Raw genomic sequence first — 71,685 nt, 5'->3', positions numbered from 1 at the left:
CTCTGGGCCTGAGTCATTCCTAGACCACAGGATCCCTCCGCCTTGTCACATCTCACCCAGGCAGAGCAGAGCCGTGAGGATGAAGGTCATGGCATCTCCTCCCGGAGGCTGCAGCCGTGCCTGAGGACTGAGCTACAGAGCCTGTCGGGAGGGACAGGAAACACAGGGTGTGGCCCTTGGAGGCAGGACACATGGCTGTACTTCAGCAGCCCCACAGGAAGGAGAACTGTCATCCTCAGGCACCAGACTCTTAACTTCCCCAATGCTGTGGCTAGAGAGAGCTGCTCTTTGACCCAAAGTGACCTGTCCTGGATGGTCTCGTACGGGCACTGTGGGTTGGAAGGGTCTTGCATGGTTGGTGCATTGGGTCTGAAGGATTGGTCCTGTCTTAGTGATGTTCTGTCTAATGTTGAAGAGGCCGGAGGGGGCGTGTACTATCCTGTTCTCTGTCTCTTCCTGAACGTCTGCTAGCGCGCGCGGCTTTATGTGGGGGTTTGTGTCTTAAGGCTTTAACTTCAAATTTATTTATTTTTGCAGTGATTTATATTTTGCTAGCATGTATAGATGTCCACCATGTGTGTCCCTTGTGCATGTTGCATTCAGAAGAGAACATTACATTCCCTGGAATGGAGTTGCCAGTGGTTGTGACACACAATACGGGTGCTGGGACCTGATGTCGGGTCCTCTTCAGGAGCAGGAGATGCTCTGGAACACTGAGCCATGTTCCTAGCACTGTATATATATATATATATATATATATATATGTGTGTGTGTGTGTGTGTGTGTGTGTGTGTGTGTATGTATGTATATATATATTTATTTATAATGTTATAATTACTGAACAGTTTATCTTTTTCTGTCCTTAGGAAGTAATCTTATTCTCCTGGTATAATAAATGTGTTACTCCACATCCTCAATGAAATTCAAGTTTATATCTGGTGCCAATCCTTTCCTAGAATACCAAACTCACTCATCTTTCTCAGGTCCAAAAAAAAAAAATAGTTCTTTGAGAATTTTTAAACGATGTGTTTTAACTTAACATACACTCAAACCCTTCCCCTAGTCCACTCTCCTTACCCTTAACTTTCTGTTCTCCCTTTCTTCCATGTGATTTCCTTTCTTAGATCAAACATGCTGATCAAGTGTATTATTCCTTTTCCATGCAAGGGTTAAATACCTGTTTATATTTAGTTCCGGATTTTGTGTCTGTCCTTGGACAGAAAGAAACTGCATATCCAGCTCCATGACTGACTAAGTAGTGTCTGATTTTCTCCTAAGAACATCGTCAGGCCTGGCCGAACTGGCAGAAGCAGCTTTATTTAACCATTTGTGAGAGCCAACAAGAGCGATTCGTAAATGAGCTTCGCACTTGGCTCTCAGCTGCAATCTCCGCATGGCCCCCCCTCTGAGAACTTGTGTGTCTGTGTGTCCCCTCACCTGCCTGCTCCCCTCACACTCTCTCTCCATCTGGGAAGCCATCTCTTCCTAGAGTCATCGCCTTCTGGATTTGCTAAGTGGCGCCAGGGTCGACTCTGGGCTTCTGACGAGACTGAATGGTACTCCTTGCCCAGGCACAACCCGAGGCAGGTTGTTCAGCGTCTCTCTGGGGCTAGACCACTGTATGCGCCACAGGTTTTAACCGCCCCCATGGAACTACTCAGAGAGCCCAGAGAAAGATCATACTCAGAAATCCCAGTCTAGGGAATTCAGACGGGGAACAAGAGATATATTTTCTCCGTCTTTGTCAGAGTTAATTGATCATAACTTCTTCCAGAAAGATACATGAGCTCCTGTCTCTCAGATTCCTGGACAGTTCCTTCCTGGGTCACTAGTGATAACTTCCTGAATACCTCCGCGGGGATAAGGAAGCAGAGGTAGTTAGTTCATTCTCTCCCTACACCTACCTTCTCCCACCCTTCGGTGCAAGCCTCCCTCACTCCCACACTCCGACAATGGAGAGCTCACCATCTCTAATTCACATTCTGTCTGTGTCTTTCCTCTGAACAGGATTCCTAGCACTTCCATCAGCTCACCAAATATTTGGTTGACAGTTTGGAATTCCTCTATTGAGCTTAGAATCTTTAATGGGTCACTAAGCATTGACCACATCTGAGGTTTTTTTTTTTTTTGGTTTGTTTGTGTTTATTTTTGTTTTTTGTTTTTCTAGATGGAGCATCTGTGTGATCACATGTGGGTCGGCATTCGTGGGCTCAGGATGAACACTCCTAGCGTCTTTGGACTTGGTTTGGGGTTGAAGGGTGCAAGAAGACCCATGATTTGCTCTCATTCCTTGGTCAGAATGAATCTTCCAAGACTGTACTGTGACCCACACTGGAGGGGCGTGGTCCCACTGAGGTTACTAAATGGATGTACAAGGCAGACAAAGATCAGTGTACTGTTGAGTTCCGGAAGGGATGCAGCATCGGTCAGGGCTGTGCTGCGATAAGGACTCCAGAGATCAGGGACCTTTATTTCTCGCTGGAACAGTTTGTGATGGGACCACTGAGTGCCCTTTCCTCAGTCATCCTAATGTACAGGTGTAAATCTCTCTGACCACACAGAACTTTTGTGATAGAAACACTGATATAGACCTGAATAGTCATTGCTCATGAAAAGGCTCTTGGCCCCTAAGATGGTGTCCAGGTGTTTTTGCCCAAACCATTGAATTTCCTTTTCTAAGCAGTGGATGACTGTGACCTCCAGAGTCTAGTGACACTAAATGGTTATAACTTCCACCCATGGTATAACAGTTCCTCTCTCTGGCAAAATGACGGTGTTATAGGTTGGCCTGTCATGAGATCACAGGCCATGTCCTTGCACATTCTCTAAACCCATTCAGTATCTCAGCTCTTTTTTCCCAGCTACCAACCCTTATAGGCTATTTTCAAAAACCTTATCAAGGGTTTTTATCGATGCCTAAGTAGTTAAAAGCATGGGCGTCTCTTTCAGATCCCACCTTTTAAGTTTCCAGCACTCACATGACATCTCAAAAACCATCCAACAATCCATAGCCACAGTTTAAGTGAGCTGTGTCCCACTTCGACTTACTAGGACACCATGCATACACGCAGTGCACAGAAACACACACGAACAAAAGTCTAGTGTACATAATATAAAATAAATTAATCTTCATATAAAAACCCTGGTCAAGAATATCATTCACATATATGCCATGTTGCTTTTTCCCTTAGCTTTTCCTACACCTTTCAAATTTATTAACCAAGGTGAGGCATCACAGATGACCTCTGTATTCTCTCGACAATTCACTGGACTTGACCTTAGAATACAGGTGCTTCATTGCAAACTCTCTTGGAGGGTGTCTTGCTAAATGAAAGAGACTCAAATAGCAAATGTCTTCAGCCAAAACATCTCCTTTTTAATTCGTAACACCAAGTACTTTACGACGTCAGGGTTACTTGTCAAGTTGAGTTGTTTCCAAGTCTTGTCACGAGTATTTATTGGCTGTTCTCAGTTATGGCTTTCCTTCAACGATCCCCTCTCCTACCTATAATGGGTCTTAACATTGCTCTGTCAACCCATGCACAGAGCTTCCCTGGGAAACCACAACAGCAGAAGATGTAATATGTGTATGAACTTAAGTCATTTGCACTTCCTGTTTACTCAGATAATTAATTCTACTCCTTTTCAGGTCTCTGATGGGATTGAAGACCAAACAGTTTAGTTTCACAATAAAGCTTAGTTGTTTTAGGGGTTAAGATGTTTTTTTAGGTCTAGAGAGATGTTTTTTAAGTTGATAGAGATGAGATATGATAGATAATGCGTCACATGCGGAATTTTAGACTTCACCGAGATAGAAAATGTCTTCTTCAAGGTTGCCAAATACAAAAAGCCAAAGCACTATGAATGTAACACGAATATAATTCCTGGTTGTTCTGTGGTTCTTCTTGTTGTGTGTAGTTTATTTTATATATGTGTACTAATGTAAAGGTATAGGTAAAAACAATTTTAAAAAACTAAAAAAAAAAAAAAAAGAAAGAAAAAAAAGAAAGAAAGAAGGAAGGAATTACAAACATCGCACACCATGATTTCTGTAGTTCATGATCTTTCAGTGGAGCTATTGGAGGGTCTTTTGGGGTTTGGATAGAGAGGGAGTTGGACTGAGAGTCTTCTGAGGTCGTTTCACATGGCCCCTATTGTTACAGTTCTAGATTGAGTAAGGGACTGTGCAGTCAGAAAGCTGTGACTTTTATGAAATGTGAACAAGGAGTGTGATGACCACTTCCTGGGCTCAAATGTTCTAGCAATTACTTTGCTCATGTGCCAGTTTTGGTTAGCTATTGAAAGCCATCCTACAGAAAAGAAAAGAAAAAAAGAAAAAGAAAAAAAAAAAGAAAAAGAAAAAAAGAAAAAAAAAAAAAGAAAAAAACCTTCCCTGTAGTTACTCAGGACAATTCCTTCCTGTCAGCTTCTCTGAAAACTTGATCCCCTAGTTTGGATAATGTTAGAATATGGCAAACCCTAATTTCTTTTCCCTTCGAAAGTGTCCAAGATGTGGTAACCTCACTAATGTGTCTCGGAGTGGGATTGTCAGTGAGTTCTGAGTTATGTTTTCTCAGCAAGGCTGTTCTGTGCAATGCCCACAACCTCCCCGCTTTGCAGCACACAACTTAACCCTCAGAAAACGTGTTCATGGCTCTTACGGTGATTCCTAAGAAGAGTCCGTATCCGGCAGACCAAGGATAGATCCTAGTGACAGTATACGCCACAGTGCTGGAAAAGATTAAATCAGTGTCTTAGGCTCAACCCATGCTTCTGTTTTTCTAGTTATTAAATTCATGAATGGTCAATATTTTCACCATATGGCCAGGCTGGGCTTTCTTATGTAATCTCTCTAGCCTTCCTCTGTCTTTGCATTTTTCCTATGTGTTTCTGTGATGATTAATCTTTGTGGACAAATTAATTGGCATTGGAATGAAATAGGACCGCCCTGCTAGAAATTCTGAGTGTATTTTTTTTTTAAAGGAAGAATTAACTGTTAGCGGATGACTTCGCCCAGGATGCAGTCTCTCAGGTGTAAAGATGTCAGACTGAGCAGCAGCGCCGGTTTTGTCGGCCCACCTTCAGTGCCTGCTGGTGAGTACGCGCATTCCTCCCGTTTCTTCCTCCTCCCACCTTCCTCGTTGTCTCCTCCCTCAGATCTCCCTCTTACTCACTTTCTTCCTCTCCCTCCATCTTTCTTTCATCTCAGAACTCATCTTTCCCACATAGGTCCATACATTTGCAGAAGCCGCCGGGGCCTCCGGCACCAGATGGCAACTGCTGAGACACTCAGCCTTGTGATCCGAACAGATCCTGGACTCTCGGGGTTCCGGGACATGGAGGCAGACCTCTATAACTACCCGACCTAGGTCATAGAAGTCAATCTAAGAACCCCCCACCATGTAATATAAGTTATCAGGTCAATTCTTTTCACCCACATACATTTTTTTAAAAAAATGTATCTTTAACGAGAACGGCAACGTGAAAGCGCAGCATGAATACTTGTAAGATAGTCTATAAAGCACCAGATCTGATAGCGGATAAAAAAAAAAAAAGCTGTCCCACAACCCATTACAAATGTGCAGACATTTCAGCCAGGCCCCCACATTCACACGCACAACCTGAGCATCTACTCGTTATTATATTGCTGTTTCTGAAGCGAATCAAGGGATTGCAAGAAGCATAAAATGTCCACCCGGGTACGTACCAGGTAATTCTCCAAATAAGTTAATAATCTCACACAGCGACGAGCGTCCTGCATCTGAGCTATTAAATATACCGATCTCTAGGTGTGCGCGAGTGTCACAAGTTGCACGCTCAGAAGCCATACGTGGCTTGTGGTTGCTACTTGTAACAACAGGAAGCAGGCTGTTTCCCCCGTGGCAGGAGTTTCTATGAATTTTCACGTAGCGGTACAAACTTGTAGCTCATTTCATACCTGTTGTAAGAGGACTGTTTCACAGTAGGGGCATCACACAGAGAACTAAATTCAGCAATAGCATCTCACTGATATCTTCATGTATCTCTCTGACATGAAGTTTGTTTTTTTCCCCTGACCATTTTCTTAACATTTTTCTCATTGTAATAGTTTTTTTTTTTTAAAAATATTTATTTATTACATATACACTGCTTTGCCTGAAGGAACATCTGCAGGCCAGAGGAGGGCACCAGATCACATTATAGATGGTTGGGAGCCACCATGTGGCTGCTGGGAATTGAACTCAGGACCTCTGGAAGAGCAGTCGGTGCTCTTAACCGCTGAGCCATCTCTCCAGCCCCTGTAATAGGTTTTTAAAGAATTTTCTAAAATGCGTTGTGATCATATCCATCTCCTCTTTAAGCCCTACCTCCTTTCTCTCTCTTTTCATATAGGGTCCTTCAAAAAAAAAAAAACCAAAAACCACCCATTAAGTTCAACTTGTGCTGTCTATAGATTCTTGGATTTGTGGAATCCAGTGCCTTGTGTGGTTCACTACCAGGGACCATTCCCTTAAAGGGAAGTGATTGTCTGTCTTCAAAAAGCTATCCGTTGCAAAAAAAAAAAAAATTCTCAGCTTCAGGTGCGCCTTCACACCCCGCTCCTCTCTCTACGCTTGCCCTTGCTGTGGCCTGAGCTTGCAAGAAGGATGTTTGTGCTGTCATAAGAGCTGTGAGTTAATGTGTGACATCTGTTGGTGCTTGATGTGGTGCTATTATGCGATCTTTTTTAAAAATTTTATTTATTTATTTATTTATTTATTTATTTATTTATTTGTTCACCAGTTGTAGTCCCCACCCTCCTTTCCTCCTAGTCCCACCCCCTCCCTCTTCCCCATATCACCCCTCCCCATCACTCTGAAAAAAGCGAGCGCGCCCCCCCCCCCCACTAAACCACCCCAACACAACAAGTCACTTCAGGACCGGACACCTCCTCTTCAACAGTGGCCTGGCAAGGCAGTCTCACCAGGTGGGAAGCGATCAAAAAGCATGCAACGGAGTCTATGTCAGAGACAGGACCCCCCCCCCCCAACTCCCCTTACTAGGGGGCCCACATGAAGGTCAAGCCGCCTATTGGCTACATATGTGTAGAGCACCTAAGTTTCAGTCCATGCATGGTCCGGTCTCTGCAAGCCCCTGCGTGAGCCCAGGTTATTTGGCCCTGTTCCTCTTCTTGTGAAACCCCTGTCCCCTCCAGGTCTTTCTAAACTTCCTTCCACTCTTCCACAAGACTCCCTGCACTCCACCGAACGTTTGGCTGTGAGTCTCAAGCATCTGTTTGGATCCACTGCTGCGTGGAGGCTGTCAGGGGACGGTTACGCTAGGCTCCTGTCTGCAAGCATAGTAGAGTGACATTCATAGCGTCAGGCATTGGCTCTCCATGTTGTGGGTCTCAGGTTGGGCCAGGCATTGGTTGGGCATTCTCTCCATCTCTGCTCTGTCTTTATCCCTGCACATCTTGTAGCCAGGGTAAATTTTGTGTCAAAAGTTTTGTGGGTGGTTTGGTGTTCCTCTCCCTCCACTAGGAGTAATGTCTAGTTAGAGGTTGTCCCTTTCAGTCTCCATGACCCACACTACTAGGGGTCTCAGATTGAATCACCCTCATATCCTCCCTTGAGCTTAGTGTTGTGAGTCTCCAGTTTGTCTCAGAGATGTCCCCACCTGCCATTTTTTTTGTCTCTTGGCAAGCCCTGTGTTCTCTCTCTCCTGCTTTCTCACACATCTGATCCCCACCTTTGTGTCCCTCAGTACGCACTTCCACTGCCTATTCTATTTCCCCCTTCGGAGTGAAATTCAAGAATCTTCCTGTTGCAGTTAGAATACCAGTATGGCCTAATAATGTTTATTATTAGGGTTATAATTATCATTACAACAGTATTTTCTAACCCGCTAGCAATCAGTCAAGACACAGACACCTGTTATATTTTAAAAGTAGCCTTAGTTAACCTGGGGCACGGCAGATATTAATCCCCTAGACTACTTCCCATAGTGGAACACACATGGGATACCCGCCCCAATCCCATACCATCTGCTTCTAATAATTTCTATGAAGCTACCTCCCACCCATAATCCCATATATTTGCTAATGTTCTTCATCTGGGTCAAGTCCTCCATCCACACCAGTCATGTGCTTCTCCTCCACCTAACCCGTGATGGTCTTCTTTTTCCCCCTCTCCTCTCCTTAGGTCTCTCTTCCAAGATCCTCCCTGTCTTCCCTAGCCCTGGAACCTTACCCATACCTATACCATTTTCCCTGCCCAGGTGTGACGGCCTTTTATTGGTCAAATAGGTTAGGCTCTTCTTAGACAAGGTACAGGTGGGTCCCAGAGACAGCAAGCAGTAATTAGCATCAAAATACATTAGCCCAACTTCCAACATCTTCCCTTGGGCCTTCATCTGCCTTCGGTGTGTTCTGGGGGTGTTCCTCCGTTCTCATCACAAGGCTTTGGCATGTTGAGCATTTCTTTTTTTTTTGAATAAATTAATCCTGTAGGTATCTGGAGATTTTCTTCTCTCCTTGCATCCTTGAGGAGCGGAGCTGCTCTTCTCTAGCAAGACTGATGAAATGCATCAGACTTCTTAAACATTTGGTCACCTAAAAAAAATGAACGCATAGATGTAGTTGGGAAAAAATTTTACCTAATGCCGGAACTACCATAGGACACCTAGCTCAACTTTTTAGTGTAAAACTACTGTACTGGGCAAGTTGGACAATCATAAGCCGACATCTACTTTAACATGTCTGAATGGTGCATAAGTGTATACCAGCATGAAGAAGAATGCTCTTACACAGCACAGGTTGTAAACAGACACAGATTTATACAGACGTAATTGCTATAGGTTCCCATTTACAACTTCACACTAACTCATATAAAAATAACTTGACCTTACACAAAATGCCCTTTATCAATGTCCAAAGTAATTAGCTGATATGATTTTTCAATATGGGAGAGGTATTGAAGCTTGCCGGGTGTGGTGGTAGTGGCGCACGCCTTTAATCCCAGCACTTGGGAGGCAGCGGCAGGTGGATCGCTGCGAGTTCGAGGCCAGCCTGGTCTACAAAGCGAGTCCAGGACAGCCAAGGCTACACAGAGAGACCCTGTCTGAAAAAGAAAAAAAAAAAAAGGATCACAAAAACCAACAAACAAAAAAAGAAGCAATTAAAAAAAGAAAAAAGAAACCCAACCAGACAAACCCACACCTACAACAAGGCAAATTGTGACAAAATTATGCATTAATTTTTGTCAGTATGACACTATAACATTTTGCTGGAAAAATATTACAAAGCTGAACCCTGAACATTTACACAGAATGGTCCAAAGCCATCCTGAACGCGGCAGGAACCCACAGTTTGATTATGTTTCCCACTTACTGCTTTCTCCTCTTGAGAGTCACGACTGGAGGCTGTATCACTTGATTGATGTGCGAGAGAGTTTTCACCGCCCATGGGGGAGTCTACACGTTCATACCCTGTCCTGAGTGGGTTTATGTAACTCCTACCTCCTCTGTCAGTTCTTTCCTCTGAGCTGTTAGAGGCCTCATTACCACTCCCGGAAGAAGAAGGAAAGTCACCCTTGGGTGTTCTCCCCTCCCTGTGAAATCCAGACCCAGAGGTCCTCTAGCAGGTAGTAGACTGATGCTCTGAAGTCTTTCAGCTCATCCTGGGCTGCATCTAAACTCCTCACTGTATTTCTTCTGTAGAGCCCATTCTGCTTTAAGCTGTGCCCTATGGCCCTGGGACATCTGCCTTCCAAGCCCTTGACACTTCGCCATTAACCCCTTGCCTGTTTGGCTCACTTGAGCTTTGACTGGTGAGTTCAACAGTCACAAAGTGCACAGTCTTATTGGCATAACTGGCGCGCGACGTCTCTAAGTCGCCGTGCTCAAAGTTAAGATGGATGCGTATCCCATGTTTACATGTTACAACTCCATGATTTTTCAGTCCCTGTTTTCAGTCCTTCAACCTGTCCGACGACACAGTGTACCACAGACTTAAAACTTCTGTTTTTTTCCCCCCTCTGTTGTCTTCAAACAGAAACATTTCCCAAGTGTCTACATGTCCTAGAAGGGGAATTTTTCGGTGGTGGCATCTTTGGACTAGTCTGACGGCATCAGGCCTCTGAAGCAGGGGGAGGGGAAGAGGAAGAGGAAGAGGCTGAGACACAAGGTTCATTGGGTAAGTTTTATATTTGTTATCACACGCTGAACAGTATACTAATGTGGCTTTTTGGCTTAAACATCTGAGGTTAAGGTTAGGGTTAGGGTTAGGGTTAGGATTAGGTTAGGGTTAGGGTTAGGGTTAGGGTTAGGGTTAGGGTTAGGGTTAGGGGTCAGGGAAAGTCAGGGTTTGTTGTGGAAACGAATACTTGGCTGTCCTACCACAGCTTTCTCAAGGTGCGAATGTCAGAGAAGTCTTGACTGGGGCGTACAATATCTTTACCTATGAGGTGTAAACTCCCAGGCACTCCGTTCATTTTGGGATTGTTCCAGTTTGTCTTTAGCCTGCTCCAGTTCACCTTTTATTTTCAGGAAAAGAAAGTTTATCACTGGGTCTACCATTGTTTTTTGTTTTTGTTTTGTTTTTTGTTTTTTTTGTTTTTTTTTTTTTTTAGACATAGTTTCTCTGTGTAACAGGCCTAGCTGTTCTGGACTCCCTTTGTAGACCAGGCTGGCCTTGAAATCACAGAGATATACCGGCCTCTGCCTCCCAGGAGCTGGGATTAAAGGTGTGCCCCACTGCTTCTGGCTCTGAGTCTGCTAATGTCCATCTCAACTGCGCAACACTTGGCTACTGGACTTGCTGGACGTACTGGGTTTGAGTAACAAATTCTTACATCTTCTGTTCCTTGGCTGCCAGTTGCCTAGCAACAGCGTTTCCCCAGGGTGCTGACTCCCGCTGCTGTTGCGCCAATTTTTTTTAGACTCCCTTCAGCCTGTCATATCATTAAGACTTGTACACTTCCTCTCTCTCCAAAGCTTGAGCAAATGATTCATATTGTGGCCATCTTAGAATTAACTCATCACGTGCCATGGCTTTGAAGTCTGTTCCTCTCAGATGGGCCATTTTAGCAAGTTCTTCACTGTCCAGCTTGAGACTGCGCAGGCGTCACCAGTCACGCAGGCTGAGGCCGTCACTACCCCTGTGTTTGTGCCACCCACAGCCCCAGGTGTAGCCTTTATATTTAGTCCCGCAGCTACAACAAAATTAACATGCCTTTCTTCATATCCTGAACTGTTGGTAATAGCAGCTTTCAAAAGGGCTAGAATTTGACATTGCAGTTTTAAGAATTATACAGGTACAATACCTTAGCGTGTTGTAACCAAATATAATCTTAAATATGTATCAATATACAAAGCTTTATACCAGTGTATTTTTTTTTTGGTCTTATTAATGGTCTTTGGTCTCAAAGTAGATCCGATAATCTACCCTTTTACTTATCGTTCCTATAACCGACACCTTTAAAACAATACGAAACATCTATCACCCATAGAATGAACAAAACCCATCCACCGTCTATGGGGAATGGGATGTAGTTTTCTCCAATTGCTTCCTGATGATTTGGGACATAGTGTTTTGTTTTGTTTTGATTTGTTTGTTTTGGTTTTTTTTTTTTGTAAGAGGGGCACAAAAATTTGTATATTTTCCAGTCCTAAGTAGTCGAGCTGTAACTTTTGCTTTCTGGTCTCTGAATGCTGAGAAAGTTCAGAACTTTAACTGAAGTCCTGACTGGAATAGTCTGTGATGCTGAACAATTTAGGTAGCCATTTTGAAATTGTCCCTGGTGCAGATTATTTTTGAGCAAACAGTTAGTGAGGTGGTCTGTGAGGTATGGTCACCTGGGCAACTTGTTTTCTTCTTCTTCTTCTTCTTCTTCTTCTTCTTCTTCTTCTTCTTCTTCTTCTTCTTCTTCTTCTTCTTCTTCTTCTTCTTCTTCTTCTTCTTCTTCTTCTTCTTCTTTGATGTCTTGTCCTCTTGCTCTGCAAAAGAGATAAACTTTCAAAGGTAATACCCTATTTTGTATTAATGTATGCATGGGCTGTGCACCGAGCATAGTTTTGTTAAAGATGATTCTCTGCTCTCGGTTTTGAGCAGGTAAAGAATTTGTTTTTCTATGTAAGTTAGTTTGGACTGTATAACCGAACTGTAAAGTAAAAAAAAAAAATTTTTTTTTTTTTACTTTTGTCATTTAGAAGAATGGCATGAGCAAACCATGCCTCTGCTGGAAGGTTCTGATATTCTCTGTAGGCTCTGATCTCCAGGATTGCAGGTAGGCTTGGGGGTCTCAGGAGGTGGAACACACTGGGAGCTGGAACTTGGAGCTTGGAGCTCCCTGCCAGGATGGAGCTCAGAGGGCCCTGGGCAGACCATGCCTCTGCAACCAGGCTTTAGTAGGCCAGGAGTTGATCATTTGTTGATCCCCAATGGCTGGATGGGGCCTGGCAAATGGCTAACATAGGTTTGAAAATCTGGCTTTTGATGCTCATCATCTTCTTTGAGGTCGGCTGGGTGTTGTCAGGAGTTAACTTGCCTTGTTGTTGAAGAAATTTAGGATTGTAAGATTGAATCTCATGCGGAAATCTAGACCCAACAAGACAGGAAAGACCCTTACTTCAAATGAGACGGATGCAGATGGACAAGTCACTATGAATGTAACATGTATAGAACTCTTTGTTTTCATGATTGTCACATGGTTCTCCCTGCTGTATGTAGTTTGTTTTATACATGTGTAATAAATTAAAAGTATTAAAAAAAAAAAAAAGAAAATCTTGTTTTATGTGGGGGATCCAAGGCAATTAAAGTCAGCTAATACACTGTTCTGTTAAAAGCAGGTTTAGCAGGCAGAACACACAGCAGCTTATTGGTCTTATATCACCTCAAAGTGTAGTACTAACTCTGGCGGTGAGGTCTGGCAAAAGTTGCAGGCTCTTTGACTGTAAGAGATATTTTCATTACGTGCGTCACCACAAACTGTAATCTTCTGTCTGTAACAGGAGCCAGTGCTCTTAACTACTGGCTGGTCTCTTCAGTCCCTCATTAAAGTTTTTATTACTTATATTAGTTCTTTTTTTTAAAATCATTTCATGCCTGTACATGATATATTCTAAGGACTCTCTCCTCCACCTTCTTTTTATCTCTTCTTGTTTTTTTTTTTTAATTATGTTTTATGGAGTTAATTAAATGAGCATGGGGAGAAGGAAAGGGGGAAAGGGGTACCCCAGAGAGAGGGGGGGGGAGAGAGAGAGAGAGAGAGAGGGAGAGGGAGAGGGAGAAGTAGAAAAGTAGAGTAAGGATGCCTCGGGAAAGGTGTCTTTTATATGGCCCAGGACAGAGCCACGCCCCCTTGGCAGGTAAGCAGTGACATCACAGGCAGGCAGTCTGAAGCAGAACCCTAACATTCCTACCTTTTCCTATATTTAAAAATGAGGAACATTGGATTGTTTTTATAAATGAGAATGGGGAGGGGGGGAGAAGGAAAGGGGAGAGGGGTACCCCAGAGAGGGAGAAAGTAGAGAGAGAGAAAGTAAAGAGAGAGGAGAGGTAGAGAGCTTATCTCTTTTCTACACCACTAAAATCTCCCTCTTTCCTCTGAAGCCATTTCTACATTCTTGTTTTTTTTCTCTTTCTTTTGTTTTGTGACTCTCAGAGCCATCTTTGTGACCAAGGGTTTAGAACCCTCCATGGAGCATGGTGAGTACACAACTGAAGAAAAAAAACAAACAAACTTGACACTTCCTAAAGTCCGTCAGTAGTCAATAAATACTTCATCAGGAAGTGATGGGGTCCCAAGACCCTTTCTCAGCTGTGACTTGTTGTTGTTGACAGTCTTATTCAGGGTCAGAGAAAGTGACAACAGTTGATCTAAGCTCATGTTTGTAATAGCTGTGGCATTGCAGATGATAGGATTTCCCCACTCTCCTCCTATCTTGTAATACTGGAATTTGTAATATTTCTGCTCTCCCCCCCCCATGGTGTTCCCTGTGGTGCCATTAATTGCTTGTTTATGACTGATAACCCAATCAATCCCAACCATCACTGTTTCTCAGCTTCTTGTGTAACCCTGAGGAAAAAGTTATTTCTGAGAGGTTTTATGCAGACTCTTGAGGCTGCCCTCGTCAGAGCGCGTAGGAAATGAGAACCAAGTGACTAGGGAGTGAAATGTCCCTTCCTGAGGGGTTTCTGCAGTGACAGCCACATGACAAGCAGCACCCACCTCCATCAGCCACATCCTGTGTGCCAGGCATTGTGGCCCCTTGCAAGAGATGACACGGCTTTTTTTTTTTTAAATCTTAAGAGTCTTTTTTTTTTCTTTATGAGATGTAAAGAGGGCAGGAGTACTTTGTTGTCTGTGAGATAATATAACCCAGGTTCATGAGAAAATACCAGGGTATCCACGGGTCTCCAGAGAAGGAAAAGGAAATCTGATTGGATTTCAGAGACAAAGCTGTTATAGGATAACTCTCTTCTAGGGACCACAGCACTGATGACTAAGTGTGTTTCTAGTTGCTCTGGGTTACTCTTTGCTAAATGGTAACCAGGTGTCACTCCTGAACAGTAGAGATGGTGAATAGTGGGCCAATCCTGGAGATGCCAGGAAGGTCTTTAGGCTGTGGGCTGGCAGGGACTCTACCTAAAACCTTACACAGGACCAAGGAAAGTTCAGTGGTCCCTGATGGGCTCAACTGCTAATCTTATGTGAAAGGACAACACGGTTTCAGGAATACCACTTCTGTAAAGACGGAAGGCCAGATGCATGGCTCAGGTAGACCCCCCTGGAAGCCGGGCGCCATACTGAAATTCCCATTCAATTTACGGGCACTGTTTTTGTGACTATCAGAACTCTGATTGCTGACCCATGTCCTTTAATACCCTCTATCTGGGGGTGACAAGTGAGAGAACACATATATGGCTTCTAGCCCCAGGATTTGCCTTCAGAAAACGGGTCATCTCTCAGGGATGCCCATCTACCGCAGTCCCCGTCTGACAACGGGGAAGGTGGAGTGTCTGTTTAACGCACTGTCGTTTCCCCTAGGTGACAGAAAACCCAGTCTGTCACTCCTGTCTAGTCCTGCTGTGGCCTCGAAAGGAACTCTGAACCCCCAGTGTATCTCACACCAAGGGTATGACACGTTCACTTTGACTTCAGAAAGAAATCAGGAACCCTCTTGGACCTTGAACGTACAGCATTTATACACCAGGCTGTCCAGCTGCCTGTTAGCTGTAGGCCTCACCACACCTGGCTAAAGGGGGGACATTCAAATGCTATGTATCCATAACATACTGGAGCAACCCAAATGTATACTTTTAATCCAGGGAGGCCCATGGAGCTCCTGGTATCAGATGAGGAAAGCCCAAGCATTTCTTTAGATAATGGTTATTCAAATGCAGGTTGTCAGTGGATGATATGTGAGGCGAGCCAGGCTCCTGAGCAGGCTGGGAGCATGTGAAACAGTGGAACCCAAGAGATGGAAATGGAGGGACTGATGGAAAGGGAACCCTGGTGAAGGAGAGATAAACCTGGTTTTTGTTATGATCCCAAGTGTGGGATGGGGAACGGTCTTGTGAGAGAACAGGTGAGGTTAATCCACTAGAAGACCGACCACCTCGTGCGGGAGCTTGATTGTTGCCAGCTGAAAAGATCCCCGTGAACAGACTCTGGGAGGAGATATATAAAGGAGCCCAGAATGGGAGGCAGGGCTTGTGGAGACTTGGGATAGTTTTGGCTATTGATTGCGCCACTTCGAGACAAGACGCTCCTGGAGAGAACCACTCGAGGGAAGGCTTCGGGGCTCCGGCTCCTGCTGAGGTTCCGGGTTCTGGTTACTCCAGGTTCCAGCAGAAGAAATCCTGCTGGCAACGCCAGGAGAATTGTTCCTCGGAACGGATATCTTTACGGTTTTGTTATTCTTTAATCTTCTTTTTCTATTGCTTTGGCTAGTCGGGTTATAAGGGACGTACGCTCGGTTAATAAGTTCGTAATAAAATATATTGGTTAAGAGAACTGAACCTCCACCCTGGGTTAATCAGGAGAGAAATTGGTGTTCAGATGGTATCACACGCATGTCCTGCTAGTTGGAGTTGGATTATATTACATGTCTAAGTGTGGCCTTTTCTGTGCCACTGTTCAGAGAGACTGACTTCCTCACCTTCTTTCTCTGGTACCCTCCACAAAAATCCACCAGGAGTGCTGAGCCAGACTCTCTGATGACCTCAGGAAATCCAGTGAAAATCTGTTGTCCAGGACTACGGAGACTCAATTATACACTCTGCATAAAGAGGGAAGTGCAGAGGCCTTAAGACAGACATACTTTCATTGGAGACCAGAAACAAGGCCAGGTTCTCCATCCCGTCAATGGAACAGCATCGCCAAAGGCAATGTCGCTGCTAATGGGACACCCTTGATGGCTACTCAGTGCTGACTACTGGAGTCTGTAGTTACAGGTGAGAAGGGATCCTAGACCAAGAGACTTCCCTTAGACTTGAGTCTGCTGTTTGTGATATTCCCTTCTCACAGACATACCTGGGGGGCCCAGGAGGGCTTCTGGTTATGTACCCAGCAGTGGTATAGCTGGGTCTTGAGGTAGAGCTATTCCCAATTTTCAGAGAAAGTGCCAGATTGATTTCCAAAGTGGGTGTGCAAGTTTGCACTCCCACCAGCCATGGTTCCCCCTTTCTCCACACCTTGACGGCATGTGCTGTCACTTGAGTTTTTATGTTAGCCATTCTGAAAGGTATACGGTGGAATCTCAGAATCATTTTGACTTTCATTTTCCTGATGACCAAAGATGTTGAGCGTTTCTTGAAGGGCTCTTTTGGCCATTCAAAATTTCTCTATTGAGAATTCTCTGTTTCATTCTGTCCCTCATTTTTAAATTGTTGTTTATATTCAGTTTATTTATTTATTTATTTATTTATTTATTTATTTATTCCCTTTACGTTCTATTTATAGCTCCATCCCTCTTCACCTTCCAGCTCCACCCTTCCTCCCTCTATTCCCCGGGTGGGCCTGGGTCTGTGCTCTCTCCCATATTCAGAGGAGCACAGGGTGTTCTAAGTTTGTGCCTTCTGAACTGGGAGTTGTCCAGCTGCAAAGAGGCGGGAGCTCGGTGCTCCTGGTTTGTTCCTTTCGGTCCGTTTCCCAGCCTCTGCCCCTCTGCCCTCTAGACATGGTCCATACTCTGCGCCGCCATCTTTTTAGCTCCGGATCTGATATTCTCTGTTGGCCTTTAGGGGCAGTGAGTGTTGTCCACAAACCCTGTTTTCTCCTACCCCTATACCAATAAACACAGCAAAATTAAAAGTAAAATTTTAAAATAAGTAAGCCTCACCTGATTTTTGAAAAAGGAGGCAGACCTGTGCTCTGGTAGTCTATGTGAGGCCTGCTGAAGTTTTTTGTTTTTGTTTTTTGTTTTTTGTTTTTGTTACAGCAGGCTGCACAAAGCTTGCATAACTATACAGTGCTGCCAGAGACTTAAGAGACCATTTGTTTCCATTTATATATGTGGGGATTTTAGTCTACGGAGGTGACAGCACAGAGAGGCCAGTTACAGTGAAAAGATGTGGGTGTGGCTCTTTGTTGGACATGAGAGGGAGGCCGACATGTTCTTCAGGGGCAAAAGGAGACTCAGTCAGCATGTTCCAAAGAGAGAAGCAGGACAGAACTTTCTCTGTGTTTCTAAGGCAGCCATGGAAGGCAGGAGACTCCGCAGAGGTCTGGCTGGTGTGTAACTTTGGACTACAGTGGTGTTCATTTTTTGTGTTGTCTCTGGCTCTGGGTTGATATGAGGTGTGGAAGAGTTGGGTAGCTGGAGACCTTTCATTCACGGAGAACAAAGACACAATAATGCAGACACAATAATAAGAAAACAACGTAATCACACCCAGGGCACAACTCAGGCATCCAGAGTATTGTGTCGTTTCTTTTTTCTTATTTCAAGAATTGTGTTAGCGGTATGCATTATCATGATGGCAAGCCCATGAAAGGTTAAAAACACTCTTTCAAACTTCTTTGGATTTTTTTTGGGGGGAGAATTTTATATAATTTTATATAGTTTACTATTATAAGTTATAATGAACTAAAAGTTAAAAAAATTATTCACTTGGTCCCCTTGCTTAACATCCCCAATTACTGCTGGAATATCTTTATCAATGCCCTCATGTCCTTCATCCAGAGGAGAATCTCAAGAATTAAACATATGGTCTTAAGGATCCACTATAACTCTTTGGATGCAAGGGATAATTCAGAATCAGTGACTTGACTCTAGGATCAAATTCAAAGGGTAGACTGTGATGCTCTTTGTGTCATAGCTTCAAGTGACATAGCTGTATATATATAATTTATTCATATTACATCTCAATGGTTATCTCATCCCTTGTATCCTCCCATTCTTCCCTCCCTCCCATTTCCCCCTACTCCCCTCCCCTATGACTGTTCCTGAGGGGGACTTCCTCCCCCTGTATATGCTCATAGGGTATCAAGTCTCTTCTTGGTAGCCTGCTGTCCTTCCTCTGAGTGCCACGAGGTCTCCCCATCCAGGGGATGTGGTCAAATATGGGGCACAAGAGTTCGTGTGAAATTCAGTCCCCACTCTCCACTCAACTGCGGAGAATGTCCTGTCCACTGGCTGGCTAGATCTAAGGTAGAGGTTCGAAGTTTTACGCTGCAGCCATTTTTGTATTCAGCATTTTCAGCTTCTATTTTGTTCATAAGGCGAAGAAGCTAAGTTCAAAAATTTTTAACTCTGCTTCTCAGAAGTAGTTATTCACAGCTGACTGTAGTGGATATAAACATGTTCTTGTTTTGATCCCAAGTGTGGGATATGTAGCATGTGTAAACATGTTTTGGTTTGATCCCAAGTGTGGGATGGGGGGAACAGACTTATGAGAGAGCAGGTGATGTTTATCCACTGGAAGATGAACCACCTCGTGCAGGGGCTTGGTTTTTGCCAGTGGAAACACGTCTTTCTTTTTAAAAAATAATTTATTCAGATTACATCTTGATTGTTATCCCCTCACTTGTTTCTTCTTGTTCCCCTTTCCTCCCTCCTTCCCTCCCTCCCTCCATCCCTCTTTCACCCTATTCCCCTCCCCTAGGCCTGTGACAGAAGGGGACCTCCTCCCCCACCCTATGATCACAGTCTGTCAGGTCTCAATCAGATAGCCTGCTTCCCCTTCCTCTGAGTGCCACCAGGCCTCCCCACCAAGGGGAAGTGGTCAAACAGGGAGCACCAGTGTTCATGTCAGAGTCAGTCCCTGCTCGCCACACAACTGTGGAGAATGCTCTGTGCAAGTCCCAGCATCTGTCCCAATCCCCCCGCTGATATAAGACTCTCAGGGGACATCCATGGTGGGCTAGTGTCCAATTATAAGTGAGCATATACCTTGTGTGTCTTTCTGGGTCTGGCTTAACTCACTCAGGATGATCATTTCTAGCTCCAGCCATTTGCCTGCAAATTTCAAGATTTCCTTGTTTTTAATAGCTGAGTAGCATTCCATAGTGTAAATGCACCACAGTTTCTTTATCCATTCTTTGACTGAGGGACATCTAGGTTGTTTCCAGATTCTGGCTATTATGAATAAGGCTGCTATGAACATAGTTGAACAAATGCCCTTGTTGTGTGATGGAGCATCTTTCCGGTATATTCCAAGGAGTGGAATAGCTGGGTCTTGAGATAGCCCTATTACCAATTTTCTGAGAAAGCTCCAGATTGATTTCCAAAGTGGTTGTGTAAGTTTGCACTCCCAACAGCAATGAAGGAGTGTTCCTCTTTATCCTCATCCTTGCTAGCATGTGGTGTCACTTGAGTTTTTGATCTTAGCCATTCTGATAGGTATAAGATGGAATCTCAGAGTTGTTTTGATTTGCATTTCTCTGGTGACTTAAGGACGTTGAGCTTTTTTTTTTTTTAAGTCTCTGAAATACATCTTAGTTAGTACAGACTCTGAGAGGAGATATCATGTACATATGAGCCCCAAACTGGATGCAGGGGCTTTTGGGTCTTGGTGTTGTATGGCTGTCCATTGCTCCACTTTGAGATGCTCTCAAGAGAGGACCACTCCAGAGAGCACTTCAGGGCTCCAGGTTCCGGCTGCTATTCCAGGTTCCAGCAGCAACTTTGGTTGAATTGCTGGTCTGCTGAAATCCTGCCGACTACACCACGGGAATCACTCCCAGGAACTGAGTCCAAAAAGGTCTACTTCTCCTGTTCCCATTAACCTCTTTTCTCTCCTGTCTAGGGTAGGTGGGTTAGAAGGAAGGTATAAACATTAAAGAACCCCAAATAAAGTAGGTTTGGAAAAAGGTTGACGCCTACAGCTGACACTAACAGACCCCGCCAGAGGCTCAAGTTAGCCTTATATTTTTGACTATGAGACAATGGTGTGTGATAGCAAATGCTCTGTTATCTCCACACTTGACTACATCCTGGTTGCACTGTGTGTTATCTCTGCACTTGCCTGTATTCTGGAAGATCCGAACCACTGCCTTACTTGGAACCAATCAGCTTAAAGGTTGGCTGGTAATACTTCGTCTAGGTAGCCAAAATGAACTTAAGATGTATAACTGCCCACCCCCCTCCCCCAGATCTTCTGCCCTTGATTTTTTTTTTTCTATAAAAGACTGCCTTAAGAACAGGTCGATGGCACGGTTTGGCTCCTGAATCTACAGTGTCCTTGACTGTGGTCGGTCTTGAGGTGTTGCGTTTAACAAACCATCCATATCCAACGGAGACCAGGGTCTGAGCGGTTTGCGCAGCTTTCTTTTTGGGACCGCATCATCCCCCGCCTTGTTTAGACAGGTCTCAACGAGGAGGGCTCAAGTTGTTGTTGTTTTTAACTCTTATTCTCCTCTCTTATGTTACGTCTCAACTACAGTTTCCCTTCCCTCTGCTCCCACTTAGCCCCTCACCTCCTCTCTCCCCCACATCAATTCCTCCTCTGTTTTGCTTCAGATATAGATATAGATATTATAGATATAGATATTATAGATATAGATATTATAGATATAGATATTATAGATATAGATATTATAGATATAGATATTATAGATATAGATATTATAGATATAGATATTATAGATATAGATATTATAGATATAGATATTATAGATATAGATATTATAGATATAGATATTATAGATATAGATATTATAGATATAGATATTATAGATATAGATATTATAGATATAGATATACAGACAGACAGACAGATAGAGGCTCCCAGGGATACCCACTGAACACTCCATAAGACTGGGCACAAACCCTCATATCACAGCTGGATTTGGCGACCCAGTAGGAGGTAAAGAGTCCCAAGGACGGGCAAAAGAGTCAGAGATGACCCCTGTTCCCATTGTTGCGAGTCCCAAAAGAACACCAGGCGTTACAACCATGAGATATAAGCAGAGGACCTAGCTCCTCTGCAAACCCGTATAGAATGTGTTTGTTGCTTCGGTCTCTGTGAGCCCGTCCCTATGTGCCTTGCTTAGCTGATCTTTTAGATCATGTTCTCCTGCAGTCCTAGACCTTTCTGGATCCTAAAGTCTTTCCTACCCCAGTTTTGTGGGGTTTCCCTGGCTCTGCCTAGTGTTTGGCTGTGGGTCTCTGCATCTGCTCCCATCAGTTGCTGGATTTATGGCCCTCTGATGACAACTGGACTAGGCACTGATCCATGAGCTCAACAGATTATTTATCTATTTATTGCTAATCATGTCTGGTTCTATCCTTATCCGGAGTCTCTGGGCTGTCCTGCCTCTGGTCCTCTGGTTCCTGGGCATCTAGGCAGTGTCAGGCACAAGCTCCCTCTTGTGGTGTGGACCTCCAGTTGGACCAGTCATGGGTTGACCCTTCCCACGTCTTCTGAGCCATCAATGGCTCAGCAGGTCTCGCAGACAGGACAGATTTTTGACATCAGTGGTTTTGTGACTGGGTTGATGTCTCCGTCCCGTGCCTGGGAGCCTTGCCTGGTTATGGAGGATTTGCCACTTCAGGTTCTGTAGCTCCCATTTACTGGGAGACTTGGCTAGGGTCACCCTTGTGGCTTCCAGGGAGTTTCTACTGCACTAGGTTCCTGTACGGCCTCCCAAATGCCCGCCCCCCGCCCCCACCCATTTCTGTTGTCTCCCATTTCATCTCTTCCACCTTCTGTCCGATCAGCTCCTGTTTCCATCCTCACCCACCCCAGTCTACCCTCAAAATTCTATTTCCCCTTCCCAGGGAGAACCAGGCACCTGATAAACATTTAAAAACCTTCAGAGCCCTTAGCCATTGGGGGAAATGCAAGGCAAAACAACTTTGAGATGCCATCTTGTGCCTGTCAGAATGGCTAAGATAAAAAAAAAAAAACCCATTTGTGACAGCTCACGCAGTCGAGAATGAGCAACAGTCTCCTCCGTTGCTAGTGGGGGTGCAAACTTGTCCAGCCACTATAGAAATCGATATCAAAATTCCTTGGGAAAATTGGGAATCTATTTACCTCCAGATCCATCTCCACCACAACACAAGGACACTGCTCAACCATGTTCATTGTAGCCTTATCCTTTTTTTTTTCTTGGAGAGGGAAATGATTTTTATTTCCTAAAATGACTCAATTAAAGGACACAATCTTTTTTTTATTTTTTAAAATATATTTTATTAATTTATTCTTATTACATCTCAATGTTTATCCTATCCCTTGTATCCTCCCGTTCCTTCCTCCCTCCCATTTTCCCCTTACTCCCCTCCTCTATGACTGTGACTGAGGGGGACCTCCTCCCTCTGTATATGCTCATAGGGTATCAAGTCTCTTTTTGGTAGCCTGCTGTCCTTCCTCTGAGTGCCACCAGATCTCCCCATCCAGGGGACGTGGTCAAATAAGGGGCACCAGAATTCGTGTGAAAGTCAGACCCCACTCTCCACTCAGCTGTGGAGAATGTCCTGTAAAGGATACAATCTTAAAGTCAACCTGTCATTGTAATATTAAGTATATTGAAAATACATTACCTTCAATTTCTATAAAAACAATTAAACACCTATTTTACACAGGGATGTTGAAGCAGGTTACTTTGCATAAAAGTAAACGGGTGCAGCTTTATCCATAATAGCCGCAAACTGGAAACAACCTAGCTATCCCTTGAGTGAAGATGATCCTGAGCAAGGTAGCCCAAGATCCAGAAAGACAAACATTGTATGTGCTCACTTGTAAGTGGACATTAGCTATTAGTAAGGGAAATTCATGCTAGAAATCCACAGACCCAGAGAAGCTAAGTAAGGAGGCTCAGTTCTTAGACAAAGTAACGGGTAGATTAAACCGCCCAGTGCATTTGCTCGAGAACGACTAATTTGATTTCTGAGAAATGGGTTCTGGGTGTCACGTGGGAGCCCCATCCAGACCTGCTGGAGTTCTGGCTCCTTCTATACAGGCCTGTGTGGCTTCCCCATAGCCTGGCAGCTGATTGCTATGAGTTTTCCCAGGAGCTTTGCCAGAGACTGCACAAGGTTTATTATCTATACTTGGACGGCAACGCCTAGACTTAAAAAGTGTTTTGATTCCACCTTTACATGCCGTTAGCTCTGGTGGGTGAGATGAGGTGGCCAGGCTTTTTTTTCCTTATGGCTAAGAACACTAAGGACATTCTACCGTTTGAAGCGGGCCACCCACAGGGCTGTGGCTTCACAGCCAGAGAGGTCAGGCCTCCCAAGAAGAGTCATGGTCACAAGGTCCTCGTAAGCATTTCATCCTTGCATCTGCTCTGGATTGTTCCCGTCTATGGCTCGCCATGGGTCTGGTGCAGAGCGAGGAGGATCGAGCCACGAGTGTCGGGCGACAGAGAGCATCTGGTATGACTGGGTTCCCGATGTTTCTCGCCTTCTCCCCTCATAACTAGGGCATAGCTTAGCAACAGGGAAGCTCCTCAGTGACGGGAGTGGGGTGGGGTGGCGGGAGTGGGGTGGGGTGGCGTTAGGGGGCTGTGGACTGGGGACTTTATGGTGACGGGATGGGGGACAGCAACACAGAGACACACGATCCCTATTAGCGGAGGACTCTTCACAACCTCCAATTCAGCTGTCCTGCAGCAACAGCCCAGTAATAGTCATGCCAAGACGGGATAGTAACAATAAAGCGACAGCATTATTTACTATTAGCCAAGTCCATGCTGCTGTAGAGCACCTGCATGCTCTCTTGTAGTTGCCTGCCTGATGTCACCCCGTTATCCAATCGGTGTTCTACTGCCATCTAGCGGCAAGTTTTTGGAACGCGACTCAAAAACCCCCTTTAGGCGGGGTGGTTGTCCCGATTAGAGTGCAAAGGTATCCTGGACCATGCCTTAAACCTCATGGGATCACGTGATATAAAACGCGTGTTTAGAAAGATCACCCACAGGCTGGAAAAGAGTTCACGCAAATGAAAGATTAGTTAAAAACCTGGTGCGGTGGCCACCTTTTAATCTCAGCAGATCAATTTCTGTGAGTTGGAGGCTAGCCTGGTCTACATAGCAAGCTCCGGTCCATCCTGGGCTACATAGTGAGGCCTTATCTCAAAAACAAAAATCGTGTAAGAAATTAATACCCAGAACATAGCTCCTAAAATCAACAAAAGAAGCATTCTAACGTAATATTAGACAGACTTGAATAGATAGTCATACGATCAATATACACAATCAATAACCTGAGAAAAATATACTCAACCTATTGATTCCAGGGAAAGGAAATAACCAAAGACTTCAGACTCAGGTAGAATGGTTATGACAAAAAGGAAAATCAACCATAAACAGTTGTTGGAGTTGAAAGCCCTGTGTGTTGCTACTGGGAACGTAAGGAGGCTCAGCTGCTCTGAAAGCAAGGTAGCAACTTCTCACAAAAGTTAGTCAGAATTACCGTGTGACTCAGCAGTTGCAGCTGTGGACATGTGGCAAATACAACTGAGAACAGCAATGCAGCGGACACTTAGGCATCGATGCCTGTAATGGTATATAGTAGCCCAAAGTGGAAGCAATCCAAGTGTCTATTAACAGAAGAGGATGGGGAAGTGAAATGTGGTTAATCTGTGGAATACTATTCAGACATAGACATTCTGGTTATTCCCCCCCCCCAACATGATAAGTGTTGACGATATTATACTAAACAAAATAAGCACGATAGGTTAAAAAACCATATTTTTAAAGTTTTTATTGGTTCTATGGGAATTTCTTACAATGCATTTTGATAATTTTCATCTCCTTCTCGAATTATTTCCAGATCTATGCTCATTTTTAACCACTAATCTTGGTGTCTAGTTAAAAAAAAAATCAGTTCCAATTTGTGTTGCTCTTATGCTCTCAGATATATGGCATTCCAACGGAGCATGGTCCCTGAGTGGGAAAGTAGGCAAGTTAAGTTGAATGAAGAGATGCAGTATTCCCAGTGCTCAGAATACTCCTGCAAACACCTCAGATGCTGAAGTGGCCGGTAAATGTTCAAGTCCCTAAACCTTAGGTCACAGGATTGACCCAAGCTGTTTGTCAAACAAGCTCACATTGTGGCCACAACCAATGAGCCTAATACGTACAATTGAGATCTTGGATCTTTCTCCACAAATGCCGCCGCAGAGAGAAGTCTGTAAGACGGAGTGCAAAGTGAGGGAGGGTGCTAGAGACAGGTGAGGTGGCCTTGCAGGCGGAAGTACCTGGTGACTTCCTTCCTAAAGAGACTCAGGGCCAATCTGACTAGAAGAAAAAGAAAGGAAGCAAGAGTGATGGGCGCAAGCTCAAGGCAGACAAATCTCAGATGGAGAGGGAATGTGGCCCTGAAAACCCTAACCCTAACCCTAACCCTACCCCTAACCCCTAACCCCTAACCCCTAACCCCTAACCCCTAAACCCAACCCCAACCCCCAACCCCCAACCCCCAACCCCCTTACCCTAACCCCAATCCTAACTGAAGTCCGGCCCCTAGCCGAGGCGGTATAGGCAATTGGCAGCTGGTTGATCGCACCCCGGTAGACGGCCATACACCTAAAAGTATCTGAGCAGCGCAAATTGGGCTTTGATGGCTTTTTAAAAACTGAGCCCAGAGTTGGGTAGATGGGACTGAGCGATGGATCTGACGAGGGGGGGGGGAGTTGGTGATGGGGAGGAGGGTACGGTCGAAATATATTGTATGAACCTCTCAAAAGTTAATGTTAAAAAGAAAAGACAGCGGGGGTGTGGATGAGCACGCTGCACACAGGGGATGCGCACGATAGCAATGATGGAGATGAACAGCTGGAAATTGTCTTAAGACGCTGCAGGTACGGGTCAGTGTCAGACGTACAGCCCGCGTGCCTCTCTGAGACCCGGTTTGCTGCCTGCGCAGGGGCACGGCTTCTCACTTCAGTTCTCAGAAGGGAATGCAGCAGTGCTGAGAGTCACGTGCACTATGGGGGCGTGCACCATCCCTTCTAGCCTTAAATACATCTTAGTTTCTCTGCTATCAACACTACGGCTTTATGTAAAGTTTAATCCCTTTATAAGCATGCTTACGGATGACTGGACTTCCATTATCTCTGGATGAAAATAAGCCTCTTGGAGGGGTCGGTGGCAGGAGCTGGTTCTCGGCAATCCCACTCACCGCTCTTAACTTTGAGAGTTGTCTTCCGCACGATCCATTTCATCTGGCTTTGGGCTCCATACCATGTAGGCAGGACAAGGGTGGGGGATTTTTTTTGGGGGGGGGAGGAGACCCGGAGAAAGAACAGGATGTTTCTGTCTTCCCAGCCCCACTAGTGTAGACGAGAAAGAATGCAATTAGTGACTTAGGCCAGTGAACTGGAGTAGGAGTCCACGGTGGCATGACCAGAGCTGCTCTTTTCGCAGAGCGTGAATGGCGACTCACCATCTTTTCACAGAGCTCTTTCTGCGGGGGCAGAGCTACGGGAACATCATGGCTTGCAAGTCTGGCTGTGATTCCCTGCACACGTTTCTGATAAGGAACCGCAGGTGGCTGGACAAACTGTAGAGATCTTGTTTTTTTCTTGTTTTTTGTTTTTTGTTTTGTTTTTTTGTTTTTTTTTGAGACAGGGTTTCTCTGTGTAGTCTTGGCTGTCCTGGACTCACTTTGTAGACCAGGCTGGCCTCAAACTCACAGCGAACCTCCTGCCTCTGCCTCCCGAGAGCTGGGATTAAAGGCGTGCGCCACCTAGAGATCTTTATCACTGCTGTGCTTTTCATTTAGCGGGCAACTCTCTGCTGGGTTAGCGTTGATTCGGAATTGAAGTTTGCCTGGAATTCGTTTAGTGGAGTAGAGCTGCACCCAGTTCTGATAAAGAAGCTGTGACGCGACCTCCCGCCTGCAGGAAAGACGCTCGACACCAGGATCCTTCCCAAACACGCTTTATTGGGAGCGCCCTTGAAACTGAAGCGAAAGACCCCGAACTCCCCTAGAGCTTGAACTTAAATACCATCTAAAGCGGCGTGTTAACACCTCACAGGTTCAGGCAGAATGCCTAATTAACATATGAGTGCAGATAGGTCAACAGCTTACACAAGCGTAGTTACAATTAGCATAGTCCCCCTGACGGGAGGGGCAACTGGAGATAGCTCTAGCAAACGCATGCGTACTGGCAATTGTTTACAGGTAGCAGCACACAGACCAGCGCCATTACTGGGTGCGGCTGGCACAATCGTGGCTGGCTCCTTACAAAGCTGCCCTTCCCCAAAGGGATTCTGAGTGAGTACCTTAACATTTACATGTGTGATTTTTTTTTTAAATGTGTAACTCACGATCTCCTGGGACACTGAAGTAGGCAAGTGTGGGGCCAGGGATGGGGGGGGGGGGAGGAGGCGGCAGCCATGCTCATCTTCTTCATTTGTGCTCCGCAATTGGCAAACTTAGTCGTACTGGATGTTTTCCTGGTTTCAATGTCAGATTGCTTCAGGTTGCTTTTGGCTGGATTCAGCAAAGCGAGGACATATGCAAAAATTTGGAAGGGCAAGGAAGGGAAAATGTCTATGCCTTTTGCCCTAACTTTGCCTTTCCCAACACAGCTAGTAGCAGATGAAACTCCGTCTCCTTAGATGCAGGACATAGCAACCTTCCCTTCTGTGTCATCCTTCCCCAGGGATCCTTCCCTGGGTTCTGAACACCCCTTCCTATCCCTCTCCTTCCCCATTGCCTCTTCTTTCTCTTTCCTTCTCTCTAAGTCGTTGCTGTGATGTGCTGCGATGGCCACCAATCTGTCTGCGTGCATCATCCCAACTAGATCAACGTTTCCCCGTTTTTAAGTCCCCTTGTTCAAGTATTTAAATGCTCGATCTGATTGTTTTTTTCTTTCATAGGGTAATTCTGTTTAAAGCACATAGTTTTGAGAGAAATATGTATTTGTGAAACTTTGTTGAGACACGAGGGACATGTCCCATGAAAGTCTTCGCCTACCAAGAGAGTGGGATAGATGTGAGGACATCTTATTGGGACTCTAGGTGAGAGAAGTATGGGAGAATGGGGAAATAGAAGGATCCAGAGGGCCCTAGAAACCTACAAGTAGAACATTATGATGGGCGGATCTGGGCCCAGGGGTTCTGCTCAAACTATGGTACCAGCCAAGGACAATACGTGCAGTAAACATTGAACCCCTACCCAGATCTAGCCAATGGACAGGGCATTCTCCACAGATGAATGAAGAGTGGGGTCTGACTTTCACATGAACTCTGGTGCCTCATATTTGACCACGTCCTCTTGATGGGGAGGCCTGGTGGCACTCAGGGTAAGTATAGCAGGCTACCAAGAAGAGACTTGATATCCTATGATCATATACAGGGGGAGGAGGTTCCCTTCCATCACAGTCATAGGGGAGGAGAATAGGGTGAAAGTGGGAGAGAGGGAGGAATAGGAGGATAGAAGGGATGGAATAACAATTGAGATGTAATATGAATGAATGAATAAATAAATAAATAAACTTTGTTGGGACAGAGCTTAAAATGACATACATAGGGTGGGGGATGTTAGCCAGTGGTAGAGAGTGCTTGCATGTGGTACATGAAGTCCTCAGAGTTGTCCTCAGCAACACAGGGTGATAGAAAAGAACTATATGTCTGTAGAAAAAGCAGCCAAAATATTAGAAGCTTTCTCGTCATTTCAAGCCAGTGTGACCAAAAGTGGGTGAGCTTATGCCGTGAAGAATAGATTGGATGGCTTTAATTTGCATAGTTTTACCGAGCTGCGTTGAGTTTCATGGCTGAGGTCATGAGCGTATCATGTTTTTACTGAAATGCTCATGATTTTGTGAGATCTTTCAGGATTTCCAGAGCTTCAGAAACATGATGACTATCGAGCATATCCAGAATTTAAAACTTTCAAAACTGTAAGCCTGAGTAGAGATTGGGGCCAGGAATCTCAGTGTAATATTTTTCTTTTTTCTTTTCTTTTTCTTTTTTAATCTCAGGGTAATTTAAGGCACATAAGAGAACTAATGGGTGTCTTGTTGGGCTTTTAGGAGATGTTATCATATGGAAATAAGTCACCTTAGCTGCTAAGGTGGATAGAGTGTGAGGAGACAGAGCATTATAGTGACTCACGTGGCTATGTGTATAGTGGCCATTGGTGTGTTGGCTCCCACTGTAGCAACATGAGAGATGCCAGCCCTTTTTTTTTAATGATGGAATTCAATTAGTATAAGAGCTTTGGGGCCCTATTTTTTGTGGAGATGTACATTTACAGGGTTGATAGCTCCCTTTCCATTTTTGTTTTCCTGAAAAGGTAGTAGGACTGCATTGTGGAAGGCTTTTGTTAGACTGGTATAGTTATATAAGGCCAGAGCGTTTGTCTTGGGCGCCCTCTGTGGGAAAGATGATGTCAGGACAACAAAAGGCAGGTTGTGTTTCCATTTAATCTCAGCGGAGTGCATCCTGGAGGCCTGATTCAACCTTTCAGCGAGATGCTCTTGGAAAGCTATTTACATTGGGAAGATCCTATGGGTACTAACTTTAAATGGCTCTGTATATTATGATAATACAGAACTGATTGGAAGTCCTTTTTTTTTTTTTTTGTAGGCTGTTCTCTTAAATGAGAAAATTTCCAAAAGTGGATTAGGCAGAATTCAGAGACACTTGTGTTCCTTTCTTGGGCTGTCAGACTATGGAAACAATGTTTCCCAAGAAATTAGAAAAATTTTTTAAAAAAGGGATCTCATGCTGAGATATGGAAAAGATGGGGTCTGGGTACCAATCAGAGGGGTGACTTGCCTCTTGGAGAGAGTTCACACACTTTTGACAACTTATCAGATCATTTTTTACAGGAAATAACGAAGTCCTGACCATGGTGATGCATGGGACAACACCCTGACCCAGCATAGCTTACCTACGGACATTTGTGCCCATTTACTTAATCCAAAACTCCATGTGAAGACCCTCAATACAGGCACACGTAGGTTCATTAGAGAGATGATTGATAGCTTGATGATAGATGATAGATAGATAGATAGATAGATAGATAGATAGATAGAAGTTAAGAGAGATTGTACCTTTCCCCCTTCTCAATGCACTTGCATTGGGAAAAAAAGCCTGCTTTCGATCTTTACTTGTGTCTTTAATTGGATTACTGAGGATGGGTGGATAAGCCTGGCTGGGAAGGGATGCCAGTGCTGCCTGTCTCTCACCATAAATGCTCCAGTAACATTTGAGGGACCAATCTGTTTCTGCCTGGCTGAGTAATTTCTATTCTATGGTAGCTCCTCCCTGTGCAGTTCTGCTGTTCTGTGATTGCAGGAAAGGTGACAAGGAAGGTAGCATGTCTTGCTGATCTGACACATTGGGGGTCGTCTGGGTGGACTGACGGTGTGTGTTTGATCTTATTCCAAAAATCAAAACAGAACAAAACAGAACACCAGGCACAGGTCAGGCAGACAAATGAAACCTATTCCTTTGATGTGTCCATTGGTTTAGCCTCTTTCCCCACTGAGGGAGACAGTGTAAGATTCCAACAAATTCCTGCCGTTCGAAGTTATGTGTTGTTTACTTCCTAGCATCACGGAGCTATATCGACTCATGGCATCTGAGAGGTGATTGGGTGAAACCACCTGGTTTACATCCAATACCGATGACCTCATAGAGCAGAGCACCTAGCCAAGAGGTAAGCAGCCGATATCATGGCTCCCTCACCTCTACGGCATTTTCCTTGTCGAATCCTCTGAACGGCATTACCCAGGTCAGCTAGTGTGACAGGGGGGAACCTATCAGGACTGAAGAGTAATGACAAGGAACGAAAGTCTAAAGGAGAGGAGAACCCCTAGGATGGGCGGGCACAAGGACAGTCTCAGGTGCCTTGCTAAAGAGATTAGGTGTGCTTTGGGTCCAAGGAAGTCAGTTCTAACAGGACTCTCTGTATGGGACATTCCTGTGTCCTGCTGTGACGAGGGGACAGGAGAGTGAGACCCTGGAAGTGAGATGTAGCGAGAAGCAGTGAGGCCCAAACTTCTCACCCCCTATGAAGAGACGGGAGACACCCCTGCTTCCAGCTCATGACCCTTTTTTTTTCTCTGTTTCCAGCTCATTTCCATGAACTGGCAAATTAGGATGCTCGAGTAAGCTGCTCTGCTGTGTGTATGTCAGGAGAGCCAAGCAGGTTACACAAGTGGTGCATTTGGGACACCAGAATCACATTTAAAAAAAAATTTCTTATAAACAATGTGATTCACAGTAGGGCAGACATTAATGTAGAAGGGATTAGAGGATAGCAGTGTAACCATCCCAGAATCTCACCATTTACACTGGAGATCACACGTCTGTGGGTTGGGTCTCCTCATGCGGTAATAGCGCCACCTGGTGACTCACAGGGAAGGGTGCGTCCCTACAAGAGCTAGCCGTCCCTTGTGCGTTGTGTCTCCCACACAAGGGTTCAGTTCTCACAGGCCTGGTTCTAGGGCTTCCCAAGCACCCAGGTGTGTGTGCGTGTGTGGTGTGTGCGTGTGGTGTGTGTGTGTGTGTGTGTGTGTGTGTGTGTGTGTGTGTGTGTGTGTAAACTGGATGTAGATGCAGGTTGTTTCCTGGGGCACTGAATATTCACGTAGCCCTTTCCACAGCAAAACATGTCATCACTGTAGCTAGAATCTGAGCCCTTGGGCCGTGGTTACTCACGATCTCATCCCAGTAAACACATGTTTTACATACTGAAAGGCAAAGGCAACATAGAAACACTTAACATTTATATATATTTCAGGGGCAGTATGTGGAGGTATATGTGTGGTCATCAGCTCTCTCCTTCCATCACGTAGGTTCGGGGAATTGAACTCAGGTCATCCAGTTTGGCAACAAGTGACTTTGCCACTGTGCCATTTCACCCTCCTAAATTCCTCACTTTACACTGGCTCTGGAGATCAAGGATTTTGGTTTGCGCTTGTGAGCGAGAACACAGAAGCACTTGGCTATGTCTCTCTGTGCACCAGACCTGACATGGGTCCATAATTTGCCTTTAGACATCTCCTAGAATCAAGCTCCACTTGACTCAAGACGTTTGGGTCCCTTGTTTCAGGGAGTGCTGAGATCTATCATTATCAATGACAATGAATTTGGGAGTGAGAGATAGAGCTCGTCTCCTGAGAGCAGGAGCTGACCTGGCCTCCCAGCAAGACTGGCTCTCACAGAGCATCTGCATCAGGCCACTCTGTGACTCTGATGTGCAGGACGCCGGCTCCAGCAGTGTGTTCAGTGATCCAAGGAGGGTATGTGGGTCAGTGATCAATGAAAAGCAGACACACACACACACACACACACACACACACACACACACACAGTGGTGCATGCACACATGCATGTGCACACACACACACACACACACACACACACACACACACACACACACACACCTTTTAGATGGATCAAGGCTCAAACAATTTCATTTTTTTTTCTTTCACAGCTTATATTCCCCGGCAAAATCTTTCAAGCAGTATAAAAATTACCATGTCTTTATATTCTATGTTTCTTCAAGCAAATGATTACAGTAACTACAAGTGAAAAACAACATGATCCCCAACATTCTTTCATTATTAAACATTTTACAGATTAAAAAAAAAAACCAAATTATTCCCAAGAAACCACATACATTCATGTTTAAGCAACTTGTTACAGATTAGCAAAGCGTAAGCAGGCAAGATATTTTTCTCAGCCAGTTTTCTAAGTATATAAAATAAGAAAATAATCACAAATATAAACTTTATATAAAAACAATCAGCCATTTTTACTGTAGACCCTTAGAGTGCACAGTACGAGCCAACAGTTTTTAATTAAATCATATTAGGAAGCTAAGCACAAAAATTGGCACAGGAAATTAATCAATGCCTCTGAGCACTAATCCAGCTTTACCAAGAAAGGCGTGTCATTGAGTGATTTGGTCCGCCACTGTCTTGGTCCCTGACCTCAAATGGGCCCCTTAATCAATATTAAAAATTTGTCTTTCTGAGCTTTAATTTGTTCTCTAAGACTTTCTACACCAAAGCCACAAACAAAATCATCCTACCCTAACTATATTAACAATCTACATCCCTACTTTCTTTCTAAAGGTGGTGATTGAGTCATTAATCTTCTTTGTCAGCAATACATGGAAAAAGATCAATCACTGTTATTGTAAGTGCCAATGATACTGCCCGCTGAGGAGCTGGGAACTCCATTAGGGTTTTATACAACTCACAGACAGGCAAGGCAAAACCCCATAGCTGTATAAAGTCCTTAGGACTTGTAGCCCCCAGGGCTCTGCCTCTCTGAGACACACCCATCATGGCTGCGCTAACTGGTTCCCTCTCTCCACCCAGTTCTAAAGCTGCCTGCTGTTCCTCTCACATGACCCCAGACACGGATGCATATAGACAAGTGTCTGGCCACTCCATAGCCATGCCCGCATGTGGACAAAATCGTTAGCACTGTCCAAACCTCAGCTGTGAGCAAATATCCCTCCATCTGGGGTAATGTAGTTGGACTGCTGATCCCTACTGATTACAGTCACTGGAGCCTCCTCACAGTCCACACAGCACTGTGTCAGTCAGCTTGAGTTGCCATAACCAAAACCACAGCCTCACAAATTAGGCAACAGGCACACTCTGACAGTCCCGAGATGCCAGAGTCCAAGGTGCACACTGCCCCCGTCCTGTGACTTTTCCTGGGAAGTTGTGACACAAAATCTCCTCACCTCAGGCAGCGAACCGACAGGCTACAGTAACAGTTCAACCACAGGCCCACATTTACAACCAACAAATTCGAGTTCCTTAGAAGGGTGTGGGCAAGGGGCTATGAAAGGGGTCAGGGAGAGCCGACCCCAGCATGGCGGCTACCCGCGGGAGCTGTATCTTTGGAGCTCGCGGCAGGCAGCTCCCCTGGCAAGATAGTTTCTTCTCTCAGCCGTAGTCTGGCGCTTGTTGGATTTTGAGGGGGGCCCTGGGGATCCTGATGGTTTTTGTTTTCCTAGACAGGCATGCAACTGTTGTGCAGTTCTGTAGCCCGAGGCACCTCCAGGAGGAAGTGTTTGAAGGAAGTCACCGTATCTGTCTTGAGTTTCTGTGAAGGCTCCAGGCCTAGTTTAGCCTTCTCTGCCCTCTCGTCGTGGACTCTGGATTAGACATTTATCTTTAATTGCATCAATACATGAGAATTTTGGAAAAATGATTGGCAACATTTCTATACATGCTTAAGGAAACTATGTTCAAATAAGCATTGTAATGGAAGTCTCCCTCTTGATTGGGAGAAACCAGACATTCAAAGCTTTCAAGGGAGGCAGATTGAGAGTTGAGATCTTTAAAACTGTAGCTTGAGACAAACATGGCGGGAAGGCAGCTATGAGAGTGTGGGGGCTTAAGGTTTACCGCCTGTATTGTCCTTGGCTGGTGCCTTAGTTTGAGCGGGACCCCTGGGCCCAAATCTGCCTATCATAATGTTCTACTTGTAAGTTTCTAGGACATTCTCCACTGTTGAGTGGAGAGTGGGGTATGACTTTCACAGGAACTCTGGTGCCTCATATTTGACCATGACCCCTGGAGGGGGAGACCTGGAGGCACTCAGAGGAAGGACAGCAGGTTACCAAGAAGAGACTTGATACCCTATGAGCGTATACAGGGGGAGGTAATCCCCCTCAGGAACAGTCATAGGGGAGGGGAGTAAGGGAAAAATGGGAGGGAGGGAAGAATGGGAGGATACAAGGGATGGGATAACCATTGAGATGTAACAAGAATAAATTAATAAAAAAAATCCTGAGGGAGGGGGGAAAGAAAGTGTGGGGGACACATGGCTGATCTGAGGACAGAGGGAACCTACAGAAACACATTTTGTTTGAAAGCGCCAAAATGCTGTCTGATATATCCTACGCTGGCTTAACAAATAAAAATGAAAAAAAAACTCAACAACCTGCCAATCATGAGCTCCAGGGTCTGTGGGTGGGACCTATGAGTGGTAATTTGCTATATGGCCATGTTGCCAAGTGATCTTATTTTTTTTTGTTTTTTGTTTTTTTAAAATTTATTAATCTTCCTTTTTATGGGATGGGTGTTTTTGCTCTCATATATGCCAGTGCACCATGTACGTGCTGTGCCTGCAAAGGCCAGAAGAGGGCATCTTGAGACTGGAGTTATAGACGGTTTTTGGCCATCGTGTCAGTGCTAAGGATGCACCTCAGGTTTTCTGGAAGTGCAACTGGTGCTCTTAACTACCGAGCCGTCTCTCTACTGCTCAGATTCCCTTCCTGATATTTGTATTTATACCCAGAGATTTGTGCTTCTCTCAACCTTGACCAAAGACAAGTCTCCAGATGTTCAAGGGTCACATACATCAACGTCCCAACCAAAGGTCAGGGGACATGCTGGAACAGTGTGTAGCAAGAACATAAGAGTCAGAGGTTAGGGAAGGGAGCCGCGAGATGCCGTCTTCCGGACACGACACAGCTGATGCACACACCAACTCACAGAAACTGAGACTGCCTGCACGATACCTAGACAAGTGCAAGTCTGTTAACTTTCCGGTGTGCATGGGAGGCATGGGGGTTCCTGAAGCAGCACCTCAGGTTGAGGAGTGATTGACAGCTGAAGTTTGCTGGGGGATGGATGGTTACTTACTTTGAGGATATGGCTGCAGGTATATTGCTCAGGCCACAGTGGATGGTCCTATATTGATTCACACACGGTCAGCAGTAACTGAGCTCAGGATACGGTTACTAACAACAATAATCAGAGAGGACCTCAGGTTGGCAGCAATAAAAAAATTCACTACAAGTTTTTTTTTTTTTAAGGTCTGGTAAGGTGGCACATGCCTGTAATCCCAGCACTCAGGGAGGCAGAGGCAGGCAGATCTCTGTGAGTTGGAGGCTAGCCTGGTTTACAAAGTGAGCCTAGGACAGCCAGGGCTACACAGAGAAACCCTGTCTCAAAAACAAAACAAAACAAAACAAAAGTTTAAAAAAAAATGCCATACCAATTTTAACCAGGACCGTCTGTGTGGCCACAGGTGTGGAGCCATCCATTGGTACCTGGTGGCTCACCATTTGGGCACCAAAGACAGTGACTGTCTTTTCCCTGGAAATCACAGGTAGCTACTTCAGTAGGAAGAGAGTGCAATCTTGTGAGCATCAGTAGTATCCACAGTTGGCTGTTGGCAGGGCGGGCTGGAAGCAGTAAGTGAAGTGACACTAGGCCTGTCAATAGCTTAGTTTCTTCTGCAAATTCTCCTGGTCCTTAGAGGGGAAGGTACAGATGCTCTGTTCACAGCCCAGCACTCAGCTGTTGTCTCGGCGATGGTGCCCATTTTTGAAGCCTACCTGGGCATCACTTGGTTGCCTAAGAGAAAGTTGGTTTTCTTAAAGATCTTCTCTGTAAAAATGTCTTTCTGCTACAAAGGAGAAAACAAAAAAAAAAACAATGAATCCGAAAGAGGGATGATCAAAACATTCGGAGAGTTTGTTAGCTATGACGGGGTGGGGGTGGGGCAAGGCAAGGTGGGTCCATCTTCAGATCCGTCTCCATTTTTAAATCTAACCCTACACACAGACAGGAAGAGGGTGCTTACCTGGCACAGTCCCCAGAGATGGGGGAAGAACTGCAATGGGATCTCTCACCCTGAATTTTCAGCTTGACAATATATCTCTTTTGAGGACTGAAGGACTCAGGACAGCAGAGCTCAAAGCAGGGCCAGTAGATGCATCGGGGGCCACAGAGGCGGGTCAGGTTCAGGGGCAGGATGGTGTCATCCTCACAGCACTGCTGCAAGGGGTTGTAGATGTCGTCCCCACACTTAGGTACTGGCTGGCACAGCCATAAGCCAGGATCTGAGAGAACTGGGGATGTGTGAGCTCCCGTGGCTTCTGTGTTTTTGAACAGGAGTGCAGGCAGGAGCAAAATGCCTAAGAAACATAAGAGGGAAAAAAAAATCAGAAGAGGTGTCTCAGCTGGAGGACAAGGTGACTTCACGGACGCCCCCTGGTGGCTAATGGTGACTCAGAATGGAGTTTGAGACAGATTCTGGATGTGTTTCTGGGTCTGGGCTGACAAATGAGGAATGCAGGATGCTGGGAAGGGGATAGTTTGTGAAGTTTCCAAGTGGGAACAAAGATTACATTTGGAGATGCCGGGTGGGGACGCTGGGAAGTGAACAGGGAAGAGGGGTTACTTCGAAGGTCAGAGTTGCATTATAGGTCGAATCACATTCAGGCGTTACTTTGGCTGGACCTTCCCTCCGGAAGATTCCAGATGCAGAGTACCAGATGGCAGAGAAACAGCAGCCGTGTGTTTGTGACGGAAGCTGTTACCTCTGAAGACTGATGAGTGATGAAGCGGACTGAGCAGTGTAGAGAGGGAAGCGTTGATAGTTCTGCAGAGAGATTCTTGGTTGGGTATCAAGAAACAGCTGGTGTTTGATGCTCCTTTGTGTGTAGGCGAGGGAGAGGCCTGGGAGTATTTTCCTATTGGAGATTCAGTCAGCAGCTTTCTTAATAAGGTGTTTAGCTGAATCATGTTCAAAATGATTTTATTACTGCTGCTGCTACTACTGTTAATTTGTGTGTATGCACCATACACACACACACACACACACACACACACACACACACACACAGGATTTGAATGGAAGACAGAAGACATGGCAGCAGCTCTCTCTCTCTCTCTCTCTCTCTCTCTCTCCCTCTCTCTTTCTCTCTTTCCTTCTCCACCTTTTCATGGGTTTTGGCAATTGAACTCAGGCCACAAAGTTTGCTGGCAATCACTTTTATGTGCTGGGCCAACTCAACAGCACCATGCTTAAAGACACAAAACACAAAACAAAACAAAACAAAAGAACCCAAATCTCTTTGTGTGCCCATGCCCATGTGCTTGTGAGAGCATTCCAGGGATGGCATGTGGAGTCCAGAGGACAATCACTTGTGTTAGTCTTCCCTTCCTACCTTGTTTGCCTCCTGTTCCCTGCTGTGCATACCAGGCTGCTGACTCTCAAGCTTCTAGAGCATTCTCCTGGTCTTATGGAAGCACTGGGAATTAGGCTCCAGCTAGCACTTCCGGCCTTATATGCATTCTTAGTATCTTAACTCAGGCCCTCGTACTTTGCCCAGCAAATGTTTAACCCACTAAGCTATCTCTTTAGCTCAAGAGTCACACTTGAAAAAGCTCCAGAGTAGAACTGTATTGAGACTGAAACAGAGTTAGAGGAATGTTGGTAACCTAATTGATGTCTACTGTTTTCTGGATCCATCCTTCCCTGTGGGGAGCCCTGTGCCCTCTACCACGGTCCGAGGTGGCAGGATCCATCCACAGCAATGGCACATAGCGGCTTCCATGAAGTCAAAGTGCATATAAGTATCACCTGGTCAAAGTGTTTAATTGTCTGCTGGCAGAGCAAACTGCCTGGAGCTCAGCACTTTTAATAACCGGACAGTGAATTCTGCCTCATGGTTGTAGAGGCTGCAGAGTCACAGACCACACAGGAGCCTTTAGACAGGACCATGTGTTTCCACAGTGTGGCGTAAAGGAAGGCCACGTGGGTATATCGCTTCTTTTCCAAGACACAGTCAAGGGTACTAATAGGTGAGAATGGGAGCTTCCTCATTGCTGCCATGCACTGACTTCATTTAGTACGTCTCTGCCTCTGAGCTCTACAACAGCTAAAAGGGGCTGTTCTGACTAACTGCAGCACCCATCAGTTAAGATTCTATGACTTGAAACCAGGCGGTGGTGGCGCCCGCCTTTAATCCCAGCACTCGGGAGGCAGAGGCAGGCGGATCGCTGTGAGTTCGAGGCCAGCCTGGTCTACAAAGTGAGTCCAGGACAGCCAAGGCTACACAGAGAAACCCTGTCTCGAAAAACAAGCAAACGAACAAGCAAACAAACAAACAATAAAAGATTTTTATGGCATGGACATTTGGGGGACACACTCAAAGCCATCGTAGTAGCCAAAACATCGGAGTTAACCTAGAGGTGGAAATTTAGGGGGCAAACACTGTCAGACTCTGCCCCTGCTCCTTTCTTCTCAAGCCTACAGAGTAGGACCCTCACTTGCACTCAGACCTTGGCAATGAGGACAGTGAGCAGTCAAGCTTCGTGCCTGGGACCATGAGCTTTATGATCTCCTGATTCTTACAAGTGATTCCTTCTGAGGTTGAGCACAGAATGAGAAGAAGAAGAAGAAGAAGAAGAAGAAGAAGAAGAAGAAGAAGAAGAAGAAGAAGAAGGAGAGTGAGACTGACACCGGAGAAGCCCCCAGGTGGCCATGACCAGGGCTACAAAGATCGTGACTCTGAGCTTCTTTAGTTGGGTCTAGTGGCTCAGAGTAGATTTTGAGAGTTGACCATGGGAGTGTTTGAGGTATTCAGGACATTTGTGAGGAGAGCCTGGGGAGAGAGGGGAGCTCTGAAAGTTGCAGGCACAGCCATTGACCAGTAGCCAGAGAGGCTAGCAAGGATGATGAGATGAGATATCAAGAAGTAAGGAAAGGAGAGGACGATGTAAGTTCAGAACACTGGGCACGGTGGCTCTCACATTTAATCCCAGCACGTGGGGAGTTGGGTAAGGAAGATCTCGGTGAAATTGAGGCCAAAGTAGTCTAATGGGTAGAGAGCAGAGCAGGGGTGGGAATCAGAAGAAGGGAGGGGGAAGGCTGGAAAAGAGGATGGAAATCAGTGGTAGGGGCATCTCTGGGATGGGGGAGACTTCTGGGAGTCTATTGGGGTGACCCTAGCTGAGACTCCTAGCAGCAGGAGTTATGGTGCCTGAAGAGGCAGCTTCCTAATATCCAGGTGGGAATTCCAGTGGAGGGAGGGGGGACACCAACCCACCCATCAAACCTTTGACCTAAGCTTTGTCATCCCTACAAGTGGTGCAGGGATAAAGATGGAACAGAGATCAAGGGAACAGACAGCAGATGAGTGTCCCAACTGAGAACCACCACATGGGAGAAAGCCAACCCCAGATACTATTAGTGATACTCTGCTATGCTTGCAGACAGATGCCTAGCATATATATCTTCTGAGAGGCTCCATCTAGTAGCTCATGGAAACAGATGCAGAGGCCTACAAGCCAAACAGTAGGTGGAGCTCAGGGGGTCTTATGGAAGAGTCAGTGGAAGGGTTGAGGGAGCCAGAGGGACGAAGGACACCACAAGAAGTTCTACAGAGTAAACTAATCTAGGCTCATGGGGGCTCACAGAGACTGAACCAAAAACCAAAGAGCATGCATGGACCGGACCTAAGCCCCCTACACATATGTAGCAGACTTGCAGCTTGGTCAGCATGTATGTCCCTTATCAATGGGAGTGGGAGCTGTTTCTGTCTCTGTTGCCTGCCTTCAGATCCCTTTCTCATAGCTGTGCTGCCTTGTCTAGCCTTAGTGGGAGAAGACTTGCTTATTCCCAGATGTAACTTGATATACCAGGGTGAGTTGGGACCCATGGGGAGGCCTCTCCTTCTATGAGTAAAAAGGGATGGGAGGGGTGGGGCATGAGTGTGGGACTGGGAGGAGAGGTGGGGGGGCTGTGATTAGGCTATAAAGTGATTAAATAAAAAATTTATAGAAATAGGAAAAAGAACTGAGGGAGTCTAAGTAGGAAAGAGAGGGATAGAGAGAGGGAAGGAGGGAGGGAGGGAGGGAGGGAGGGAGAGAGAGAGAGGAGAGAGGGAGAGAGAGAGAGAGAGAGAGAGAGAGAGAGAGAGAGAGAGAGAGGAGAGAGGGAGAGAGAGAGAGAAGTGTCTAGGACAGCCTTGAGACTCTTTTTCAAATAAATACATGATAGAAATATAGACAGATGATAGATACATGGACAGACAGATAAAATTGAGAGATAAATGAGAGATGGTAAATATCCAAGTCTCCTTGGGGTGGAGGGTACTTACCAAAGTTTTTGATCTTCATGTTTCTGGATAGGCTGCTGGGTTGTAAGTGGCAGAGTCATTGAAGAGCGATAATCCGGGACTGTGAGCTGATATGCCCATAATATTTAATTTATTCTTGATGGGTGGAGTGCTAAAGAAGCAACATTACAGAACAGAAGAGCATACATTAAGAGTTTAGCAATCTGTGCCTGATAATTATACCCAGAAACATTCCATTGTATGGCTAGTTATTTTCTGCGTTTCACTTTGGAAGGGATATCACAATGGAGATATTCTCCCTTATTTGTGTACAGACTATCAGTGAACACTCACTTTTATTTTTTTTAAAAATATTTTATTAATTTATTAATATTACATCTAGATTGTTATCCCATCCCTTGTATCCTCCCATTCCTCCCTCCCTCCCATTTCCCCCTTACTCCCTTCCCCTATGACTGTGACTGAGGGGGACCTCTTCCCCCTGTATATGCTCATAGGGTATCAAGTCTCTTCTTGATAGCCTGCTATCCTTCCTCTGAGTGCCACCATGCCTCCCCATCCAGGGGACATGGTCAAATAAGCAGAAAGAGCCAAATGGTATATATTCACTTATATCTGGACACTAGCCCAAGGGGCATGTCCCATGAATGTCTTTACTTATCAGAAAAGTGGGACAGAGGGGAGGACATCCTATTGGGACTCTAGGTGAGAGAAACATGGAAGAATGGGGAAATAGAAAGATCCAGAGGGTCCTAGAAACTTACAAGAAGAACATTATGAGAGGCGGATCTGGGCCCAGGGGTTCTGCTCAAACTATGGCTCCAGCCAAGGACAATACATGCAGTACACTTTGAACCCCTACCCAGATCTACCCAATGGACAGGACATTCTCCACAGTTGAGTGGAGAGTGGGGTCTGACCTTCAATTCACTCTTTCTACCTACCCTTTTCATACATTTTACCCTGGAAGCCTCAGGGTCTCATCATAACCTTAGCTCAGACCAATTCTGAATTCATCTGTTTAAAATTAGAAAGTGCTTGATTAACACATGTAAGGCCCTATATCCTACTCCGAGTAGTTCAACATGCTTTTAAAATTAATTTTTAAGAAGGAAAAGTGAGTCAAAGAATTTTGACTCAAAGAAATTCAGCAATTTCTGAAACCCTTGTTCTAGATCACTTCAGAGTTTCCACCAAGTAACTTCTTAAATTAAAAAGTATTTTTCAGTGCTGAGGATTGAATCCAGGGCTTTGGTCCCCTATCAGTGAGCTGCACCCAGCAAATGTCAACAATACAGTCTTGTAATCAAGAACTAAAAGGTGAGACTGCCATACACATTGGTATCAGGGAATTCTCACAAGGCTTCACCCGTAGAAGAAAAGCCAGAGACAAAGAATGGATATTGAAAAAGGATGAATCAATCTTCTCCAGGGACGAATCCTGATAGGTTAGCCAATCCTAAGTGATCAACCCTAGATACAAATGAACTTAGCACATTATATTTATGAACATATATACACATATATGTAAGAATTAGGATTAGCAAATAAAGGTGATAAATTTTAGAAAAAAAAAAAGGGTGAGATCAAGGGAGGATCCAGAGGGAGAAGGAGCAGAAGAATTACGTAAATACAGTTTTCATACACGAGAATTTCCGAAAATGAAAAAGAGAACTAAAAAAGGAATAGAGAGAGTTTTGGAAACAATATACAACATTAAAGTATTTTTTTGTTGTTGTTATCACCTTTTTAAAAAATTTTATTAATTTATTCAGATTACAACTCAATTGTTATCCCATCACCTGTATCCTCCCATTCCTCCCTCCCTCCCGCTTTCACCCTATTCCCCTCCCCTAGGTCTGTGACCTACGGGGACCTCCTCCCCAACTATATGCTCATAGGCTATCAAGTCTCATCTTGGTATCCTGCTTATTCTTTCTTTGAGTGCCACCAGGCCTCCCCACTGTTGTGATCATCTTTATGGAGAAAATGGAGTGTTCTGGATGAGAAAATATTAAAGTATTTTTTTTTTCTGGCTCATTTAAACAAATGGGAAACCGAGTTGTTAAAAAAAAAAAGGTGTTTTTCATCTTTCTCCTGTGAAACAGTCCTGTGTGAGAACACAGAGAGCGCGTTTACAGAAAGAACTACCCAATGGGATTCAAGAAGCCAAAGACAGATTATCTGAAAACAAGTCCCCTAAAACTCAAAATGAACAGGCAAGTAAACAACATCCTCTCAAGATCAACATAAATAAACTTTAGAGAAAACACTAGCGGTCAAGCAAAGTGTTCCTATAGCAGAATGAATGAAGGCAATTACAAGCAAATGGAACTTTGGGCTGTGGCTGTAGCCCAGTGGTAGAGAACTTATTTCATATGCTCGAGGCTCTGGGTTCAGTGCCTGGTAATAGAAAAAGAAACAAGGGGAACTTTGCCTAAAAGTAACCCCTTTTGAAGAAAGTATTTGTATGGCACAAGTTGAAGGCAGTGCTTGGATTTTGACATTCATGTACCTGGAAAGTCGACGTGCAGTATATAAAAGACTGTGTCCTCCAGAATTGGCAGGGAAGCTTTGGCCGTGGCACATCATCATACGGCTGCCTAAAGAAGCCCTGAACCAGGATAGCACCAATGGACATGCTAAATAGAAAACAAAAAGGGAATCTTGTAGGGCCCTATCACTGAGCAAAGAACCACAGGCAGCTAAGAGATAACTGAGAGGAGGAGAATTAGTCGGACACATGGAGGCTGGTGTCCTCAGCTGGCTTTCCATTATCAATTAGTCAGCCAGGAAATGATGTAGATACCAGCACACTAAACGGGCTCAGCAGGTTGTCCACAGATGTGGTGCTTTGAACCAAAATAGCTCGTATAGGCTTATATATTTGAGTGCTTAGTCATTAGGGAGTGGCACTACTTGGAAGGATTGGGAGCTATGGCCTTGGTAGGGAAAGTATGTAACTGGGTGTGAGCCTGGAGGTTTCAAAAGCCTGCAGTAGCACTAGCATTTCCTTTTTCTCTTCCTGTAGATCAGGAGGTAAAATTCTGCTGCTTCTACTCCGCTACTGCTTCTGTGCTACCAGGCTCCCACCGTCCACCCTCCACGAAGATAACGGAACAATCCCTTCAAGCTGTTAAAAAAAAAACACCCAACCAATTAAATGATTTCCTTTATAAGAGTTTCCTTGGTCTTGGTGTCTCTTCAAAGCAATAGAGCAGTGACTAAGACCACACAAACACATGTGAGCTCAGCAAGCCCTGTGACTGGGGAAGCCATTCTGGAGCAAAAAGTGATGTCAAGACATGTCCAAACCTCCAAAATCTCATCCCGAGACCAGCAGGAGTAGTGCTGGTTACTCTGTGCTCTGGGTCTGCATGTCCCAATGTTCCAAAGCCTTTATCCCCAAACTCTGCCACCCTTGAGGTAGTCTCATAGCCTGGTGGCCAGGTTTCAGGCTAAACCTCCTCTCTCTTTATAAAGACGAGTCTAGCCAGTACTTGGAATTTCTCTTCATGCAAATGAGGCATTCCTAACACTTCCTCTCCAGCCAATAATGCACACTCACCCCGAATACCCCTACCTGTTCCCCGAGGTTTACATAGCCTTTATTGACTCCCAATTAAGAGAGCTGTTTAACTAAAAGCCATCTCTGGAGATGGCTGTTTCTCCCACACTGAGCGTGAACTGAGATCCTGCCTAATTCATCTGTCCCAGGTAAGATTGGTGCACAACAGTGCCAGGACGCCTCAATGGGAGTAGCAGACAGACCCATGGCAACTCTCTGTAAGGCGCGGCCGCACCCAATAATGGTGACGGCCAAGAGCTCGCTGTGTGTAAATAATTACTCCTGCGCATGCGCTAGAACCAGAGCCAGCTCAGCATGCCCCTCCCGAACAGGGATATGCTCATGAGCTATCGTGGATGGCGGTTATTAACCAATCCACTCCTATTTGCTAATGAAGCATCTAGCCGCAACCCATGAGGAATCGATAGGCCAACGGTACTTAAACACGGGCTCCCGGGAATTCAGAGTCTTTCGTGCCAATTTCAAGGGCGCTCCCAATAAAGGATGTTTGAGAAGAATCCTGGTGTCTGCGTCGTTCCTGCCGGCGGGAGGGCGTGACAACTCTCTCTCTCTCTCTCTCTCTCTCTCTCTCTCTCTCTCTCTCTCTCTCTCTCTCTCACTCTCTCACTCTCTCTCTCACACACACACCAGATCTGGTATTATATTTATTAACAATTAATTAAACATTTGTAGATGATATGTAATATATATTAACAAAGAAATAGAGGCCATGAATTTGAGGGGGATTGATTGGAGGGATTGGAGGGAGAAAAGAGAAAAGGGGGAAATTATGTAAAAAAAAAAATATATATACACACACACACACACAAAATAATCACTGCTCCCCAAGACCAGCTCCCAGAATGGCGAAGAGGAGAGAAGAGAGATGGATCCGCAGCCGGGAGAATCGAGCAGGCTGTGAACGGCTGGTTAAGGGAAACCAACGGTTGGTTGAGCAACTAGCTAGGGGATCCAGATGTTGAGGAGAGGTGGAGGAAAAAGAAATACTCAGAGACTCAGGCATATGTGGTACAAGTTGAAGGTCTTAAAGCCCAGGAGAACTTTTCTTCTGTCTCTATCTGCCTCTGCCTCCGCCTCCGCCTCCGCCTCCGCCTCTGTCTCGCTTGCTGTCTTTCTGTCTAACTATTTTCTTTCTTGCTGGTGCTCTTCATTCTAAGTCCTTGCTGGCTGTTTCCCATCTTTCTAATTTTCTTGCTTTTCCCCCATCTATCTCTCTTGTTGTCCCCATCTCACTCTCTCTGACTCTTTCATGTCTGATACTTGTTTTCCATTTTCTCCTTGGGCCGCCCCCAGTACTTTATTGGAATGAAGTTCAATTTTTTTTCTATTACAGATTACATCATGATTTTTTTTTCATCTTTGCAATCACCAGGGCAACCGAAAATCAACAGAGTAACAAGGAAATACAAAAAGTTCTGTAACTTGAAACAAAGTATACAGCAAAAATCAATTATTTTCCAAAAATGGTTACACAGGAGAGTTTAATCATAAATTTCCCCGGGTTAAAGCCAATGTGTTTACAAGGTAATCATAGCAACATAGCTTGAGCTAAATGTTCTCTAAAGAAAACACCTTGACCTACTTCCAGTCCTAGACCAACAGGTGTGCGATCCAAGCCTAGGCTAACTGCCAAGGGGTCCTCTATTGTAAAATATCTTTAAAGCATGATGCTCAAAGCCCACTTTCTATTGCTATCAAAGCAGATTCTAAGGAAGCGATTCTATAGGTAACAGTATCTAGCCAGGTACTCTTATGTCTAGGTCTTAACTTTCTTAGATTCAGTTTCTGCTTGGGTGCTCACAGTCAAAGCAAAAAAAACTTTATTGTTTTCTCAAGCCTTTGGCCAGATGTCCTCTTTCAACATTCTCCGTGAAAACATTTTCCCTGTATGAATTTCCTAAGGGCTGAGAAATAAAGAGGAAAAAAAAAACAGTTTTAGGAGAAATAGTGGATTTCTAAACAACATTACACCTGGACAACACATAATATTTAGGGGCAGTGGTGATCAGCTGGAGATCTTTGGAACTTTGTCAAGCTGTTGTAGATGTCTAGGGATCACGCTGGGCAGTTGGAGGTCTCTGGAGCATTGCCAAGCAAAGCCTCTATGCCTTATCCTCATGTCTGCAACGAATAACCGCCCTTAAAATTCTCAGCATGGCCAGACATCAAGCAACGGAAATGATGACCATGGCCAGTTTCATGGCACAGCTACTAGGATGGGTAAAGTTTTAAAATGTTGGTGGAAATGGGCAACGGCACAGAATTCCAGAAAGCATTTCAGCAGTTTTGTAAAATAAGGTTAGACTCTTAAAGGATGCTTACAGCAGTTTTAAGTTTTAAGATGTTATTTCATGTACATGGGGCAAGGAGGTGCGGAATTTGCCCTGGATGGATGTCTGTGAGCCACGTTGAGTGCTTGGCATCCAAAGAGGAGTTGGAGCTGTAGAATCTTGAGGTCCTTAACCTGCATTTGATTTCTGTGAAGAGACACCATGACCATAACAACTCTTTTTTTTTTAAATTTATTTTTTTCCTTTATTAATTTATTCTTGTTACATCTCAATGGTTATCCCATCCCTTGTATCCTCCCATTCTTCCCTCCCTCCCATTTTCCCCTTATTCTCCTCCCTTATGACTGTTTCTGAGGGGGATTTCCTCCCCCTGTATATGCTCATAGGGTATCAAGTACGAAGGCATTTAGTGCTATGAATTTTCCACTTAGCACTGCTTTCGCTGTGTCTAATAAGTTTGTGTGTGTTGTGCTTTCATTTTCATTGAATTCTGAAAGTCTGTAATTTCTTGCTTTATTTTTTCCCTGACCCAGTGGTTGTTGAGTAGGGGGTTATTCAGTTTCCATGAGTTTGTCGTTTTTTTTTTTTTTGTGTTGTTATTTCTATTGTTGTTGAAGTTCAGCTTTAATCTGTGGCGATTTCTTAATTTAAAAGAGAGAGAGACAGAATGCGGATGATTGGGAACACTCGAGAGAGAGAAGGGGGTGAAGGGTAAAGACTCACGAACAGGACTTTGTGGTACAACTGGAAGCCTAATGCCACGATCAGGCCGAGAAAATCAGTTGAACATTTTAAAAATCACTCTCTGAAATGATAATATTTCCCTTAACCTATTCACCCTCCATCCCCTCTCCATTGGTTTTTTTAAACTTCATAGCCCTTTCTTCTTTAATCATTGTCACACGAATATGTGTACTATACAGACACACACACACACACATATGTAGTTATCAGAACACTTAAATTGCTCAGAACACTTAAAACATCCATAGTATGTCAGCGACACCTGGACAGGGCATGCCCACATAACACAGGAGTGACTAGGGATGGATTGAATGTGTTACAGTTCCTCCTTGAGCCTCTATAATAAATGACATTAAAAAAAATTTTTTTTTTTTTAGTTTTTCGAGACAGGGTTTCTCTGTGTAGCCTTGGCTGTCCTGGACTCACTTTGTAGACCAGGCTGGCCTCGAACTCACAGCGATCTGCCTGCCTCTGCTTCCCGAGTGCTGGGATTAAAAGCGTGCGCCGCCACGTCCGGCATAAATGACCTTCTTAAGAGGACTCCCAAGTGAGTGCTGAGCAATGAGCCTCTTGCCATGAACAAAACCTTCACCCCATCAGACATTCAGGATGGTCTGGCTGCATGGGACGAGTGATCCCTGGAAATGGGACAACACAGCTAAGGAATAGTCTGTTTTTATTTAATTTTTTATTGCTTTGAAAATTTCATACATGAGCATTTATGTAATTATACCCTTCCTTTCCCCAACTCCCCCTGTACCCCAATTACCTCTGAAATAAAGAACTTCTTTTTATATATACATAGATATATACATACATATATATACATATATATATATTCAGTTTCTTTAGTGTTACTAGTATGCAAATATATTTAGGGCTGACTGTGTGGGATTGGATTAGCCTTTCTGGGAACTTGATAACTGGAGAAAGCTAATTTCTCCTTCTTTCAGTAGTCACTGACTGCCTATAGCTCATTATCTAGTGTGGCCTTGTGAGATTTTTTTTCCCCCCTCACTCAGCGACATGTCAGTTGATTTTTGTCATGTAGGTTTTCTTTAGACAAACATACTGTTGAGACCTGATGGGGACCACTTCTTCGGCAGGCATCCTGATTTTCTGGCTTTCAGTTTTCCCACCTCTTCTTCCAATGTGCTCTCTGATCCTTAGGAAAAGTATTGCGTTATAGATGTATCAATTAGGCTTGGGAAGCCCAGGGTCCATTTATTCTCTAAATTTTGACCAGTTGTGAATCTATGTATATTCTCTCTGTGTGTTGAAAAAAGAAGCTTTTTTTTTTTTTGATGAGGCATGAGAGCTGTACCAGCGGCTATAATAAGGGTTCAGAACACAGGGATTAGATTGGTTAGAAGAATGGCAGCAGTGACTCCTCTTCTACAGTTAGAGTTCATAAATAATATTATTATCACAGCCCTAGAATATGTAACTATGGAGTTACCCTGGTCTAGCTGTTTTGAGAGGCATGCATTATAGGATTTTCAGTTTAGAGTCCATGGATTCCCGGGCAAAATGTGCCTTCCAATTCCTGAGAGATTGATGCCCTCCCTCAGACAGTGAAGCATTCAAGATGCTGTGTGTTTTTCTGTATGTCCCCTTAGTAGTCAAGGAGGCATGGAGGTTTGGCACGACAAGTGGTCTTTGACATTAATCTTGTGTAACCCTATATAGCTTGCAAACATTGGATCCTGGGAACTACATCTGTACTGATCCTGGGAATAACTACTATATTATGTTTCTAATAAAGGCATAAAACATCTGATTGCTCTTAAAAAAATTGTCACAGCCTCAGTCTGATTCCCATGAGACCCTGGCTCACATGGAACACACAAATCAAATCTCTGGAAGGGAGTGGAAGGAAGAAGTCAAGAAGTGAGACGCCCCCCCCCAACTTATCATTACTATCAGACGTCATGTAAACATGTTGACATCACTGTGTTCTAGGGGCCCACAAATGCCATTGTCCTGGAAGGATGAAGGATGCAGAGGTTAAGTGACCAGCTCAGTCAGGGGTCCAGGATGACTCTCTCAATGCCACACTCTCTTCTTGAAGAAAGAAAGCCGTCTGCCTTCAACCCCTAACTCCAAGAACTCCTGATCTTCCATTATTTTCTCCTCTGATGTACTGCATGCTTTTATGTCAACTCAACATAAGTGAAAGTCATTTGTAGTGCATTGCTCTGTGCTATAACACATTAATAATCAAAACTACATGATACTGGCATAAAAACAAACAGGTCCAGCTTGATACCTATGTCATGAGAGGGAGCCCACCTCTGACGCTGCCCAAAGGGCAAGGAAATCGACCCTGGCTAGCCCAGAGACCTAGGATAGAACCAAACATAAATGGCAAAAAAAAAGTCAAGGAAATGATTCTTAATGATATTCTGCTATACCCATAGATTTGCATCTATCCACCACTTTGTAATCGGAGAAGGGTTCACCCAGAAACGGACAGAAACAGATGCAATGACTCATAACTAAACATTGGGCAACACTTGATGAATCCTGCCAAATGGAGAAAGGATTGCAGGGGCTGGAGGGGCCAGGGAACGACAAGAAAGCCCACAGAATCAACTAGCCTGGTTCCATTAGAGGTCCGCAGAAACTAAACCAACATCCAGGGAAACTCCGCATTGGACTGACCCAGGCCTGGCGCACATACGTTACGGTTTGGTCTTCTGGTAGGATTCCTAACGGTGGGAGCAGGAGCTGTCTGCCTTTGGAACCCTTTCTTCCTACGGGGTTGCCTCATCTAGCCTTGATGGGAGAACAGGTGCCTAGTCTTACTGCAACTTAACATGCCGTAGCTGGTTGATATCAACCAGAGGCCTGGCATTTTTATGAAGGGGAACGGAGAAGTGGATTTGGGCAAGGGGAGGTGGAGGGGAGAGGCTAGGGAAACTGCGATTAACGTGTTAAGTAAGTAATCAAGTAAATAAATAAGTAAATAAGTAAATAAATAAATAAATAAATAAGTAAAGTTTTTCCATGAAGCAAGACAGTTTTGAAACTTATTTTTCAAACCAACAGAATTAGATGCCTCTATGTAAATGCGCTAAAATTTACTAAATAATTAGTTACCATTTTCCCATACACCTATGTTGACATAAAACAATTGATCCACACCATATTCTGTTTAGCAGAGTTCTGAAAAAAAAAAGCCCCACGAGTTCCTTAAGCGCATCTATTATTTTCTATGTTACGGCACAAGTTGGCGTGAGCATACTTTGTAGGAGTGTGTAATGAGTGTTTCGCTCTTAGATGCAGTAACAACCTCTCAATTTCTCACTCTCCAGCTTCCTGACATTCGTAAGAATGTAACCTACCCATGTCCATTTGTCCCTATGAGTCATCCAGTGTCTTCTCACCACCCAGACCCAGGCAAAGGCTGGGTGTTACCGATGTCTTTGTCAGTAGGCATGCGGGCTCTCCAGAAGGCAGTCCTGTAGTTTGCACGGCCTATGCTGTAACGCAACTCCAGAACTGCTTCTAGCTCCTCACATCCCCTCCTTTGTGTACTGCTGTATCTCTAAGAATATCTGGCATGGTTTGACCTGATATCCTGATTGAACAAATCCTCCTCTGAGAACTTTATGAAGACACACAGCTCTTCAGATGAATGGATTCCTGATTATGGAACCCCTGATTTCTATTCAAACATTTTAAAAAGTTAAAATGTTAAATAGTCAATAGAAAGTGTACAGCCGTAACAGATACTTCTGTGGACCTCCATATGCCTCATTTAGGAGGCAGGCTTGAGACGGATTTGTGGCTTCAGATAAGCTTTCACGTTAGAGGTGGCGCCACAAAATTCTAGTACACAGCGTATATATATGCAAGTAGGTTTGAACTTCTCATAAACCCAGAATAGAATGGTACTATCAAGAAATGACTAAACTAACTATAAATCTTATTTCAAAATATACAAACTCTTTCATTGTATTTCCTTATACATTGTCAGCTTATGACGTTAAAATAGTGTCATTTTAAATTTACTCTGTATCTTGGTATGAGAGACAGATAAAATTATTGTCCTGAACTCACTACAAACTATGAGATAGCTAAAAACTATGAGGTAGCCAAGTCAGTCATAATTGAAAAGACATACATCTTGTTGCAGCCTCTTGGATCTTGTTAGCCATTAGGGCCTTGTCCACTTTTGTCATTCCAAACTCACAATGAACTAACGTAGTGGATACATAGATAAGAAATGTTTAATTTTTAATGAAAAAAGTGTAACCTGTTATCCTGTTGTATTTTTGTGATTAATTGCCTTTTTGACTATGAGGTAATTCCTTTTCTGATATAAAGAGTGTTGTCTCAGAAATACAAAAGAAAAAAAAATGACCAGACAATAAATGGGGTTGAAGTTTTTAACTTCATCAATCTTTTTCTCTTGAGTGTGTGTGCGTGAATGGTCTTTGTCTTTGCTTACTTCTTCTCTTCTTTCTTTTCTCTCATCAATATTCACAAGTAAGTTAGTAGACTCAGGGCCTTACCATCATCAGCCTTCTGAAGCAAGCAGTCGAAGTTTACCTCATACCTTAGCTTGTGGAGATCTCTGCAGTGACCTGTTCCAGTGCAGGAACTGATCTCAGATCAAAGAGGCTTTTTTTTTTACACCTTCTCTAGTTTTTTTTTTTTTTTTTTTTGGCTAGAAGCTGCTTTTTGCATTCCTGGCTGCATGAAAAAAGTGATCAGTTTAAAGTGGCATTATAGCCAGGCCAGAATCATTAGATATTGCTTCCTCTCTTCTTTCTTCTTCTCTCAATATGCCTGAGCCATCAGCTCTGAATTCTGTGTCCCTTCCCAGTTTCTCCCCCTGAACCTACCAAAGCTGGACTTTGGCACTTTGGGTTGCAGTTATGCAAAGCTTAGTGCAGATGAGGATCAGTAAGGACAGATAGTCATGGTCCCTCTATGAGACTTAGACTACTGCAGGTTCCAGGTGGCTAGCTAGGTTAAGGGTGGGAGCGTCTCAGGGGAAACCATCCAGGTGACACTGTCAAAGACTAAATACAGGAGTTGCAAGGTCAGAGTTTAGAGCAAAATGGCAGCTCTTGCTGTAGTCTTTGTAAACTGTAGCCAGACACACTGAGATGGTAGGAATCCACTTTTCTGTCCTTACCTTGGGGCTTGATCATGATGATGTCACATGTTAAACACACATATGCACCAGACTGCATTTCCCACACAGAGCATTGCTCATAGCTGAGTGATATGGGATTCCATAGGCCCTGAGGTTATCACAACTCTCATTTACACAATGGTAAGAGAAACAACCCCAACCAAGTGTTGATCACATGATCTGAGAACAGCACACTCCTAGAGCCTATGGTAGAAAGAAGGGAGTCTGTCATTGTGCTTATTACATCTTCAAACTGGTCAACAACATCTTCAAACTGGTCAACATGTGAGACAGGATGCAGTCTCCCTAAAATGTTTAAGGAGTGCTCAGGGTAGATCGTGTTAAAAGCAAGGAGTCACTTTTTACTGTAGGAACCAGGCCCTACTGGGCTGCCTGCCTGTCTTGCGGTTTCATGTCCTGTTTCTAGCAGCTTCCGTGTCTGTGTTTATGTTGGTCAGCTGGTCATGTTTACTGCTCTGAGAACGCACCCCTCCCCTCCTTGAGACATTTCCTCCTGTGTGCAATCAACTCTTGAGGGATTTCACCTGCGAGTGGCATTCCTGTTTTGCTGTCTATAAGGAGGCTCTTTGAACACGGAATAAAGGTTGAGGCTGCTGTCACTGCTGCTGCTGCTGCTGCTGCTGCTGCTTCTCTTTTAGCATGAAGGACCCGCTGTGTTATTGTGTGTGTGAGTTAAATCCTCAGTGCCTCGCCCTTGACTCGGTACCGCGGTGGCTCGGGCACCACATTTTACATGGTTCAGCTGAAGTCAGATGTTGGGGGGGGGGAGGGCTCCCCTTTCTGAGGACTAGGGGAAGGAGAGGGAGGTGTGGGGGAGGGAAGGTGGTACTAGGAGGCAACAAGGGACGAGGCTACAATCAGGATGTAAAGTGAACAAATTAAAAAAAAATTTAAATTTAAAAAGTGAAATTATTTCTAACATATCCATAATAGAAGAGACTGGTAGAGAGAGCATGTAAAGAGACATCAATATTCTCATGTCAAAATCAGAACATTGTCAAGAAAATACAGTGGCTCTGTGCATATTTGCACACACAGTTAATACCAGTACTTTGGAGGCAAAGAAAAGTGTATCTATGCATGTGTGTGTGTGTGTGTGTGTGTGTGTGTGTGTGTGTGTGTGTGTGTGAGAGAGAGAGAGAGAGAGAGAGAGAGAGAGAGAGAGAGAGAGAGAGAGAGAGAGAGAGAAGTATGGCCTTCTGTGATGGCTCATATTGGTTAATAGCTTGCGTTGTTATAAAAACAACTAACATCAAGGCAAGTGGGCACATCTGTGACGGGTTCTCCCAGTTCACTTTAAATAAAGATTAATTTATTTCAATTTATATGTAATACTTTGCCTGCATGCATGCCTCATGAGAAAGGAGGTCAGAAATGAGTAGCAGATCCTCTGAAACTGGAATTAATAATGGTTGTGAGAACCCATGTTTGGGCTGGAAATGGACCCCATGACCCCTGGAAGATTCACCATTGGTCTCTACAGTCCTTGGGTAACGTTTGAACTGAAGTGACATACTAGAAATGCGCATAGGAACTTTACATGACACCCAAATCAAAGGGAGATCAGTGGGGAAACTCAGATAGCAAGTAGTGGTTGCAGAATGTTCAGGAACACATCTTCAGGCTTCACGAGAGCAAACGCCTTCAAACTCATCTTTTAGACTCAGGCTGTGCAGTACTCTAGAGAGAATCCACGAACAGCAGAGGTAAGGAAACTCTGGAGGCTCGGTCTTCCAATCCACAGAGAACTAAAGAATTCAGACAAGATCCTCTGAACTGCATCTCAGAAACAAATCTGACTTTACTATCCCTTTCGTGTGATGTGACTATGCAGGTCTCAGTCAGGGTTCCTATCACAACAGTATTCTTAGAGAGCATATGCCTGGAATCCACGAAGACACAAGAAGGGACACTCAATGGGCCCTTGATTTAGCCAGCACCCAAAAGGAAGAAGAAGTCCTGTTGACAGGAGTCCACAGAGTAGCCCAGTCCTGGGTGATTCATCCTCCTTCCACAATGTGACAGTGCACCGATCCTGCAGGCCTTGCCAATCCACGTGGTGATGTGTGAAGAGAGCATGAAACTTGACTTTGGGAAGGAGTCTTGGAAGGGCCATTATTGTCAAGGTAGGAAAACACATGATGGGTTTTTTTTTAGCACCCTGAATTCATACCAAGTCCATGAGAACACATGACATTTTCATCTTTGGCACCAATATTCTAATCCCTATTGGGCCATGCAGATGCTCAACTTACTAAAAAACAAAAAACAAAACAAAACAAAACCTGTGAACACCAGAAGCTCCTAGTCTCTGGAAAGGAAATATCAACTCTGATTCAGTTATCTCAAGACATGAAAGCATTACCATTAGCCTTGTTCTGAAGAAAGCCACAGATGCAATGGGACAGAATAAAACTGAGTTCCCCTGTGCCGGGATGGGAGAGGCAGAGAGATCTGCATCAGAGAATTGGAGAGGGAAATGCAGACAATGATAAACCCACTGCTGCCGGGTGGTTGTGGCGCTCACCTTTAATCCCAGCACTCGGGAGGCAGAGGCAGGTGGATCGCTGTGAGTTCGAGGCCAGCCTGGTCTACAAAGAGAGTCCAGGATAGCCAAGGCTACACAGAGAAACCCTATCTTGAAAAACCAAAAGCAAACAAACAAAAAATAATAAACCCACTACTCCTAGCCCATTTTCCCAGTAGGGTTCTCAAAGAATTAATCACTAGTGATCCAGAATTAATCTGCCTTGACTACTTGAAGGGCTTGTACCCCCCAGTGTCATCTGATGTCAACTATGACAGATTGACTTTGTCCACGAATGGCGAAACTAACCCCTCTATGTTCTTTGGCCAAAAGCCATAAACTAGGCTCCATTGGATGACTTCCTCTGAGGCCCTGTGAGCAACTCCCATTTGGGGAAAGTAAAATTCTATCATACACGCTTTGCTCTGCCCCTAGTAATATGCTGAACATTCTATCAGAAAGGAGGGCTCCATCAAGTCAAGTCAAAGACTTAGGTACAGTTGACACAGGTGCCACTGGGGGATTCCAGAAGGTGATGATGATGATAAAAGTTGGCTTTTGTGGAGGAAGAGTTTAAAACAGCAGAGTAATGGTGGTGGGCAACTAAGAGTTATACACAGAGTGGGAAAAGACATTCAATGGGACCTTCAATAAGCCACCCAAAAGGAAGAAGTCTTTTTCTCAGGGGTCCACATAGCAGCCCAGTTCTGGGTGATGCAACCTCCTTCCAGAACATGACAGTGCACTAGGGCCTCAGAAATTAGCCATGGTGATTTTTAAGCTGAGAAAAGAAATATGAAGCTCTCCCTGCCCTGAGGACACAGGAGCGGGTGAGCCAGTCCTGCCGTGATGACAGGGGAGCAGGAGAGCGGGCCCTGCCCTGAGGACAAGGGAGCAGGCCCTGATCCAGGGCTCTAAGCAGACCTCACCCCAACATCTACCCTATGTATGATCTACTGGAACACATGAAGGGGCAGGACCTGCTGATTCAAAGATTAAGAATCTCCTTGGCACGCGGCAACAACAGGATATCCGACAGCAGTCCCAGTGAGTATCCGGTAGTGATAGTGTAGGCCTCCAACCAGACCCATGACTTGTAACAGTGAACATTTGAAAGTAAACATATGTGGACAAAAGGCTGTACCGTGTGACAAGATGTTTTGTTTGTCTGTTGGTTTTATTTTACTGGGAGGAGGAGAGGGATTTTGGTGCATGATGTGTAAATCATAGACATCCAATAAAAGTTAAAAAAATTTTTTTTAGGTATGAAGCTCTTCGCCCACCCTTCTTTTCTCTCATTCAATTCTAAAAAAAAAAAAAAAAAGAAAAAGAAAGAGAAAAAAAACCCTTCTTTGTCACTACTACAAGGCCCAGTGGTGTCCTTGTGAGAGAATATGACCCCTGCTGAGTGAGTCACGGAGCTGGAGGAACAGTCTCTTCCTGTTCAGTGATGAACACAAAACCCTTAACTAAAGATTGGCACATAACACACCTTGGCCTATGAGCGAAATGACAGGCATGATCAATATTATCAATATGAGTGTACTCCTGGAGTCGAGGTTGGTTTTCTTAAACATGAGAGATCCAAGATGGCAGCCCCGAACACACACGGTATCTGACCTGCAAGACGGAGACAAGAGACCCGGCTGGGAGCTACAGACCATAAGACCTAGAGAGCCCTAGGGGAGAGGGGTCCACAGAGCACAGAGCACAGGTGGGTCCCACTTTGGGCCATCCAATTGACCCATGGAGGACAAATGCCCAGTCCCCAGAGTCCGGACTCATACCTGCCTGTGAGCTGTAGGGGTGCGCTATATCATGGACTCGATTTGTAGGACTGAACTGTGAGCAGCGATGCACCAAAGTCTGGGTGTGCTGGCCTGGGGAGAAGCCAGGAAAATGGGTGGATGTGACCTCAGACCACCCTGCCAGTCCATAGAAATCCCCAGAGGATGGCGACCACATGAGCATGGTGACCATGTGAGCATGGTATCCAAAGACCAGCACAGCCTATTGTGATGTACCTAAAGACCGCACTCTTTGTCTCTCCTTCTCTGACCGATCAGTGGGCTACAGAGAAACAGCCTCAGTGTTTGATGGCCCAGGGGGAGCTGAGAGTGGGGAACTGGGATAGATCTGACCTCAGATAATCCCACCAGTCTACAGCGGGACCCAGGGCCCACACTGGGGCCCAGGCAGCTGCGGACATATTTATTCTCCAGCTACGGCTCCATAGCCACACTCTCGAGTTGACCGATCTAAGGAACGGATTGGGCAGAAACCTACCCAGAGGCCCCAGCAGACTGTTCATGCATGCTTGGACAGGACTGAACTTCCAAGGCAGGTTGGCTGCCAAAGCAGCTAATCTGAAATTGTCAGCCAGTAGTCAATAAGAGACAGCCACTGGGCCTTTGACTCTCCCAGGCCATTTCTGAAGTTTGGTAGAAGGAGTTTCCTTTAAAAAGGGACCCAAGCCTAAAGCTGAATGATTTTTGGAAATATCCTTCACTTCTCCAAAGTCTGCATCATGTTCATTTTCTTTATAAATATAGCTGGTCAGCCGGGTGTGGTGGCGCACGCCTTTAATCCTAGCACTCGGGAGGCAGAGGCAGGCGGATCACTGTGAGTTCAAGGCCAGCCTGGTCTACAAAGTGAGTCCAGGACAGCCAGGGATACACAGAGAAACCCTGTCTCAAAAAACCAAAAAAAAAAAAAAGAAATATAGTTGGTCTTTGTGTAAGGCCACGCCTGAGATGCTGCCCTGTTTTATCTTCAGACTCTACGGGGAGCAACAATTAGTTATTCAAGACACTTAAGTGTATCACCAAGGTCCGCACACATACCCATAGTCCTGTAGGCAGGTTGGGCCTTGAGAGAATGGACTCTGCCCCAGTTCCCATAAGAAAAGGAGAGAATGTGCTCTGACAGGCTTTAAGTCTTCCATGGAAGTGTTCTACCTCTAGGCATCATTGCATAAGCCACATAGACTGTGGTGTAAGACACTCCACTTAGAATCACATCCAGGACAATGTTTTTAGTTCCCTCTGGGATCATCCTGAAAATTCAGAAAAAGAAACATTCAGTGTGGGTGAAAGGAACACCTGGCCAGGGCACATTCTCAACCTAAGAGGAGGCTGGAGAGGAACCGAGTGAGTTCTCAGAGTTTCCACCCTGAGCCTCAGGAGGTGACCTTCTCGAAGGTCATTCCAAGTAAGTGCTGACTGGCGAGCAGCCTGCCAGGAACAAAAAACCATCATTTTCTCAAACATTCAGTACGCTTCTGGCCATGGGTGAGACTGGGCCCTGAAAGTGGAAGAGCACAGCAGAGATATAGCATGTTTTGGTTTAAGTTATTATTGCTTTCGGGATGTCACACTTGAATATTTACATAAATGGTACCCTTTCCTCTTTTCTTTCTGTGTTCCACCCATTACCTCTCAAATCAAGGACCTCTTCTACCTACAGATATGTATATATGTATGTATGTATTATGTATGTATATATTATATATGTATGCATGAATGCATGTATATACACTTGGTCTCTTTAGTGTTGCTAGTATGTACATATGTTTAGGGATGCCCACATAATATTGAATAACTTATTAGGAAGCTTGATACCTGAAGAAAGTGATCTCTCTCTCTCTCTCTCTCTCTCTCTCTCTCTCTCTCTCTCTCTCTCTCTCTCATCTCTCATCTCTCATCTCTTCTCTGCCTGTAGTTATTGATTGTGCATAACTCTTTACCTAGGAGTGGGGCCTTGCCAGGGGCCAAAGGTCTGTGGGTAATTACCAGAACCCAGCTCTTGGCCTGCTACCTTGAGAAACAGCATGTTGAAATAAGATCACCAGATGGGTTACAGGAAATTACTTGGGACGCCTGGTGACTTGGCAAAGCCTGCCTGTGGTCAAACCGCCATGACAACCCGCTCACACAGATCTCCTCATCTCCTCATTGTTTATCCTGTATAAACTATTACGTGAAAAATAAAGTTTGAGAGCTTGATCAGAACCCAGACTTGCTCCCCTTCTTCATGCTTCCTGTCCCCCCATTCGTCTGCCCCCTCCACAGGTACCCATTGAAGACCCCGCAGGCCAGGGGAGGGCCTTGTGAATACTTCTCCACCTCACAGTGGCATGCCTGTTAACAGCTTCTGACTCTCTGGCTCTCCCAATCTTCCTGCCCCTTCTTCCATGACGCTCCCTTGGGCGTAGGATGGCACTGTAGATGTTATCAATTGGCTCCTCAGCCCACGGTAACTAATTCCCCACATTTTGACCAGCTGTGAATCTCTGCATATTCTCCCTCTGTTGCAAAAAGAAAATTATTCAGTGGGGCATGAGAGTGGGCGTAAGGGGAAAGATCTAGAATACAGTTAGGAATTATATTGTTTTAGAGAATGGCAACATCGAGTCCTCCTTTGGGCTCTATAGCTTTCAGTAATAATGTGCAGGCCAGGCCTAGGCTAACTAAACATCCCCCATTGCTCTGCAGACCCTGATGGCTGTTTCTAGAAAGGTGGGCTGCACGGCAGTTCGTACAACTGTTACCAGGAAAAGAAAATTGAGTGATCTGAAATGCTTCAAGCTGTTTCATCTCTCAGACATCTCTGACATACTGAAAGCAACTGATAAAATATTAGGGATTCTGTTTGCATCTCTTCTTAAATGCCTCTAAGTCTTTTTTTTTCACTCATAAAGGCCAGCCATGAGTTATTCATCATTGTGGAGAAATGCCTTGAGTGGATGTAGCAGTTGTCAGTAAAGCGCTATTTAGCCAATCATCTGGGAAGGACAGGAAGTGGAAGGCGGGGCTTCCAGGAGAGGAGGAGGAGCCTGGAGTTGACAGTTGAGAGTGAACGGTTGACAGAGGGAGTTAGTGGAGAGAAGCTGCCCAAGGAAGATCAGATTGGCAAGTGCTTGGGATATACTGGGATATAGTAGGTTTAGAGTAGTTTATTTTAGTTTACTAATACATTAGTAGCAGTTTAGATTCAGCCCAGCGTAGTGCTTCCCACTTTGAATTACATTTCAGTCTCATTGTGTCAGTTATTGGCTTCCTAGGATGAACAGATACAATCAACTGTAACACATCATGGCCGCCTTTAGTTGTGACGTTTTTGCCGTAACACTTTTGTTTCCACTTGTCTCCCCCTCACCACTGGCTTCGCCCAGGCCTCCAGTCACCTCCGGCTGGTTTCTATCCACCCTCAAGTTAGCCTTTCCAGCTGATGTCTTATCGCATGCGGTACGTTACCCCTGAGTGTTCATCGCCTTGTTCTCCTCCATTCTTACAGTCAGTCCCCTCTCCAGTTCCGTGACCTGCACAAGTCTACACATTTACACGCACACACACAAATTGACATACACACATGTGCACGCAAACATATAAGCGCCACATATAAGGGAAAGCCTGCAGAGTTAGTCTTTCTGAGTCTGGCTTATTTCACTTGAGGTAATTTTGCATTTCTTTTCCTGAAAAATGTCAGGGTTTCACTTTCCCCTCCCCCGCCCTCCCCCCTTTGTGGCCACATAGCATTTCATTGTGTGTAGGCACCATGCTCAACCTTGCCGCCAGGGAACCTGTTCATGAACATCCATGCTAGTTCCTTCCCATGGTTGTTGGGAATAGTGCAGCAACACACGTGGGTATAGAATTGTACGAGACACTCTTCTGTTGCGGAGACAAAAAAAAAAATACCATGATCGAAAGCAACTGAAGGAAGAAAGTTTCCTTCAGCTCACAGTGCCAGAGGGCGGGAGTCCATCGTGGTGGGGGAAGGTAACACATGGCAGCCAGGAGCTGGGAAGAGATCACATTCCCTCTGCACACAAGAAACAAAAGATGTAGGAGATAGACGTAGGCTAGACAAAGCCCGGCCCCAGTGACCAACTTTCTCCAGGAAGTTTCCACCTCCTAAAGGTTCCATGACACACACACCCTGCAAACAACTCCTCCGATGGAGAGCCAAGTGTTGAGACGAGCCTCTGGGGGACGTTTCTCATTCCAGCTTCCACAATAGGCATCCCTGTGCTATGTTCACTGAAACACAGTGCTGGACTGGCCCCCTCTACCTGAGGACTATCACCTAGTCCTTTGGGAAGTTACAGGTCCAGCCCCCTCTTTCCTGATTAAAAACCCATTCAGCAAGCACCTGGGATGCCTGGAGTGCCTCTCGGAGGAAATGAGGTATCTCAGTACCTTTTACCTCCAGCCAATGATCTTTATCCACACTGGAAATGCCTACCCCATCTCCAAAGTTCTATATAACCCTTGTTCACCACAGATAAAACTGATCTACCTTGGCCAAGCTGGTCCCCAGACGTCATCATTTCCAACCATACCTGTGAGGCTTCCGACTCCTCATCCATCGCTCCTGTTCCATTTGCCTTTGTGCACTGATATCGGCCAATGATCCTGCGAAGCAATGGGGGGGATCGTAGTAGTGTGTGGTTGAATAATGACTACGCTGTAGGAGGCTTTTCTATGACCAGCTGTCCCACCAATAATTTGAGACAGAGACCTATTGGTTCATTTCAACAAGCCTTAAGCATACCGTTCCACCTTGTCTTCTGTCCCTATCTCAAGTGTCTCAATCCCACCAAATTGTGAGGTGATTAGAGAAATCTACCAGAGCAAAAAAAAAAAGGGGGGGGGGAAGGACACTCATATTGTAGGTTCAGCCTTCCAAGTGGAGCTTTAGAAACCCCCTTTTTCCCCCTGAATTTTCCAGCTTCCAGTGGTTTGTTTGCATCAAGAAAATAGCCTAAGATGCAAGGTCTTCAAAGGACCCAAAAAGGCTCTTCTTAGGTTTAGTCTTTGCCACAAAGCAAGACATAGCTTGGAAACTTTTCATCTTCAAGCCAACAGGATTAGATGCCTTTATGTAAATGCACCAAGATTTGCTCAATAATTAGGCATTTCCTATTTTTCCCATATATACACATACCAGTTCTCTTGGCATAAAACAGTAGTTTCACATAATGCTCTATTTGGAAGAGTTCCTTAGGCACATTTATTATTTTCTGTATTACTTCATATGTTGGCATGAGCACACTCGGTGGGAGTAAATAACAACAGTGTTTTCTTCTCAGATGCAATATCAAATGCCCACTCTCCAGCCTCCTGACATTCATAAGAATATAACCTTCCCATGCCCCGTTGTCATCACCTAGTGTCTTCTCACCACCCAGACTCAGGCAAAGACCAGGTGCTACCAGTGTCTTTGCCAGGGCCAGTCTGTCTCCACCACAGAATAGTATCTAGTGTAGTGAGATGTTGTTTCCTTAGTAACACACAGAGACATAGTGTCATAACACTACCATGTGATTATTTTGTGGGGTTTTACACTGAGAATATTTTTTTAAAGTCAGATATGTGAGGGTGCCCCTGATATCATCACTAAGAAGGCTGACACACAGGAGGAGCACAGTTTATGGCCAGCCTGGGGGACATAGTAAGACACTGTCTCAAAAAAACATACAAACAATGACCCAACTGAACAAGGCTTGACATCCACGTCTACCACATTATTACTGGCAGCTCCCCAGGAGATACTAAAGGTATAGAGATGGATCAACAGTTGAAGCACTTTCTGCCTTGGTTGCAGTACCAGAGTCAGATCTCCAGAGTCCAGGTAAATGCAAGATGGCCATAGCACCCCCCACACACCTGTACTTACAGCCTTGGAAATTAGAGACGAGGCCCCTGGGAGCAAGATGGCTGCCAGACCTGTCTCCGTGAACGAGGTGGAAAATAATGGAAGGTGATCCCCAACATCTACCTCAGCCTGCACATACATGGACACACATGCACCTATATCCAGGTACACGCACCAACACACAGACCTGCATGCACAGGCACATAGCACTTACATGGGGAAAAACTGGGACGGAGGAATACCTAGAGGCTGGGATGACTCAGTGGCATAGAGTTAAAACCGCCTACAACTTTCATAGCACCAATATTTGGCCGCTATTGGGGTAGAATGAGTGGAAAGCTCAGTGCAACGGAAGGTCAGTTAAAAAAAAAACCAAACAGATGATCGTGGACCCTCCGTGTGGCTTAGGTCACTGCCGGTGGCTAACTAGCCTTGGGGTGGGAGTATCCAAAAGGGACCATCCAGGCAACACCATCAATCATAAAGATGGGAGCTGCAAGGTCACAGTCTGGAGGGAAATGGCAGTTGTAATGTGAATTTTGTAAAGGGGCAGGGATCCAATCTCCTGGCCTTACCTCAGGGCTTGCTCATGATGGCTTCACAGTTTTAACACACATATCCATCAGGCTGCCCTTCCCACACAGAGCATGGCTCAGAGCGGAGTCACATTGGTTCCCACGGGCCCTGAGGCTACACCTTCCATTTCAGGAATGAGAAGACGAACAAGTCCCACCAAGTGTTTAATTACAATGTCACACACACCCTCACCCAGAACCTATTAAAAAAGAAGGGTGTCTTTCTGTGGGCTTAACACAGTGGACAGCTTACACATATCACTGTAACCTAGATTGCCAGAGCTACTGACATTCCACCACCACCACCAATACACCTTTGACTGTGTTTGATTCCATTTGCACAAGGTTCGGTCCAATTGTAAAGGCTCTGTACTGACCCTCACACCCAGTGCTGAGACTCATTAGTCACAACAAAAATGACACATAAAAGAAAATGAGTCATCTGTGTGAAGAAGAGCCTCTGCATGTCCTGTACACAGAAACCCAGGTACAAAGGAACATTCCAGGTTGTTCGACTTCAGACAAACACAAAGTAGGAGTCTGGTCTGTTCACCTAGAGACCTGCTGAACCCTTGGACTCTCTTTTTTTATTTTCTGAGATTCCTATGCATAAAGAAAAAAGATATAAACCAGTACTATCAAATCATGATTTATTTGGGATATTACTTTGTAATAATTGGAATGGTGTTTTTGGTACTGTTTAAGGATTTAAGTTGTGTGCTCAGGGAGAGCTGGACAGTAACAGGAAACTGCCAGGCAAGATGGCCTGTGTCCTACCTGTTAGGCTATTCCTAGAATGAAGATCATGGATTCATTTGAATAACCTAAAGTTGTGGGACCTGAGCCAGTGACACTGCGTCCGCCACTATGACAGGTCTCCCTGCAGTCTGAAAGCACCACCTGGGGGAATAGCTGAACCCAGGGCCTTTCAAGAACTCCTGGCTTTAAGTCACATCTCAGAATTATTCCTTGGGGGAGAACATGTGGTGGGGAGGGAAGGGGCGGGGAATCAAGGAGAGTGGTTAGGTATCCTGAAATTATCCCCTAATGGCAGCACACTGTCGTATCCCAATCTGTGCTGTCCACTTGACAGCCACCATACACATGTGGCCATTTAAGTCAGTTAACACTGAAGACAACAGAATCTATGGCCTCATTGCAGCACACACATTGATTTAAAAAAAACTAATGCATTTATGTTTTAGGTGTATGGATGCTCTGCATGCATGCGTATCTGTGAACTGCATCCATTCAGTACTCATGGGGATCTGAAGAGGGCATCGGATCCCCCTGGACTGGACTGAGAGATGGTTGTGAGCTGCCACATGAGTGCTGGGAATGAAACCCAGGTCCTCTGGAAGAATATCCTCTGCTCCTGACCCATGAGGCATTTCTAGACCCAGGAACTACTACTCACATTTCAAGAGCTCAGAAGCCTTGGTACTAGGTGGCTGGCAAATTAGCCAGAGCAGATGGGTGGTGTTTCCTCTCCTGCAGGGAGCTCTGGGGCACACAGTGCAGATGCATCAGCAGAACTCCAAGGCTCTGGGTGATTAAGTCCATGAAGTCAACAGCACGACGGAGTCCGCATCCAGATCAGGAGGCTGGCGTCAGGGGGCCTCTAACTGTGTTCTTCAAACACAGCATTAGACGTGTTAGACCATAGCCAGCTGATGAGCGTCTCATCTTCAAACTGGTCAACATATGAGACAGGATGCAGTCTCCCTAAAATATTTAAGGTGTGACTCAGTGTAGATCATGTTTAAAAAAAAACAAGGAGTCACTTTTTCATGGCTCTGCTTTTCTTTACCAGTGGCAGAAGTTGGTGGGAGGCAAAGAACATTTTGAAAGAAGTAAAAGAAGGAATGAAATACATCAATGTAGGTGAGGTTGCAATCTGGTGCAGCTGCTCTGGAAATCTATATGAAGAATGCTCTGAAGGCTAAAAATAAGCCATACCACACGTTAGCAAATGCCCAAAGGACCTGACAGCCTTCTCCACAGACACTTGCTCAGCCAAACTCACTGACGCTCTACTCACAGCGGCTAGGAAATGGGAACAGCAGAAATGATCTTCAAGGGAAATGTAATGTATATGTATAATTGAATACCATTCAGCTGTTAAAAAAAGATAAAATCATGAACTTTGCAGGTAAATAGATGGATCACTAGAGAAGATCATAGTGAGTGAGGTAACCCAGGCCCAGAAAGTGGAACAGATACTCTTCCTTATTTGTTGAACCTAGCCCTGCCTCCTCAGACGTGAGCCTATAACCTTGAGTAACCACAGAATTCAGGAAAGTAAAAAAGGATTAAGAGGGCAGGAAAAGAGAGCTAGAAATCAGAATAGAAGGGTCCAGGAGATATGAAGGGGAACATGGGGGAAAAGCTTTAGTTGGGAAGGAGAAAGTAGGGAAAGAGAAAAGATGGAGGGAGGAAGGATGTGCCCAAATCTGCCTACCATAATGTTCTACTTGTAGGTTTCTAGGACCCTCTGGATCCTTCTACTTTGTCATTCTCCCATGCTTCTCTCATCTAGAGTCCCAATAGGATGTCCTCCCCTCTGTCCCAGTTTCCCAGTAAGTGAAGGCTTTCATGGGACATGCCCCTTGGGCTAGTATGCAGATATAAGTGCTTATATAGTTTAAATATAGTTCTGTAACATGAGGTAACAAAGCCTTCCTAATGAGTCATAGGCTATCTTACAAAAACCCCAGTGCCAGCCATAAAATGTTGACTTCTGAGTTTTTTTTGTTTTTTGTTTTGTTTGTTTTTTGACTTCTGAGTTCTTAATCAGAGGAAGGAAAGAGATTCCAAATACAACATAGGCTATTGCTACCGTCTGTAGATGCCTCTCAGAAGCCGAAGATAAATCCCTATTGCTGAAGAGACCATGTACATAAGACGCAGAACTCACAGCGTCCAGGCTGTATTGTATTCGACACCTTCCCTGAGCGCTAACTCTCGTAGTACAGCGAGGAGATGCGTACACTGCCAAGATAAGAAAGAAACCAATACTTCTACTCATCCTCCTGCAAACTACAGCAATGACCAACATGGTAAGGTATCCCCCCAAAATTGCAAAATAGCAGTACTTATATCTTGGCAGTAACTAACAAATGTGTAGTTGAACGTAAGGCTTTTTCCACAGAAGGGAAACCGTGCACATAGCACTGTAGACCTATCCACCTACATACATATGGCTAATGAGGTCTTTGATCTCAGAAAAGAACCTACTACTGTCACTTTCCTAAGACAGTATAATTCCCAGCTGCACTGTAAATACATAACCTTATTCCCACAGTTAAGTGTCTCCCTCTCCCATCAGCAAAGAAGCTTTTTTTTTTCAACAGATAAAAATTAAAGAAAGCGACAACTGGTTCAAATTGCAGAGAACAACTGGTTGCGAAGTACCCGGTCTCAGATTTTATTTCTTCTACAAAAGACCTATACTCAAGGCTCAGGGAGCATTGCAAAGGAAGAAGAGTTGAAAAGATGCTAAGAGCCAGGGAAGCAGGAAATCTGCCAGGAGATTGTGTCCTCATGACATAACAGTGACATGGCTTCTGAAGAAAACTTGAACAATGCCACCAGTTGACGTTCCAAAGTGGAGAGGAGAATATCACAAGCCTGCCCCCATCCTGCGTAGATAAGGGATTATAAATGATTAGTAGGTGCTGAGAGAGACTAGTCTTCCTCAAGGATGAAATCCCTAAATTGTTACCCAGTACCAAGCCGTCAGCCCTAAGTACATGTACATAAAAGCCGCACTAAACAGACCCATCAGGTTGTACTTACACATTTACTTACATACGTGTAACAAGAAAACCTTTTAAAATGGAGTACATGAATTTGAGAGGGAGACATTATGTGAAAGCGTGAAGGAAGGATGACATAATTTACTTTAAAATTTAAAGCATCTCTAAATATCTTTAAAACAAGGGTCAGGAGAGATGGCTCAGTAGATAAGAGCCAATTCTGCCTTTGCAGAGGACCTGATTTTTGTTTCTGGCAGCCATGTTGAGTGACTCACAAGTACTTGTAACTCTGGCAGCAATCTAATGCCTCTGATTTCTGCAGGCACCTTCATTCTCACGCAGACGGAAATATGTATACATAGTTCAAGTTCAAGATATGAAACAAACCAAAGTGTGCTGAAACACTCCTTTAGGCAGGAGGATGACAATTCAAGGTAAACTCGGGCTACTTAACATGATATTGTTTAAAAAATAATTTGCATTGTTATGGCACACTTTCATGGTCTCAGAAGAGGACCAAAATCTCTGCATCAGAAAAGAGGTCAGCTCCTCCCTCCCAACAGTTGAGTGTAAACAGCATCATCTGGAGACTTTTCAGAAGTTCCAGGTGGTGTGGCTTATGTACTGTGCATTCCAATGGATTTGTGGCCAGGTGCCAATGGGAGGCTATCTGAGACTCTGATGTCAAAGAGCAAGCACGCCTGACTTGTCCTTGAAAAAACAACTGATGACATTGCTTCTGCATAGAATAAAAAATTATCCTACTCTTCATCAACCGTGTCAAGCTTCTCACAGGACAAGCACTGGTTATAAACATTGTAGGGTGTAGCTGAGACTACAGCTCAGCGGCAGAGCACTTAGCCAAATGTGAATGAAGCCCTGGATTAGATTCCCAGCACCACAAATAAAAATAAGGAGGCTGGGGTTGGGGCTTAGACTTGGCGCTCTTCCAGAACGCCCAGCGTCCATAGCGGCATGGCGCTCTTCCAGAGCACCCGGCGTCCCGGCGTCCGTAGCGGCATGCCCAGGGACCCAGGAGTGAGGACCCTGCAACTCGCTTGACAAGGATCAGAGCTTGGGGTCTCCACCAGATGACCCTGAATGGACAGGAGTTGAATCGCCTGACAAAGATCCGATCCCTCCTGACCCCCGAGCTCATCGGTTATTGTGACGCCACCTGTTACTTCCATGACGGCGGCTTTCGCTCTCTTCTCCTCTCTCCTGATCTTGAAGGACTCCCCTTGGGCTGTTCCTGGTTCTCCGACAATCACCTCTCGAGTCAGACGTTTGGTGCAAGCTGACAGGCAGTGTTTTCGGTAGCTGCTAGCAGGCGGGCACACAAGCAAGCGAGCAAGCACACCACAGAACACAGTCCTCAGTTCTTTGTTTAATTTTTTTTTTTAGAGAAGTAAAGTCAAAAATTTTTTTAAGGAAGTAGAGTCATTTATTTCACATGAGAGCTGCATAAAACTACAGAATTTCAGCCTCATCCAAATTTCGGGAAACAGAAGCAAGCTCCATGTCTATGCCCCACTAGCCCCAAAGGCAAACACATAATTTTATTTCTTAGTAACTTCGATGTTTGAACTCTTCAGTCAGTTTTGTTTTGACTGAAGGGCACAGCTTTTGCGGTTTCCTTTCAACTAGACGTTAACCACTAGACAATAGTACTCTTAGGCTATTTCTGTGTAGAACGGCTGGACACCACTTGCAGTTAATTTTTCAAGCTCAGCCTGGTGCCTAACTAGACATCTTTTCTAGAATCCTTGAGTATAGCAAAATTCAGCAGCATCCTTAAGTGCTTCAGCTCTAATATATTCTTTAAGAATCCTAATCTTTTCTTCTTTAGTATGACAATTCCAAGGCCTGCCATCTGTGGCAGCTGCTTTGCTCACCATTTATTTCACTCTCGGTTCACGCCTTCCTCAGAATCCACCCAAGCCTTTTTTTTTTTTTTAAAGTTCCAATTCATAGGCATTTTTTTTCCTTTTGCTTAATCAAGTGTTCAACCCTGGGATTTCTTTCCTCAGTGTCTCATGGTTTTCATCTGCCATTTGTTAATCATCAACCACTGAAAAATTTAGTAAGGAGCAAAATTTGCATTTTTCCCAAATTAATGTTGTTTCCTCATGAGAGACATTTTTATCCTTAAGCGTGAGTTGCTGGCCAGGTATTATTACCTGATTTTGGCGGAACCTGATTTTGGTTTCTGTGCTCAGCGGTTTTTGGCGAAGCGAGAGCAGGGGGGAGGAGAGCCCATCAAGATAAGGAGAGAGGAGAGGAGAGTGAAAGAAAACATTATGAAAGTCACAGGTGGTGTCGCAACAAGTGACGAGCTCATGGGTCAGGAGGGATCGGATCTCTGTCAGGTGATTCAACTCCTGTCCAATGACGGCCATCTGGAGGAGACCTCAAGCTCGGATCCTTGCCGAGCGAGTTGCGAGCTCTCCGCTCCTGCACGCTGTTACTGGCCACCCAGGGTCTCAGTTCCCAGCACCTTCAGGGTAGTTCACAGCCTCCTGTAACTCCAGCTCCAGGGAGCCCAGTACCCTCTGTTGCACTCCTCTTCGGCACAAGGAATGCATGTAGTAAGCATTTTTCCTTATACATTACACTCTGGCTGCAGTTTCCCCTCCTTCCACTTCTCCCAGCTCCCTCCCTACCTCCCTTCTTCCCCAGATACACTCCTTTTCCATCTCTCTTCAAAACTGAGCAGGTTTCCCAGGGACATTAGCCAAACATGACACATCAAGTTGCAATAAGACCAGGTCGAAACCCTTCTATCAAGGATGGGCGGAGGATCCTAGAAGGAGGGAAAGAGTCCCATGAGCAGGGAAAAGAGCCAAAGACACTCCCCACACCCACTGTGAGGAGTCCTGTAAGAACATCAACGTGCAGAACCATAATGTATATGTAGATGACCTATATCAAACTCCTACAGGCTGCCTGGTTATTTCTTCCATCTCTGTGCGCCTGTAGGGACCCTGCTTCATCGATTCTGTGAGCCGTGTTTTCATGGTGTCCTAGACACCTCTGGATCCTGTACTTCCTTCTCTCCCTATTACATTTTAGGGAAGAGAACTGGTAGTGATGTCCAGTTTGAGCTCTCTCTGTATTTAGTGTCTGACTGTGGCCTCTGCATCTGCTCCCATTGGTTGCTGGATGAAGCCTCTGTGATAACAATAGGCACCAGTCTATGAGTATAGCAGAATATCATTAGGAATCATTGCGGTTACTTTTTTTTTTTTTGGCCATGGGGTTTGGTTTTATCCTAGGTCTCTGGGATATCCAGGCTCTGGTTCCTGGCCCTCCAGGTAGCACCAGGGATTAACTCTCTCTCTCTCTCTCTCTCTCTCTCTCTCTCTCTCTCTCTCTCTCTCTCTCTTTCCTTTCCCCCCACTACACGGCAGCCAAAAGCTACTTCCAATGAACGAACCTACATTTATATACTTTAACCTACCTATGGAGAGATTGCATACCATCATTTTAACAGCATACCTGAAACCTCTAGAGCAGAACATAAAATAAAAGAAACCAATCCAACATCCTCATTTTTTAATTATAGGAAAAGAGAGGAACAGTAAGATTCTGCCCCAGTCTAGCAACCTATGACATCACTACCTACCTGCCACTGGGAATGCCCCTGCCCAGGAGGGTGTAAAGCGACAAACCCTCCTTGTGGCTCTGTCTAATTCTTGTTTCTCATAGTCTCTCTGCCTGCCTGCCTGCCTGCCTGTCTGTCTGTCTGTCTGTCTGTCTGTCTGTCTCTCTCTGTCCCCCTGGGGTGCCCCCTTCTTTCTCTCCCCATGCTCATATAATAAACTTTTCCATATAATAACTGTTGTGTGGCACATATTTCATATGTCATATCTTAACTCATATTTAAAAGAGTGGGTGCGGGCCACAACAACATCATTTACCTCCTGAAACCAAACTGGCCAAGCTGAGAGTGAATGTTCGGAAAGCCTTAGGATTTTTTTTTTGATGTTATGAAATCACTTATGGTTTCAAAAACAAAATTCCTGCCAGCATATAAAGATCTCTATCTTACATCATTGGCATTTTTTAGTGGTTATAATTACTTATGTAAATAAGTCAAACTTGCAATGTCAAGGTGAAAAACAACTACCAGCCCAGTGGTTTGAAATCAGG

At 44.8% G+C, this 71,685-nt stretch overlaps 2 protein-coding genes and 1 long non-coding RNA gene across 5 annotated transcripts in view; 1 reads left to right on the top strand and 2 right to left on the bottom strand.

Annotated features, from left to right (window-relative positions):
• LOC311591439 (paired immunoglobulin-like receptor B) overlaps positions 1 to 127 on the bottom strand; it is a 7,715-nt gene extending 7,588 nt beyond the window's left edge. For both annotated transcript variants that reach the window (XM_084771030.1, XM_084771031.1), the window contains exon 1: positions 57 to 127. In XM_084771030.1, the coding sequence (XP_084627156.1) occupies positions 57 to 90 (34 nt within the window). In that variant the 5' untranslated portion in view covers positions 91 to 127. The remainder of the gene's footprint in view (positions 1 to 56) is intronic.
• The window catches only part of LOC311591454, a 17,144-nt gene extending 4,537 nt beyond the window's left edge, over positions 1 to 12,607 (top strand). Inside the window, exons 2-4 of the long non-coding RNA XR_014777106.1 lie at positions 4,984 to 5,094; positions 10,013 to 10,153; positions 12,169 to 12,607. This is a non-coding gene — a long non-coding RNA (uncharacterized lncRNA). The remainder of the gene's footprint in view (positions 1 to 4,983; positions 5,095 to 10,012; positions 10,154 to 12,168) is intronic.
• Positions 12,608 to 36,333: 23,726 nt separating this feature from the next.
• Positions 36,334 to 62,615, bottom strand: LOC311590849 (insulin growth factor-like family member). 2 transcript variants are annotated; one of them, XM_084770124.1, is made up of 5 exons: positions 62,490 to 62,615; positions 61,885 to 61,957; positions 41,242 to 41,371; positions 36,936 to 37,269; positions 36,334 to 36,758 (listed from the first exon to the last, which is right to left on the bottom strand). In XM_084770124.1, exons 3-5 carry the CDS (start codon positions 41,258 to 41,260, stop codon positions 36,707 to 36,709), a joined length of 405 nt encoding a protein of 134 aa, XP_084626250.1. In that variant the 5' UTR covers positions 41,261 to 41,371; positions 61,885 to 61,957; positions 62,490 to 62,615; the 3' UTR covers positions 36,334 to 36,706. The 2 variants fall into 2 exon arrangements, 1 of the variants encoding a protein (XP_084626250.1); XR_014776983.1 differs by lacking the exons at positions 36,334 to 36,758; positions 36,936 to 37,269; positions 41,242 to 41,371 and adding exons at positions 55,114 to 55,268; positions 58,385 to 58,596; positions 61,241 to 61,364 and having other exon boundaries at positions 62,490 to 62,609.
• Positions 62,616 to 71,685: the final 9,070 nt, after the last annotated feature.

This window comes from Acomys minous (assembly GCF_964271855.1).
Source record: "Acomys minous genome assembly, chromosome: 20".
In the NCBI taxonomy this organism is placed as follows: Eukaryota; Metazoa; Chordata; class Mammalia; order Rodentia; family Muridae; genus Acomys; species Acomys minous.
Note: the sequence above shows the minus strand (reverse complement) of the source record. Positions and strands in the feature narration are given on the sequence as shown.

Coding starts and splice junctions, on each gene's coding strand:
- LOC311590849 (XM_084770124.1), bottom strand. Junction 36,759..36,935: donor ATCTCTGGGGACTGTGCCAG/GTAAGCACCCTC, acceptor TCTCCTTTGTAG/CAGAAAGACATTTTTACAGA.